This window comes from Neoarius graeffei, chromosome 7 (assembly GCF_027579695.1).
Source record: "Neoarius graeffei isolate fNeoGra1 chromosome 7, fNeoGra1.pri, whole genome shotgun sequence".
Classification (NCBI taxonomy): domain Eukaryota; kingdom Metazoa; phylum Chordata; class Actinopteri; order Siluriformes; family Ariidae; genus Neoarius; species Neoarius graeffei.
Window position 1 is genome coordinate 76,273,238 of NC_083575.1, and position 72,089 is coordinate 76,345,326.

General features: G+C 41.9%; 3 protein-coding genes and 1 pseudogene across 8 annotated transcripts in view; 3 read left to right on the plus strand and 1 right to left on the minus strand.

Annotated features, from left to right (window-relative positions):
- The window catches only part of LOC132889677 (uncharacterized), a 12,905-nt gene extending 5,908 nt beyond the window's left edge, over window positions 1-6,997 (plus strand). For 3 of the 4 annotated variants that reach the window (XM_060926417.1, XM_060926416.1, XM_060926418.1), the window contains exon 2: window positions 1,411-6,997. In XM_060926417.1, the coding sequence (XP_060782400.1) occupies window positions 3,940-5,826 (1,887 nt within the window). In that variant the 5' untranslated portion in view covers window positions 1,411-3,939 and the 3' untranslated portion in view covers window positions 5,827-6,997. Of the gene's footprint in view, window positions 1-93 lie in introns of all 4 variants that reach the window. The other variant, XM_060926415.1, reaches the window with a different exon arrangement.
- Window positions 6,998-16,908: 9,911 nt separating this feature from the next.
- On the minus strand, window positions 16,909-20,588 carry LOC132889680 (GTPase IMAP family member 8-like). 3 transcript variants are annotated; one of them, XR_009655083.1, is made up of 3 exons: window positions 20,477-20,588; window positions 18,605-20,083; window positions 16,909-17,438 (listed from the first exon to the last, which is right to left on the minus strand). XR_009655083.1 is itself a non-coding variant. In XM_060926422.1 (2 exons), the coding sequence occupies exon 2, from the start codon at window positions 20,075-20,077 to the stop codon at window positions 18,797-18,799; it is 1,281 nt and encodes a 426-aa protein (XP_060782405.1). In that variant the 5' UTR covers window positions 20,078-20,083; window positions 20,477-20,588; the 3' UTR covers window positions 17,960-18,796. The 3 variants fall into 3 exon arrangements, 1 of the variants encoding a protein (XP_060782405.1); XR_009655084.1 differs by having other exon boundaries at window positions 16,909-17,222; window positions 18,027-20,083; XM_060926422.1 differs by lacking the exon at window positions 16,909-17,438 and having other exon boundaries at window positions 17,960-20,083.
- Window positions 20,589-20,679: 91 nt separating this feature from the next.
- LOC132889681 (GTPase IMAP family member 9-like) lies at window positions 20,680-35,153 on the plus strand (annotated as a pseudogene).
- A 30,988-nt stretch (window positions 35,154-66,141) lies between these two features.
- LOC132888920 (GTPase IMAP family member 4-like) lies at window positions 66,142-67,547 on the plus strand. Its single transcript, XM_060925012.1, has 2 exons — window positions 66,142-66,154; window positions 66,706-67,547. The coding sequence occupies exons 1-2, from the start codon at window positions 66,142-66,144 to the stop codon at window positions 67,545-67,547; spliced, it is 855 nt and encodes a 284-aa protein (XP_060780995.1).
- Window positions 67,548-72,089: the final 4,542 nt, after the last annotated feature.

Consider the following 72,089-nt stretch of genomic DNA (forward strand, 5'->3'; position numbering starts at 1 on the left):
TTAAGAGATCATCAGCTTAATATATTAAATGAATAGGATGTATGAATAAATTACTTGATATATACATGCACATGCAATTTTTCTGTTTCATAGACGCAGAGATGATGATGGACTGTCGCTGAGGATCATGGGAAGGCTAATGGAGCGTGGGGAATAGAGAAAATCAATAATCGTAAATTAGAGTTATTATTTCGTTTTGGTTTCCCTGTTTATTATTTGTTCTGTTTTGAGTTGGAAAAAGGAAAACAAACACCAATCCCTCATTTTTTGGTCATACAGAAAAACAGGAAAACGAAATATTGAGTGGTTCTTTTGTTTTTCGTTTTCCAGATTGAATGGAATAATTGAATGATTGGATCATACACGGACCTAGAGACTGGGATAAGAGAGGTGGGTGTGTGGGGGGGTTGTTAGGGGGCAGGGCCGTAACCAGGATTTTTCAAATACCGAGGTCAAACATTGCGATACATCTTATTTGCCAAAAAGAAAAAGTCCTAATATGGTGACTTTTCATACATTTTGGAAACGAGTCAAAATCACAAGCCCAACAAGATGAACATGTAGGTGAACATGTTTATTTTAACAATTTCAAAACTGCACGATCACAAAAGTATTTTGTGTGTGTGAGTGAGTGAGAGAGTGTATGAGAGAGTGAGTGAGTGAGTGAGAGTGACAATGCAATCTAGCCGAGCCTGAATGGACTTCAATTGCTTTTTAAAAAATATATATGCCCTTTTCAATAGCAAAATACTATACGGTTATTGGACAAAACCGACTAAAACGCTACATTCAGAGACTGAGCCTCATAAGAGGGGCGGGACAAGACTTCCCGAGAGGAGGCTCATCTCCAGCTGCTGATTGGAGGAGGAGCTGTGAACGCGGCTGGGCTGCTCATGATTGACAGAAAGCAGTCAGAGGTGGTACATCATGTTGTAAATAAAATGTGAACATAATAAGTTTGCTACCCGTTTTCATTTCCGTTCGAAAATACAACCAATGATCAAAACAATAGTGTCTTGTGTTCACGTTAGCCTATAGTCTGGTAAGTTAGCAAAATAGCTCAAGTCTCGTCAGTAGCTATCCAATAACTTCATAAACAACAGGTCACGACTGTCCAGCCTTTTCTGATCTGAAACGCACCAAATCAAATAGAGAGAGAGAATAAAAGAGTTTGTGCCGCCTGGAAAACGAAAATCCTATCTAGCTAAGTGGCTTCGACTGTTGTTGCTTGAAATGCTAATTAAAATTGCACTGTTAATGATCATAAGCATTCCGGCACATAACTGTCAGTGACTGGCAAAATTAACTCACCTTCTTCCCTCTTTCTTTTTCTCTCACTTGTTGACTTTCCAGAGCTGAGTTTGGTTTGTTTTAGTGTAGTAGAATTCTTCATCTTGTGTCAATTTTCAGATTCCACGACTAATTGACAAACTGACTGGCTGTGGAGTCGGACCTTGATGAGAACACTTCTCAGCTCTTGTATGGACCCTTTTCACGTGACGTCACGACAAACGCAGCCGCCATTTTGGACATGTACTACCAGTAGTTTACCACAGCCAGCATTGAGGAACGGCAGCAAAAAAAGTGTTTATTTTCAGCAAGACTTCCATCATGCCACTATATTGTTGTGCACCTGGATGTAGTAACCATCAACACACAAGGCAAGGGTTATCATTTTATCGGATCCCGACGGAGAAGATGGATAGCGGCCATTAAAAAAAATTAACAGATTGGCAGCCCTCGGCATACCAGCGCTTGTGTAGTGACCACTTTGTTGGAGGTAAGACGAATAAAATTAGCCAGAAAAGGCATTACATTGCTGTTAACATTCTGTGGCGGCGAGTGTGTAACCAAATAGGCTAAAATAACCCATTGTAACCTCTTTGTTCTTCTGTAGTAGCTATTAGCTAACGACATTAGCTAGCGTTGTGTTCCTTTGCTGTTGGTAGACTGTAGGACAGATCAGAGGCAGTGTCCTACAAACAGCGCTTAATTTGAGGGGAGCAAGCCGGAGCGCGCTCCGGAACCTCGGGCGTTGGCTCCGGCAGCTATTTACACTGGATCCGGTGATCCGACACCTCTTTTGACTATGTAACAAAAAAAAAAACCCAAATAATTAAATAAAAAAAATGCAAGTTTATTTAGTGTTAATGTCTGATTTTGATATCTGCCTTGTTGGTGATTTCTCTCATGAAACGACATCCACAAAATATCTGCAGATGAACTTAATTTGCAGTGTTATTACAAAACATGCCCAGAAGCGCAGCACCCCGCCCCCTTTTTTTCCGCACCGGAGCCGCTCATCCTCTGCGCTCCAGGACCTCCCACTTTACAAATTAAAGCACTGCCTACAAATAAGTGTTCAAAACAAGAGGAACATGTATTTGTCTTTTAAATCCAGGCCGTTCCCTGTAATCTGTAACACTGGGTTGGAGAAAGTAATGGCAAATAGCGAGTGCACAAGCCATAGAAGGTAAATTGTACACAGCGCCAGGGCAGTGTGATGGTATGTCTACTTTTAGATTGTGTTAGCTTATCAATGAACACACTCGTCACTCGACAAGTTTCACGTCTTTACGACGGATATGTAAATGTGTGTTAGGTATTATTGTTGCAGTCTAAGCAGTCATTGTAGCAGCTAGATGAGCAAGAACCGAAAGGGTCTGTGCCATAAACCATTATTTCTGTACGGCGTTGATAATGTGTCGTTACTGTTGTTATTTCTCCCTCTGCTCGCCCTGTAAATGCCCTACGTCGCTGGATAGCGGAGGTGTTTTCTGCATCTCGCTCCTTTTTCTTGTATGTTCTCCGTTTGTCGCCTTCCTCGCATTCAAACCAATTCGAGCCGAAGTCCGCTACATGTCCAAAATGGTGGTCGCGTTTACGAAGGTCACATGACTGAAAAGGGTCTATATCCCGTGGTGCTTAGCTGACTATCGCGAGGCTGCCTAATATGAAATGTTTCCAATGTCGGATATTTCAGCTTCGTTTAAAAATGATTATGTGGACTTTATTTTTAGACAAACAAATGAGAACAGGGGGATGCAAGCTGAATTTACAATTTTCCACCGATCAAAGTCAGAACGATTTTCATCATATATTAATTTCACATTTCTGAGTGAAAAAAAAATACCGTGGGGAAAAAAATGCCGAGGACATGACCTCGGTGTCCTCAATGGTAGTTACGGCCCTGTTAGGGGGGGGCCCATTCAGAGCATTTTGTCCCGGGCCCAGCCAAAGCTGTCAGCGGCCCTGCTCGTTACTACCATCAGTCGTCAGTAAACTGGAAAAGTATTGAATGAAGAGTGGTAACGACCGTTGGTAACCTGTCTCTAAAATGTGTCATAGGGGATGGAAGCAATTTAACACCATCTACATGTTTGCTGTGCTCTGATTTTCTTTTATTGACCAGGAAAATAATAGATGTATATTGGGGAAAGGTCTTTGATGTAAAAACTGCTCTGGGTGTTGCCAGGTTTCCAATGCTGAAACAACTTTTTACTGCTTTGCTGTGCCTCCCACATAGCAATGCAGATAGTGAGAGGGCTTTTTCATTGGTTAGGAAAATTCATACTGAGTACATAAAAAATATGGCTGCAGACGCATTAACTGCATATCTGCAAATTAAAATGAACTGTGATGAGGAGCTACAACTGCTGCCCAAGCAGTGATATTATAGCTAGTGCCAAATCTGCAACATCTTTGTACAACGAAGAACACTCCAAAAAACAGTGTTGTTTTCGTTAATGATGACAAATTATTTTGTTAACGCACCTTTTTTCATGACTAAAACGAGACAGTGATGAGCTAAACATAACTCTTTGATCACGAAAATATGACGAGACTGTGGCAGCGGGAGCGTGGTCAAGCATCGGTCTGTGACCGGAGGGTGGAGTCAGGGAAGGTAAGTGGCAGAATCACTGCACCTGATGTGAATTAATGTGTTTGTGTGTCTTCCCCAGTGACCGCGCCCTATTTAAGGAGGGAGAGCGAGAGCAGAGGGAGCTCTTCCCCGAACCAGACGCCGGTTGTGTGTGTGTGTGTCTGTGTTTATGTTCTGAGTGTTCACTGAAAAGTGTGACAATAAAAAAACGGTTTACCAACCTGAACTCTGTCCTGCCGTCTTCTGTGCTCCGCCCCTGTGTAAGAACTGCTACAGTGGTGCTGAAACCCAGGAATTATTTTGGAGCACAGAAGCAGAACAGCCCCATGGAGTCCTCCCCGTTCGCCGACCTGGTCCACGCCCTCGCCACGGCCCAGCAAAGCCAGCACCAGGCGCTAGTCGCCCTCCGAAAGGAGCAGGAACAGCGGTTCGAGGTCCTGGTGTTGGCTCAGCAAGAAGATTGTCAGGCGTTCTGGCACCTCCTCGCGTCGGTGGGGTCTACCAACTCTCCCACCGCGGGCCCGTCCCCCCTCACCCTAACAAAGATGGGCCCGCAGGATGACCCCGAGGCATTCCTCACGCTCTTTGAGCAAGTCGCAGAGACCTCGGGGTGGCCGATGGAACAGCGCATGGCACGCCTCCTCCCCCTGCTAACGAGAGAGGCGCAGCTGGCCGCACTACAGCCCCCCGCCGACCACCAGCTGGCCTACACTGACCTTCGCCGGGCCATCCTCCAGCGTGTGGGGCACACCCCCGAGCAGCAGCAGCAGCGCTTCCGCGCTTTGCGCTTGGAGGAAGTCAGCCGGCCGTTCGCGTTTGGCCAGCAACTCTGGGACGCCTGCTGGCGGTGGTTGAGGGCCGACAACCGCGATGCCGAGGGGATCATCGACCAGGTGGTACTGAAACAATTCATCGCACACTTACCAGCCAGAACCGCGGAGTGGGTCCAGTGCCACCGCCCGGCGTCGCTGGATCAGGCAAGCGAGCTGGCGGAGGACTATTTGGCGGCTGTCCCGATGGCAGGACAGCAGACAGCCTCTTCTCTCCTCTCCTCTCTCTCTCTCCCCCTCTCCTCCTGTGTCTCATCCTCACCCCATTCCCCCACCGCAGAGGCAGGGGCCGGCGCCACCCCAGCCGGCCTGCCGCACCCGTGGTGCCCTCCCGTTTCTCCCTTCTGTGTCTGTCTCTTCCCCCCCCCTCAGGTGAGTGAGCCCCAGAACACCAGTGCGGAGAGGAAGCTCGGGCCGGTTTGCTGGCGCTGCGGGGAGCCAGGCCACCTCCAACAGCAGTGCACGATAATGGAGGTGGGCGCGGTGGTTCGGATCCCTGACGCGCCAGGAGCCGCCCTCGATCGGGCCGGAGTGTATCGCATATCGGTGAGTATCCAAGGGGATACATATCAGGCGTTGGTGGATTCTGGTTGTAATCAGACCTCAATCCACCAAAACCTGGTGCAAGACGAGGCATTGGGGGGAGCACAATTGGTGAAGGTGTTGTGTGTGCACAGGGATGTTCACAACTACCCTTTAGTGTCGGTCCACATTTTTTTTCAAGGGGAAAAATTTATAGTAAAGGCGGCGGTTAATCCTCGCCTTACCCACTCGATAATTTTGGGGACGGATTGGCCGGGATTTGGGGAATTAATGAGTCAGCTAGTGAAGAGTGGGTCCTGCCGTAGTTTAATAAGGGGAGGTCCCGGTGTCGCGTTGGCGGGAGCAGCTGTCACAGAGCCGTCTATGTCATCTCCGTGTCAGAGTGAGGAGCCGCTGGCTCCTCCTCTCTCTATTGGGGAATCCCTCGTGGATTTTCTATTAGAGCAGTCGCGAGACGAGACTCTGCGGCATGCATTTGACCAAGTGAGAGTAATCGATGGTCAAATGCTCCAGCCAACCGCCACCCCGTCCTTCCCCTATTTCACGATTATGAAGGATAGAGTATACTGAGTGACGCAGGACACCCAGACCAAAGAGCAAGTCACGCACCTTTTGATTCCGAAGAGCCGCGGGGAATTGGTATTCCAGGCGGCTCACTTTAATCCCATGGCTGAACACTTAGGGCAGGAAAAAAAAACACTAGCCCGAATAATGGCCTGGTTCTATTGGCCAGGGATTCGCAGCAATGTCCGTAGGTGGTGTACGGCGTGCCGTGAATGCCATTCCAGCGGCCATTCCAAAAGCGCCTTTGCGCCCTCTACCGTTAATCGAGGGAGGAGGGACCTTGGCCAGGGATTCGCGGCAATGTCCGTAGATGGTGTACGGCGTGCCGCGAATGCCAGTTAGTAAATCCAGCGGCCATTCCAAAGCGCCTTTGCGCCCTCTCCCATTAATCGAGACCCCGTTCAAAAGAATTGGGATGGATCTCGTCGGGCCATTCGATCGGTCAACATGAGGGTACTGCTTTATTTTAGTTCTGGTGGACTATGCAACGCGATACCCGGAAGCAGTGCCCCTTCGCAATATCTCAGCACGCACTATTGCGCAAGCGCTCGTCCGCATCATCTCCCGAGTTGGAATCCCGAAAGAGATTCTGACTGACCAAGACACCTCGTTTATGTCACGTACATTGAACGAACTGTATGGGTTATTAGGAATTAAGCCAATCCGCACCAGCGTTTATCACCCACAAACGGATGGTTTAGTTGAACGGTTCAATTGCACCCTCAAAAATATAATTAAAAAATTCGGAAGCAAGGACGCACGTAATTGGGATAAATGGCTCGAACCCTTGTTATTTGCAGTGCGAGAGGTCCTACAAGCCTCCACGGGGTTCTCCCTGTTCGAATTGTTATATGGGCATAAGCCGCGTGGCATTCTAGATGTGCTGCGAGAAAACTGGGAGGCGGGACCTTCACCAAGTAAAAATGAAATTCAATATGTTATTGACCTGCGCGCAAAACTCCACACACTCACACACCTAACCCGGGAGAATTTGCAGCAGGCCCAAGATCGGCAAACCTGCCAGTACGACAGGGGTACGTGCCTTAGGGAGTTCACACCGGGAGATAAAGTACTCATACTGTTGCCCACATCGAGCTCCAAATTGATCGCCAAGTGGCAAGGACCCTTTGAGGTCACACGGCGAGTCGGGACGTCGACTATGAGGTGAGGCAAATGCACAGGGGTGGGGGCGCTACAGATTTACCACCTCAATCTGCTCAAACTCTGGAACGAGGAGGTCCCCGTGGCGTTGGTGTCGGTGGTTCCGGAGAAGGCAGAGCTGGGGCCGGAGGTTCAAAAGGGAGCATTGGCATCGCGTACCTCTCCAGTCCCCTGTGGAGACCACCTCTCCCCGACCCAACTCACGGAGGTTGCCCAGTTGCAGACCGAGTTTTCAGACTTGTTCTCGCCCCTGCCTGGCCACACCGACCTCATAGAGCACCACATTGAGATGCCCCTGGGGGTGGTAGTGTGCAGCCGCCCTTACAGGCTACCCAAACATAAGAAAAAAGTGGTTCGGGAAGAACTCGAGGCCATGCTCGAAATGCGCATCGTCGAGGAGTCCCACAGTGACTGGAGCAGCCCGGTGGTCTTGGTACCCAAGGCCAACGGGTCAGTCCGGTTCTGTGTAGACTATAGAAAAGTCAGCGCAGTGTCTAAATTCGACGCGTACCCAATGCCTCGTATTGATGAGTTGCTCAATCGACTAGGCACGGCTCACTTTTACTCGACACTGGATTTGAGAAAGGGTTATTGGCAGATCCCCTTGACTCCATTATCCCGAGAAAAAACGGCCTTTTCCACACCGTTTGGCTTACACCAGTTTGTCACACTTCCTTTTGGGCTGTTTGTGGCGCCCGCTACGTTTCAGCGGCTGATGGACAGGGTCCTCCGTCCCAACACCACCTATGCGGCCGCGTACCTCGATGATATCATTATCTTTAGTAATGACTGGCCGCAGCACCTGCAACACCTGAGGGCCGTCCTTAGGTCGCTGAGGTGAGCGGGTCTCACAGCCAACCTGAAGAAGTGTGCAATTGGGCGAGTGGAAGCACGGTATCTGGGCTTCCACTTGGGCAACAGGCAGGTGCGTCCCCAAATTAACAAGACAGCAGCAATTGCGGCCTGCCCGAGGCCCAAGACCAAAAAGGGGGTGAGACAGTTCCTGAGGCTGGCTGGCTACTATCGTAGGTTTATACCTAATTATTTGGACGTCACCAGCCCGCTGACTGATCTCACTAAAAAGGGGGCACCAGATCCGGTCCAGTGGACGGCTCAATGCCAGCGGGCTTTCTCTGAGGTGAAGGCTGCACTTTGTGGGGGGCCACTGTTACACTCCCCTGACTTTTCTCTCCCCTTTATGTTACAGACAGATGCGTCAGACGGGGGGCTGGGGGCTGTTTTGTCCCAGGAGGTGGAGGGGGAGGACCGTCCAGTGCTGTACATCAGCAGGAAGCTGTTGGTATGTGAGAGGCGCTACAGCACCATCGAAAAAGAGTGCCTCACGATCAAGTGGGCGGTCCTCGCCCTCTGCTACTACCTGCTGGGACACCCTTTCACCCTCTGTTTGGACCACGCGCCCCTCCAGTGGCTCCACCGCATGAAGGATGCCAACGCGTGGATCACCCGTTGGTATCTGGCACTCCAACCCTTTAACTTCAAGGTGATCCACAGGCCGGGGGCGCAGATGGTCATGGCGGACTTCCTCTCCCATGAGGGGGGGGGGGGGTCGGCTGCAGGCCGGACAGCCGCCCGGCCTGAGTCGGGCAGTGGGGATATGTGGCAGCGGGGGCGTGGTCAAGCGTCGTTCTGTGACCGGAGGGCGAAGTCAGGGAAGGTAAGTGGCAGAATCACTGCACCTGAGGTCTATTAACGTGTGTTTGTGTGTCTTCCCCAGTGACCACGCCCTACTTAAAGAGAGAGCGAGAGCAGAGGAAGAGCTCTCTCCCCAACCAGACAACTTGTGTGTGTGTGTGTGTGTGTGTGGCCGGGAGAATTAGAGTGCGACTGAAAAGTGCACAATAAAAGAGTTTTTTTTAAACTTAATTCTGGCCTGCCGTCCTTCTGTGCTCCACCCACTCATACAAACTGCCACATTCAGTCATTCTCTTTAGTAGATAATTGTTTACTTGACTGTACATATATAGTCCTTTTTAATTCAGTTGTTTTCTCTGGGATCTAGAATTTCTTTTTATTCAGTACATGCTTATTTGATCCCTTTAACTTGATGCAGTGTGATAAATATGCCTATTACAATAGGGGTGTATAATGTGGAATAAAACAATCGGTGCTTTGGATTATATATTGGAATTTTTTTCTCGTATATAAGGGCTCATGGGTGTATGTAAGGGAAAAGTACAGATTTTATAAGGGCATGGGTAACTAAAGGTTGACATGTATGTAATTATTTTACTATTAACACTTTTTTTACAGGTCTGTTAGAATAAATACAGTATAATACTGTTATTACTTCATAGTAACAACCTGTAATTGCTTTGCTTTACAATATTTTATTGACAACTCAAATTGCCAGTAAATTATTGTAAAACTTTTATGCAAAAATTACTGTAAAGTTAAGGTAAAGTACTGTAAAGTTAATATATTGTCAAATTACCACTATTAAACAGTCATTAAAAATCATACCTCATTAAACAATCATACAAAGGACAGTTTTGTTGACTATTTTAATGTAAAGCCAGGAACACATGAGCAAAAATACAAAGAAATGATATCAATTCACAAAAATAAAAAAAATCAAAAGGACACCACAGATGTGTTCTGGCTAATGTGAGAGTTGGAAAATGAAGAACAAAATTCCCTTGTATCACTCAGCAACAAGATTACCCAGATAAAGAAATGCTGTGAATGCCCTAAAACACAAAGCCAGTCAAAGTCCATTGATTTCCTTAAAGGATATGGGACATGGATTTTTACCTGGGCATAATTATGTATAAAGGACATAAGAAATGCCATCTAAATCACTGCAGGGCGTCAAAAATGTGAAAATCATCACATTATTCAAGTTTTTCTATACATCAGCGTAAAACAAGGATTCGTTAATGAGCTAGGTGGTCACGTGACCCGTGACGTCACAAAAACTTTCCAAGGAGCCAGTGCTTGGGAATCTAATGTAAACAGGTTACCGAAATGGACACCATCGACAGTGATATTCCCGATGTTTCACAGAGATGTGAAGTTAGACCTTATCAATTCGAACCGATAGCTGGCAGTTCACATGAACATGGATCTTGTCTTTACTCTGATGGGTCAGATGATTCTGAGAGTGAGAGTTCATTCAGCCCTCATGAAACTGAAAGCGGTCGGCTGGATAACACTTCCTGGTAAGTTAAAAACAATTCTGCTCAAAGGCTAATGATCTGTTGAAAGAAGTATTATTTTTTTTGTATTATACATTGAAAGTTAATCATAGATCTAGCTAAAGTCCATTGCAAGCTAGTTTTTTTTTTGCTGATATTTTTCAAGATTGATTGAGATACAATGCTTCCAGAGTCCGAGATGAAAACATTCAAAATGGCGAAACGAGTCAGAATTATGATAATCAATAATTGATGCACCCAAAATTATAATACTAATCCTTACCTCGGCTTTCAGACACTTAGCACAGAGGTCTTCAACAGGGGAGTCGCGAAATCGCACCGGATCACTCATATCAACAAAAATATTACTGCCCTGTCCCCTGGCCTCTGTGCAGGGATGCAAACAGCGCGCCTTTCGGCGGATGCCGCCTTTTTCACGGCTGAATCGCGCAGATCCGATTTTTTTAAAAAAAATAGCGATGTTGGTTCATGGAGCATGAGGCATGAAGTGTAAGGATGAGAGAGAGGCGGTTTGGGTCGGGAAGCTGCGCGCATTTGTGCAGCCTGGCGCAGGTGTGCGCGGCTTCCCGATTTGAACCGTTTTTTTTTCTCATCCTTATGCTTCCTGTTTCATGTTTCATGAATTAATATCGCTCAGTACCTGAGTATTAATGTTGAAAGAATCCTCAGTGAAATGGTACGAATACAGTTTGTGGGAAACAGTAGGTGCAAAGTTTTTTCAACAGGTGTTCTGTAAAGTTGTCCTACCAAGCCTACTGCGCATGTGCAGGTGAGCCCACACTTTCCTCAGCTTCGGGTCCTTGGGGAATGCAAAAAAACTTACTCCAGGGCATTTCCCATTGGAATTATTGCAACCATAAGCAGCACAATACACCATGATGTCCAATGTACTTTAAAGACTATAAAAACAATTTTCTTGTCATCCACTTCTCCATTCATCTACGTACCCGCTTGTGCTGTGCCCGAAAGTTTTTGTGACGTATGATCACGTGACAGCGGCTCTTCCGGTTGCAAAAAATGCATATCGGAAGTCGAGCAGAAATGCCATATAATCATCACGAATATAACGATTTTGCTGAATTTAATAGATGATTTTGTATTTGTTGATGCAATTAATTCATATTTTTAATGGAAAGAAACTGATATAGCGTGCTTTTATGTTTCATGTCCCATATCCTTTAACAGACTGCACACATTCACAATGAAGGAGTGATGTTTCTTCTGGACCATCTTGGCAATTTTCTTACCAAGGATCTTCCCAGTTGAGGCCTTGGAGCCAGTGGTAGGGTTTATTCCCAGAAAGCACCTTCGAATTAAAAACACACCACAAATAAGCATATGGTTTACTTATGGAAAACTGCATTTGTTGTTAAAAAGGATAAATCAACATGAAGACCAAAGAGCTGACTCGGAGAAAAGCAAGCCATTTTGAAGCTGAAATAAAGAGGGGAAAATTAATCAGAACCTTTGCACAAGCATTGCGCATAGCCAATATAGCAAGCTGGAATGTCATGTAAAATAAAGAAATCACTGGTGTACTAACAAACCAGACATCAAATAGGAAAGGAAAAAAACAGCAGTTGATGACAGAAACATTGTGAGAGCTGTGAAGGAAAACCCCCAAAACAACAGTCAATTACATCACCAACAACCTCCACAGGGCAGGGGTGAAGATATCACAATCCAATGTTCAAAGAAGGCTTTAAGATTAGAGATATAGAGGTCATACCACAAGATGCAAACCACTCCTCAGCTGTAAGAATCAGGTGGCCAGATAGAAATTCACAAAAAACAAATACAGAGAAGAGTCACAAAAGTTCTGGAACCTAGATTAACCACTACCAAAGTGATGGAAAGGCCAAACTGTGTCGAAAGAAAGGATCTGCTCATGCTATAAAACACACATGCTCAAGAAAGGTGGAGATAGTGTCATAGTTTGGGCTTGCATGGCTGATTCTGAAACAGGCTCACTAATCTTTATGAATGATGTAACTCACAATGGTAGCAGCAGAATGAATTCAGAAGTCTACAAAAACGTCTCTACCAATTTACAGACAAATGCATTCAGTCTAATTGGGTGGAACGTCATTATGCAGGAAGACAATGACCCAAGCCAACATAACAAAGGACTTAGTCTGGGGAAAAAGTGGAAAGTTTTACACTGGCTAAGTCAATCACCAGACCTTAACACAATTGTACATGCATTTCACCTCTTGAAAGGTGTCCTTCCACCAAAAATGTTTAATACTGGCTCTTTTTGAAATACCATAGTTCACTCCGAGTTGCATATGCATGCTGCATGTGAAAATGTAATTCTAATCCCATTCCCTGTATTAGCTTTTGAAAGAAAATAGTCGGAAAAACAAGCAAATCTGAAAAAGCCCTACAAACTTGCGTCACTTCGAAAATTAGTATTCATGGCCTCGCCCACCTTGGCTTGCGACCGCCCACGGGAAGAAAGTTTGGATTTAAGCACGAGGAGAGATAGCAGAGCCCATCTCGTCAGTAGCTAATGAAGAGGACCTAACAGCAAGTTGAAAACATGTCTGAACAAGTTCGTGCCTGTGTTATTTGTGGCAGTAACACATCAATGTTGCATTTCTTGCCCAAGATAGAAGAGCTGAAGGAGAAATGGTTGGAATTTATCTTTGGAACACCACCAGCGAAGTATAATGCAACGTTAGTACTGTGTTCTGATCGTTTCAACCACAGTGACTTTTCAAACTTCGGTGCCTTCAGTAGTGGTTTTGCTTCGAGGTTGTTTTTAATACTTGGATCTGTACCATCAAGACGATCGACCACCAGCTCACAAGCTGTAAGTAAAACATGAACTTTTTGTTCGAAGGTTTTTGTTACAAAATAGCATGTTCATATTCTCCACGTTAGCATGCATGACATGGTCACAAGCTAGGCAGGGATGAGAGTTTTCCGCTTTTCGGCGGATTTCCGCTTTTTCTGAGTAAAGAAATGACCTTTTTATATTATGCCAAATCCGTTGAGAATTTGTTTTTATTAATTTCGGGGGGTTGGGGTATGTTCCTTCATGCTGTTCAAACTTTATTAACTCCAATGACGTTTGCACATTATTTGTAAGTCGCCATCTTTAGTCTCATTTAAATCTCGTTGAATGTGATGTAAAATTCGTGTTATCTACATTGTTATTGGTCAAAACATCGATGTCGAGACCATAATAGCCAATTGAAACAGTTTTTACAAAGACACCCACATCCGCTTGTTCTCACCCACTGGAGGTAGCGTCACAGTGCTGTTAGCCAATCAGAGGTAACACGTTTACATGTCAAGAATATTCATGAGTAAGAGCTGAAGTCCTGTCGTTCTCCCGCCACCCACTCCTCCACCAAACTAGAACAGCCTGAAACAAGAGAACCACAGCATTTTTTTTCACCAAAACCAGCTCACAGGACATTCATTCATACTAGAGACCAACGCACAATTAATGAAAAAACAATGCAATGAGACCTTTGAAGAGGAGACTGACTGGGGAAACAGGAAGGATGTTTATGGGTCACTTGCTTGATACAGTTATTGTAGATGCAGTTACGGCTAGCAAGGGATATGCAAACAAATGATGTTATTTACTTTAAGACGATCAGTTCCAATACTTTTGGTTACCAAATTATTGGGTGGTCTGCCACTAATGGTTCTAAGTTGTTGAACACATCTAGATGTAAATGTCAGGAAATGAAAGCTGAAATTCTATCTATCTATCTATCTATCTATCTATCTATCTATCTATCTATCTATCTATCTATCTATCTATCTATCTATCTATCTATCTCAATAGATCTATCATCTTACATTCATCTTTTGATTTCAAACCCAAATTTCTTCAGTGTATAACAGAAAACAAAAGAATTGGCCTTGGTGTTACAGTAGTATCAGAGGTGATTGCATCTATGTCTATTCATAGATAAAAGACCTCTTTTTATAGTACCTTGCACAAGAATTCACCCCTTTTGAACTTTTACATATTTTGTAGTGTTACAACCTGGAATCAAAATGGACTTAACTGGGGATTTTTAGTTACTTGATGTATGCACTTTTGAATGTATGGATGTTGGTTGCATAAGTATTCATGATATATAATACATGGTAGAACCACCTCTGGTTATAATTTCAGCTGAAGTCTTCTGAGATATGTCTCAGTCACTTGAGTTGCATTTACCTAATGGGTTATAAGGTCTTCACTCAGCCACGAGGGGGCATCAGAGGCAAATACCCTTGACGGGATTATTTTTTATTGCTTTTTAATGAGTTTTGACATTTCAGTGGGAGTCTCTGGCCTTATCAGTGTGCAGTGGAGAAAAAGCTGTGGAGAAAACGCTGGCCTTGTGGTGTGAGGTTTCGGTCCTGATGGACTGCAGCCTCCTGCCAGAGAGGAGTGCCTGCTTGGCAGGTTGAACTTCTTCAACCGCTGCAGGAAATACATCCTCTGCTGTGCTTTCTTGTTTTTAATGAGTTCTGACATTTGTACCTTTCCATAGCATTTATATGCATCTGATATACAGCCATACTAATCTAACCAACCTAATTACAAAGTATGTTAAAGCCCTTTTAAATTTCCCCTGTCGTGAGTCTGAATATGTTTTCTTTAATATGCAGTGCTGACTACATAATATTCTTTACTGGATTGCTGATAGATTATGCAGCTCCAACTGCTGGATTGTTTGCTGAAGTTCTAGCTCAACCCCTACAGCACGTTGTTGACACAAAGTTACTTGTGGTATTCAAAATTTCATTATCTCTCTGTGGTTTGAGTGTGTGCATTTCCCTGTGGCCTCCTTACACTTTTAATATCGGGGTATGTACGATGCATAAAGTACAAATAAATAACACCAGCTCCCCAAATATATAACAAGCTCCACAAATAAACAGGAACTTATAGGCACAAGCCTCAAAACATTTAAACGCAGTTCTCTTGATCAGCTTTGCACATTTGATTCTGGATATATTTGCCCATTTTTAACTGCAGAATTGTACAAGCTTAGACAGATTGGATGTAGGCTGTTGGTGACCACCAATTTTCCTGTCTTGCCACAGATTCTTAATCATATCTGAGCTTTGACTGGACCATTCTAAAATATTCAGGTTCTTGGTTTTGAACCACTACAGTATAGCTTTGGCAATACGTTTAGATTTGTTCCCTTGTTGGAAGGTGTAACTCTGCCCCAGTCTCAAGCCTCTTGCAGACTGGAATGGGATTTAACATAGTTTGCTCTCATCCTTGACCAGTTTCCCAGGCTTTGCTTGAAGGGGATAAAACTGTATATCATAAGTAAGTTGTAAATTATAAGTATTAGTCATTTTCCACTGAAAAATATTTTCAGTTCAAAAAGATCCGCTGAACCTATGTGTGCATTTTTTGTATCTTTTCAAAAATGCAGCAAACATCAAAAGCAGATTCAAAGCAACACAAAAAAATGACAATTTATGAGAGTATAAAATATACAAACTATAAAATAGAGGTACAATTTAATTTTCTATGTTGAAACCAATAGGCTACATTCAACTGTATGTCTTCCAAGTGATTCCTTTGAAGCTTAGAACTGATATGACTTACAGCTAATGACTTTATTGCTCCCTATTTGGTCTGCACAGACACTGATTAATATCCCCAGATGTGTTTTATCAGAGTAGAAGAGAGGTGTAAGATTGACAGAAGAACGGGGAGAATTCTGTTGCTGTTGGAGGATTGCACAATGGTTGGAGAGAATATAAGGTTTGAGCCAAATAAAACTTAATTATTTTCAGAGCGTGCTGACATTGAGTCAGCCTCTGGAATGAATTTAAAGGTTGTGAAACATTCCTCTCCTAAAGACATACATTGTGGGTTTTCATGATTCCTAATGGTTCATGTAATGCTGTCTGATTCATTCCTGTGATTATGTGCAAACATAAAAAAAAAAGTTAAACAGAGTCTGGCAGAATAGATGTTCACAGAGAGGACATTTTCAGTAAATGTGCACATATGACAGATCCTAGCAAATGAGCAAGAAACCTGCTGTTCACTAAATCACATATTGTACACACTCTCACTCACACAGTTTTGAGACAGATGCTCATTGGAAGCACAACAAAACACACTCAACTCTAGTGTCAAGGCATCTAACAGAACGGACCACTAACTTACAACAGTAAAACGGCATGGTATTTATAGAAATATGAAATGGATAATGAAGCACTAGTTAGCATGAGATATTTTAAAACCACTCAAATCCTTCTGCACTTAGTAGTTTTTTTTAAATCAATCATTATTTTTAACAACAATTGTAATATTTAGTTGACACATATTTAATTAACTTTTTCTTTTATGTGTTTTATTTCTCTACATACTGTATACTTACCAATCTACCCTCATAGCAGTGTGGCTTCAAATGTCAGCAGTTTAAGGGGAGAAAAAGAGAATACACATACTGACGTCAATAGTGAGGGCAGATAAAACGATCAATGCCACGTCTCTGAGAGAACCAGCAACCCCAGGAGCCTAATTCAAGGACTCCATCTAGTGATGAACTCCAGAAGCAAAGATTTTAATATATATCCACATGGTGGAGCTCATGCAACAATATAAGGACAACTGTTTAAAATCACAACTGGTTTCTGGTTTATATTCTCTGTCCATTTCCAACACATTTGTATTTATATATTGGACTCAGCAGGAAATAATGAACAATTTATTTTTAATGGTTTTTATTATGGCTGATTAATAACAAAAACCAAAGCATCATAAATTAAAAAAGAGGAATCACTGAATCATATATCCCTACCCCATTTTAAAACATAATGTTAGTAAAAAGTAAAAATTATATGTGATAGACATGATTAAAAGTTGGGGGGGATCAGCAATTGAACACGCAGTTAATTTGTATTTTATTCTTGTTTATCATAGAAGAAGAAACCTTTATTCGTCACACGCATACTTCACGCACAGTGAAATTCATCCTCTGCATTTAACCCATCTGAAGCAGTGAACACACAGCAGTGGGCAGCCACACAAGAGCGCCTGGGGAGCAGTCAGGGGTCAGGTACCTTGCTCAAGGGCACCTCATCCCAAGGCCGCCCCGCGTCAACCTAACTGCATGTCTTTGGATTGTGGGGGAAACCGGAGCACCCGGAGGAAACCCACACAGACACGGGGAGAACATGCAAACTCCACACAGAAAGGCGCTCGCGGGCCGCTGGGTTCGAACCCGGAACCTTCTTGCTGTGAGGCAACCGTGCTAACCACTACACCACCGTGTCTCAATTATCATTGAGGAGCTACAAACACAAATCACAAAACAAGCAGGTAAAGTACAAATGATAAAGTCATGACATCTGTAATATTTACAGTGATAGTGATAGGTATAGGTACAGTGATAGATATTACAAGAAAGTGCAATGTACAATCAATTTACAATCAAAAAGTAGAATGGAACAAGCATGAATTGCAATATATAGTACATTTCACATAAACATACCAAGAGAGAGTGAGCTGATGGTGGTTTTACATCATCCAGCTATTTTCTATACTGCTTATCCATAACAAGCCATGGATGAGATGAAGCCTATCCCAGTTGACACTGGAGGAGAGGCGGGGTACACCCTGGACAGGTCGCCCTAACCCTATCAGGGGGCTAATTAATTGGGCGGCACGGTGGTGTAGTGGTTAGCATGGTTGCCTCACAGCAAAAAAGGTTCTGGGTTTGAACCCAGCAGCTGGCGAAGGCCTTTCTGTGTGAAGTTTGCATGTTCTCCCCGTGTCTGCGTGGGTTTCCTCTGGGTGCTCCGGTTTCCCCCACAGTCTAAAGGCATGCGGTTAGGTTAATATGGGACGGCCTTGGGCTGAGGTGCCCTTGAGCGAGGCACTTAACTTCCAACTGCTCCCCAGGCACTGTTAGCACAGCTGCCCACTGCTCTGGGTATGTGCTCATTGCTCACATGTGTGTGCGCGTGTGTGTTCACTGCTTCAGATGGGTTAAATGCAGATACCGGTAGGAAATTTCACAAGTATGTGATGAATCAAGTTGTGGTTTCTTTCTTTTTCTTTCTTTTTAATGCAGAGAGACAGACAGACATTCAGATTCACATTCACACCTATGAGCAATTTAGAGCCAGTTGACCTAATCCACGTCTTTGGACTGTGGGAGGAAACCAGAGCACAAGACACACAAGCACAAGGAGAACATGCAATCTTCACACAGAAGGCCTCAATCAGCAGGCTTGAACCCAGAACCTGCTTGCTGTGAGGTGACAGTGCTAAGCACTACACCACTGTGCCATGTTTTTATTTATTGTGTACATTATGGAGCCAAGCTAACTGCATGCCAGAAAGTGAGAATCAGTTTGTGTGAAATGTACTCCTATCAAGATTAATGTAAACAAAAAATAATAAATTGTTAATATAATTATAATCATATTTACAAGAAGCAAAAGTTGATACATACTTTGGCTAATCAGACATTTCCAGGTGAGTCCTGATTCTTGATAAACTAGTTGTGATCATTCTTTTTGCATTTCTAAACCAACTACTGATTGCAGAGATCATTCATTTTCATTAAAAAAATGTAATGAACAATATCTGATCACACAAATGTAAAAGATTCAAATTACATTTAACTGTAATCCTACTTTTATATTTATAAATAAGTACTTTGTTGGTCATCAGAATCTGTGTAAAATTCTTTATTATTTTCTTCATACATTAAATTAATCGTCTTCAGCAGTTCATCCACTTGGGTCTTATTGCTGGTGTCTCTGTTATTGAGTGCATGAAATCTGTTCTCATGTATTTTCACTAATTCATTGAGATGTTGATTCTCTTGAATGTAGGTTTCAATGGGTTTTCCTTCCAAATTATCCACTCCAGTCAACAGAATCACTGAGTGTTTACTGGCATTTTGTCCAAGACAATCTTGTACATGTTTCATGGTTGTGTTTGCTGCTGTAGTGAAATGCTCCACGCTGAGCACTATAATAATGACATGAGGTCCAGGAGAGCAATCGGACACAGATTTGGAGATGGCCTCCTGAATTTGTTCCAGATTATCATCAAAGCCAGGAGATTCTATCAGCTTCAGACTCAGTCCAGAGATTGGGCATGTATAAATTGAACCTCCTTCATGTTGTAAACATTTTTCAAGAAGGGTATTGATGCTTGAAGTCTTTCCCATTCTGTTCCTTCCAAGGAATAAAACTCTGATTTGATTTTCAGACATATCCGTTTCTAAGCCTGCTGTATCTCCAGATCTCTTTCTATTAGTCACTGCATTTTCTTGCTGGTCACCAGAAGAGGAAGAAGCAGAAGGTTTTTCTGATTGGGAATTTGGGTTTATCATCTCTGTCTTTTTTAAATCCTTTAGCAGTTCTTCCACTGCCTCATCAGATCGGTTATCTCGATTGTTCCAGCAGTGGTATCTGTCACCACATTGCTTTAACAGATCACGAAACTCTTTACCTCCTTCCTTAATAAACTCCTTAAAATCTTTCCCTTCAAGATCATCACTGCGTGAAAACAGGATTGTGGTATGATCCAGAAAGGTGCGGCCAAGCACCTTTTGAACTCCAGAGATTTTACTTATTTCTTCTTCAGATTCCATTGAGCCAACACGTATGACCAGGAGAAAGGAGAAAGGTCCATCAAGACATTGTAGAGCCTGTTTTATTTGGGACACGACCTCACATTCAGTGAGTGCAGTGCAGTCCCAGCCTGGAGTATCTACTACTGTAACCTTCCAGTTATTGATTATCTCTGTAGCAATTTCACATTGCTGTGTCACAGACTTTGCAGATGCTGCTGATTTGAACAGCGTTTTGCCCAATATTGTGTTTCCAGAAGAGCTCTTACCAGAGCCAGTAGCACCAATTAAAATGATCTGTACTGAATTATCAGTAAAAGTCTTCTTTGCCTTTGTAGACATTGTGATCTGAAATCACAACAGTTTGAAAGAAATAGTCACTGACAAAATATGAGGAATTTTTTCCTTTGTTTCTTTTTTTTCATTCTGTAAAATTTCAAATATCTTGTACTGAATATCTTAATATCTAAATATCCACATTCCAATATTCGTCTAGATCAATTCTTCAGAGATTTCACAAAAGGGAATACACTGTACAGAGGTAATATAAACAAAATATTACTCCAGTGTGGTCTCTAAAACTGTCTGGTTCATGCTGGGAAAATTCAACCATAACATTTTTATTTGGGTAAACTATGCTGAGCATTTTTGTTTATTCTATATTAAAACTGTAACACATACAACCAGAGCATGTGTACAGTATGCTCATAAGACATGAGATAATCTAAAAATAAAACTCACCTTTGTGAAGTCGACAGAGAAGCAGACAAAAGAGTTGTGGTAGACTGAGGCTGAAACTATTTAAGGCTGTAAAGAGTCCAGCCTCATGAGCCAAGTTATCCATTTATGGTTGTGTACATCAGAGAGGAGGGTTTACAAATCCCATGCCAGTATATAAAACTTTTACAAAGATTTGAGAAATTCATTTTCAATACTAACTTATCTAAAGGAAGACATTATCAGCTGTGTCAGTACTGCAATAACCATGGCTGCCTTTGGTGAGTGTGAAATGGCAGGGTTCTAATTTTTATAAACATCATCATAAATTATAAAAGATAAAGTTAATATTAGCATGCTGTATTTAATGTTTATTACACATTACACAGATCAAAAACATTCTAGCCTTTGCATTTATTACCTGATGGCTCATTGTTATTTACAAAATCATAAGTGAAATTATCCATGATTTTTGGCTCATATTCTCATACACTCTAAAATGTGACAAATTGAGCTTACTTAAAAGAATCTAGGAAACTGATTACACTAAAAAAGGTAAGTAAATATAACTAATAAGTTAAGTTTACTTCATATCTACTTGTTAAGTGTATAATAGTGTTTAAATCTAATTGTATTTACTTAATTTTGTGAAGTTAATTAAACTTAAAAATAGCAAGTATATTAATTTGATCTTTCTAAGTGTTACCAACTTAAGTAAGCCAAGTTAGTCTGACTTAACTTAACAGTTGTGTTTACTCAGTAGAATCTAGGAAACCGATTGCACTAAAAAAAAAATCAAGTAAGCGGAACTAAGAATGATAAGTTTGCAGATTTATTTTATTATTGGAACAAAATGTAATTCTGTGCATCTTAAGCCAAGGCCACTGTTTGTGGAAACAAATGAAATGACACAATAAAAACAAATATGTAAGCCTTGTAAAATAATCTTTTATATGCAGATCTTTCTTAACAAATGTAGAAACGTCTTTTTCTCTGACATTACTTAAGACGGGGTGGCACGGTGGTGTAGTGGTTAGCGTTGTCACCTCACAGCAAGAAGGTCCGGGTTCGAGCCCTGTGTCCAGCGAGGGCCTTTCTGTGTGGAGTTTGCATGTTCTCCCCGTGTCTGTGTGGGTTTCCTCAGGGTGCTCCAGTTTCCCCCACAGTCCAAAGACATGCAGGTTAGGTTAACTGGTGACTCTAAATTGACCGTAGGTGTGAATGTGAGTGTGAATGGTTGTCTGTGTCTATGTGTCAGCCCTGTGATGACCTGGCGACTTGTCCAGGGTGTACCCCGCCTTTCGCCCATAGTCAGCTGGGATAGGCTCCAGCTTGCCTGCGACCCTGTAGAACAGGATAAAGTGGCTAGAGATAATGAGAATGAGATGAGATTACTTAAGACTTCAACAAGGCTCTTTTTATCACAATACCAATATTCAATTAAGCTTCAGCCAGCTTTCAAGTTAAATGAAACACAAACAATGCATATGCTTTGAACTGTAATAAACAAAACAAAATGCAAAAATAGGTGGATTTATACAGGCAATCTGGGTAATTGAATTTCCCAAAGCTCCATGTCCACTAACAACTTGCCATAGAAGTATCCCTTAAGATTTTGTGGTCACTATCCAGTATTTAAAACTGGGTGTATTAATACTGCTATGGTCTGAGTTACAGTATCTAGAATGCAAAATAATTTAAGCAACTCCAACCAATTCAACAAATAATTTCCAATGTATATTTTTCACAAAGTGGTGCATCTAGTACAACTTAACTGGTAGTTAAGGCTTACTCAGTATTTCGAGTCATTCTCCATGCCAAAACAAAGACACAAAGGATATTTCCTAACAACCCATAGCCATAATATAACACTAGTACTATTCAGTTACCCAGGAAATCTGTTGTTTAGTTCACTGTTGTAATATGAAAGTGGAAGTAAACTTTCCATGAGAAAAGACATATCCTCTCACTTTTCTATTTTCATGTTGATTGCCATCAAATCTTTCTGTAACATCTATCACATTTAGGGGTGGTGTGTCCCAACATTTTAAAACAAACATTTGGATAAGTACACAAAGAGGTTCTTTGCAATCATCTGACTCATTCCCTGACTTCTCAAAATGACTCTGCTCTATTTTCAAAAGACTGCTAATGCCACTTACACTCAATCAAGTTTTTATTTCACAAACTAGTTTGGATTAATCAAGATGGGATTAAACCTCCAACCAATATCCCACAGACTGGGACACTATAGAAACTTCAGTATAACAAGTAACCAAAATCATCCGTGACTGACTGTAACTTACTAAGAACTTTTCAGGGGTTAGTTGCAAATATATGAGTTTAACACTCAAATTAAGTATCTATGCTTCAGGATCCCTTGCTATTTTAAGGATCTGCTGGCAATACACCCACCTACTGCAAAAGAGCATTTTTCAAGCTCTGAAGTTTTGGTCTCAGGTTACCTGCACCCAGGTTGAGCATCACCCTCTGAATGAAGTCAAAGGTGTTATTTAGTCTTTTTGGATAATCCAAATGAAGAGCGTATATTAGTCTAAATGCATTAGTGCAAGTTTTCCGGCATGTGCCGGAAGCTCTGGTTTTTTTCGGTTCTGAAAAAGTCATTTTTCCAAATCGTGTAAATCCGTTGAGATTTTCGGGGGGTGGGGGGTATAGGGGTAGCCCTCTCACTGTCTCACTCTCAGCGTATTACCGGGTTACCGCGGTACAGTCTCTGCACGAGACAAATCTTTTCATCTCGTCTTCGCCACAAACCTCATTCAATTTACAGTGGGGCAAAAAAGTATTTAGTCAGCCACCAATTGTGCAAGTTCTCCCACTTAAAAAGATGAGAGAGGCCTGTAATTTTCATCATAGGTACACTTCAACTATGAGAGACAGAATGGGGGGGAAAGAATCCAGGAAATCACATTGTAGGATTTTTAATGAATTAATTGGTAAATTCCTCGGTAAAATAAGTATTTGGTCACCTACAAACAAGCAAGATTTCTGGCTCTCACAGACCTGTAACTTCTTCTTTAAGAGGCTCCTCTGTCCTCCACTCGTTACCTGTATTAATGGAACCTGTTTGAACTCATTATCAGTATAAAAGACACCTGTCCACAACCTCAAACAGTCACACTCCAAACTCCACTATGGCCAAGACCAAAGAGCTGTCAAAGGACACCAGAAACAAAATTGTAGACCTGCACCAGGCTGGGAAGACTGAATCTGCAATAGGTAAGCAGCTTGGTGTGAAGAAATCAACTGTGGGAGCAATTATTAGAAAATGGAAGACATACAAGACGACTGATGATCTCCCTCGATCTGGGGCTCCACGCAAGATCTCACCCCGTGGGGTCAAAATGATCACAAGAACGGTGACCAAAAATCCCAGAACCACATGGGGGGACCTAGTGAATGACCTACAGAGAGCTGGGACCAAAGTAACAAAGGCTACCATCAGTAACACACTATGCCGCCAGGGACTCAAATCCTGCAGTGCCAGACGTGTCCCCCTGCTTAAGCCAGTACATGTCCAGGCCTATCTGAAGTTTGCTAGAGAGCATTTGGATGATCCAGAAGAGGATTGAGAGAATGCCATATGGTCAGATGAAACCAAAATAGAACTTTTTGGTAAAAACTCAACTTGTGTTTGGAGGAGAAAGAATGCTGAGTTGCATCCAAAGAACACAATACCTACTGTGAAGCATGGGGGTGGAAACATCATGCTTTGGGGCTGTTTTTCTGCAAAGGGACCAGGACAACTGATCCGTGTAAAGGAAAGAATGAATGGGGCCATGTTTCATGAGATTTTGAGTGAAAACCTCCTTCCATCAGCAAGGGCATTGAAGATGAAACGTGGCTGGGTCTTTCAGCATGACAATGATCCCAAACACACCGCCCGGGCAACGAAGGAGTGGCTTCATAAGAAGCATTTCAAGGTCCTGGAGTGGCCTAGCCAGTCTCCAGATCTCAACCCCATAGAAAATCTTTGGAGGGAGTTGAAAGTCCGTGTTGCCCAGTGACAGCCCCAAAACATCACTGCTCTAGAGGAGATCTGCATGGAGGAATGGGCCAAAATACCAGCAACAGTGTGTGAAAACCTTGTGAAGACTTACAGAAAACATTTGACCTCTGTCATTGCCAACAAAGGGTATATAACAAAGTATTGAGATGAACTTTTGTTATTGACCAAATACTTATTTTCCACCATAATTTGCGAATAAATTATTTAAAAATCAGACAATGTGATTTTCTGGATTTTTTTTCTCATTTTGTCTCTCATAGTTGAGGTATACCTATGATGAAAATTACAGGCCTCTCTCATCTTTTTAAGTGGGAGAACTTGCACAATTGGTGACTGACTAAATACTTTTTTGCCCCACTGTATACGCCACTCACCGATGAGTGGTCCTGACTAGCCCGTTGTTTCACGGTGTTATACATGTGTGATATCATGTTTCACGCACGTAGCATGTTGTTTGAACAAATCAACACAGCTATTCCCCCTCCTAGAACTGTCGCCTTATTGTGGTGGAGGGGTTTGTGTGCTTGAATGATCCTAGGAGCTATGTTGTCGGGGGCATTATGCCCCTGTCAGGGTTTCCCAAGGCAGACAGGTCCTAGGTGACAGGCCAGACCAAGAGCAGTTCACCAAAAACCCCTATGGAGAAAAAATCAAGGACCGTGACGTCGCCCTGTATGACGCAGCTGGGGCCCCACCCTGGAGCCAGGCCCGGGGTTGGGGCTCGTATGCGAGCGCTTGGTGGCCGGGCCTTTGCCCATGGGGCCCGGCCGGGCTCAGCCCGAAGAGGTGACGTGGGCCCGACCTCCTGTGGGTTCACCACCCACAGAGGTAGCAGTAGGGGATTGGTGCAGTGTGGATTGGGTGGCAGTCGAAGGCAGGGGCCTCGACGACCTGATCCCCGGACACAGCGGCTGGCTGTTGGGACATGGAATGTCACTTCGCTGGGGGGGAAAGAGCCTGAGCTTGTGCAGGAGGTTGAGAGGTACCGGCTAGATATAGTCAGGCTCACCTCCACGTACAGCTTGGGCTCTGGAACCCAGCTCCTCAAGAGGGGCTGGACTTTCCACTTCTCTGGAGTCGCCCGTGGTGAGCGGCGGCGGGCTGGTGTGGGCTTGCTTATAGCTCCCCAGCTCAGCCGCCATGTGTTGGAGTTTACCCCAGTGAACGAGAGGGTCACCTCTCTGCGCCTTCGGATTGGGGAGAGGGCTCTTGCTGTTGTTTGTGCCTATGGGCCAAATAGCAGTATAGAGTATCCGGCCTTCTTGGAGTCCCTGGGAGAGGTATTGAGGGGTGCTCAGACTGGGGACTCCATTGTGCTACTGGGGGACTTCAGTGCTCACGTGGGCGATGACAGTGACACCTGGAGGGGCGTGGTTGGGAGGAACGGCCTCCCCGATCTGAACCCGAGTGGTGTTTTGTTATTGGACTTCTGTGCTAGTCACGGTTTGTCCATAACGAACACCATGTTCGAGCATAGGGGTGTCCATAAGTGCACGTGGCACCAGGACACCTTAGGTCGGAGATTGATGATCGACTTTGTAGTCGTTTCATTTGATCTCCAGCCCTATGTCTTGGACACTCGGGTGAAGAGAGGGGCTTAGCTGTCAACTGATCACCACCTGGTGGTGAGTTGGATCCGCTGGCAGAGGAGGAAGCTGGACAGACCTGGCAGGCCCAAACGTATGGTGAGGGTCTGCTGGGAATGTCTGGCCGAGCACTCTGTTGTGGAGGTCTTTAATTCCCACCTCCGGGAGAGCTTTTCCCAGCTTCCGAGGGAGGCGGGGGACATTGAGTCTGAGTGGACCATGTTCTCTACCTCCATTGTGGACGCAGCTGTTCGGAGCTGTGGCCGCAAGGTCTCCGGTGCCTGTCGTGGCGGCAATCCCCGAACCCGGTGGTGGACACCGGAAGTAAGGGATGCCGTCAAGCTGAAGAAGGAGTCCTATCGGGCCATGTTGACCTCCGGGACTCCTGAGGCAGCTGACGGGTATCGGCAGGCCAGGCGTGCTGCAGCTCGGGCAGTTGCGGAGGCAAAAACTCAGAACTGGGAGGAATTTGGGGAGGCCATGGAGAAGGACTATCGGTCGGCCTCGAAGAAATTCTGGCAAACCGTCCGGCGCCTCAGGAGGGGGAAGCAGTACTCTGCCAACACTGTTTACAGTGCGGGTGGGGAGCTGTTGACCTCGACTGGGGACATTGTCGGGCGGTGGAAGGAATACTTTGAGGATCTCCTCAATCCCACCGTCATGTCTTCCACTGAGGAGACTGAGGCTGATGACTCAGAGGTGGACTCGTCCATTACCCAAGCCGAAGTCACTGAGGTGGTTTGCAAGCTCCTCGGTGGCAAGGCACCGGGGGTGGATGAGATCCGCCCTGAGTATCTCAAGTCTCTGGATGTTGTGGGGCTGTCTTGGTTGACACGCCTCTGCAACATCGCGTGGCGGTCGGGGACAGTGCCTCTGGAGTGGCAGACTGGGGTGGTGGTCCCTCTTTTTAAGAAAGGGGACCGGAGAGTGTGCTCCAATTATAGGGGAATCACACTTCTCAGCCTCCCAGGGAAGGTTTACTCCAGGGTACTGGAGAGGAGAATTCGACCAATAGTCGAACCTCGGATCCAGGAGGAACAATGCGGTTTTCGTCCTGGTCGCGGAACACTGGACCAGTTCTATACCCTTCATAGGGTGCTCGAGGGTTCATGGGAGTTTGCCCAACCAGTCCACATGTGCTTTGTGGATCTGGAGAATGCATTCGACCGTGTCCCCCGTGGTATTCTGTGGGGGGTGCTTCGGGAGTATGGGGTTCGGGGCTCTTTGCTAAGGGCTGTCCGGTCCCTGTACGAACGGAGCAGGAGTCTGTTTCGCATTGCCAGCAGTAAGTCAGACCTGTTCCCAGTGCATGTTGGACTCCGGCAGGGCTGCCCTTTGTCACCGGTTCTGTTCATAATTTTTATGGACAGAATTTCTAGGCGCAGCCAGGGGCCGGAAGGAATCCTGTTTGGGAACCACAGGATTCCATCTCTGCTTTTTGCAGATGATGTTGTCCTGTTGACTTCTTCAAACCAGGACCTTCAGCATGCACTGGGGCGGTTTGAAGTCGAGTGTGAAGCGGCTGGGATGAGAATCAGCACCTCCAAGTCCGGGGCCATGGTTCTCGACCGGAAAAGGGTGGCTTGCCCTCTCCAGGTTGGTGGAGAAGTCCTGCCTCAAGTGGAGGAGTTTAAGTATCTCGGGATCTTGTTCACAAGTGAGGGAAGGATGGAGCATGAGATTGACAGGCGGATCGGTGCAGCCTCCGCAGTGATGCGGTCGCTTTACCAGTCCGTCGTGGTGAAGAAGGAGCTGAGCCAAAAGGCGAAGCTCTCAATTTACCGGTCGATCTACGTTCCGACTCTCACCTATGGTCATGAGCTTTGGGTAATGACCGAATTAACAAGATCGCGGATACAAGTGGCCGAAATGAGTTTCCTTCGCAGGGTGGCTGGGTGCTCCCTTAGAGATAGGGTGAGAAGCACAGTCACTCGGGAGGAGCTCGGAGTAGAGCCGCTGCTCCTCCATATCGAGAGGAATCAGCTGAGGTGGCTCGGGCATCTTTTTCGGATGCCTCCTGGACGCCTCCCTGGGGAGGTGTTCCAGGCATGTCCCCCCAGGAAGAGGCCCCGGGGAAGACCCAGGACATGCTGGAGGGACTATGTCTCTCGGCTGGCCTGGGAACGCCTCGGTGTTCTTCCTGAGGAGCTGGCCGAGGTGTCTAGGGAAAGGGAAGTTTGGGCTTCCATGCTTAGACTGCTGCCTCCGCGACCCAGTCCCGGATAAGCGGAAGAAGACAAGACGAGACGAGAACACAGCTATTCCAGTGTATATATTGTCAGACCCTCCAGGATTTCACGATGTTACGATTTGCAACATCAACGCAAATTCAACCAATCCCTGTGAATTCAGGGCGGTGTTGCAATTATATCCAATCACCGCAACTTTCCCGCAAATTTGACCAATCGTTGGCGTCATCTTGAGGTGACGTCGACAAACTACCTTCCGCCTTACTTCCATGTATACGTTCAAGAGAAGCAACATGTGTGAGTCTCAGGAGAGACTGCCTGCACACAGCACTAGTATTAATAGTTTTTTTTTTCTTATATGAAGGCATTTCCTTTTGAATTTGAAGTCCGTGTTTATATAGACTTCAATTCTCTATAGTGTTACTGAAAGTGTGTTATGTTTACAGTGAAGGACTGTGTGCACTTTACGTTTTTTTTTTACATAATTCAAGAAATTAATGGATGCCAAAATTTTGCAAAATGGTATTTTATTTTCCATTCTCTAGGCAGCTTCAGCATCATACTGTGAGGTTCTGTTCAAATTGTGTGTTTTTTTTCTATGAAGCCTGAGCCATTTATTTCATTAGTTTTTAATTATTGTTTAATTTAGTCTTCAGGAGAGACTGCCTGCACACAGTACTAGTATTAATAGTTTTTTTTCTTACATGAAAGCTGAGGCATTTATATTATATTTTAAGGTAACTTCATGTTGTGCTGTGAGGTTCTATGCACTTTAACTTTTGAACCAACAGGTGCATTTGGATAAGTAAAGCCTATTTTTCTGCATTTTTGTAGTCCTGGTAATCTTTTATATTGGTAAAGTTGTTTATAGGACCATTTCTCAGTGTCTTTGTTCTTTTAATCAATAGTTTTTCAGTAATAACTTAATTTTTAACATATCACTCAATTTTAATCATAAAAAGAGAAAATCACAACAATTTCTCGCAACTTTCGCTTCCTCCCGCAATGTAATCGCAACAAAAACCTAAAAATCACCACAACTTTCATCGCAATTTTTTGGAAAAACCCACGCAACATCAGACATTTTAGCCCGCAACAATCACAAAAAAGGCCCGTGAAATCCTGGGGGGACTGATATTGTAAAAAAGGTATCACAGCAAAAGCATATTAAAAATGGTTGTTTCAACATTTAAATTAGTAGTTGCTAGATGTTTTGAAATATCAAGCCTTGTACTTGAAATATTGTTATTTCAGATGAACTGATGAAATGTATTAAACATTTGATGTGAATATGCAAATCATATAACTATTAATATTATAAATGTTTGCATGAGATTGCATGAGAGACAACCATTTTAACTTGTAATTTAAATTTTTTTTCGAGCCCTAAGGGGGGCTCACCCCCCTTTGTAATCCCCCCTCCATGGCTGCGCCATGCACATCTGACCTTGTCAGACTTTTCAGGTTTTTGAAAATTTTATACTTGCACCCATGCAAATGTAACACAAAATGCTTGTGCGTGGCTTCCAATGTCATCCATGATGATATTACCTTCCAGTATGATAGCAATGCTGGAGGGTTCAAGGTGCAGGGCATGTGGACCTGGCTGCTGTCTGTCTTCAGGCAGGGGTGTATCAAGCTTTCCAAAAGTGGGGGTGTTCTGGAATGGGGAAGCCATATCATTAGAAATCGGTTTATGGCTATATACACGCCCAGCGTGTACACTGTGATGTACTGTCAATGACCGATATGGAACTTTTTCATACCCATGGTCCATGGATGCAAATGAAAGGGAGGACAGCAGAAAGCCTATAAATCCAGTTGACTCCAGCCAAGTTCTGCATTTCATGCAGAGATCTATCATGTTGGGTTTTGGTGTTGTTACTGCCAGGGCTATGTAATTATTCAGTAAGTGAAGGCAAAAAGTATTGAGTGATAATTCTCGGTAACAGGATACTGTTCTATAACAGAGATGTCAGTATTGCTGCCTACACTGGTATACACTGATATAAACAAAACCAAAAACTTCACATAGCCCCAGAAGTCATACACAGTGTATAGATCATACACCATCATGCATAACAGTTTGGACTGGGATCGCTTTGTGTGAGCAGGAGGCATGGCTAATCAGTTCATGTTGAAGAAGCGCAGCATCCTGGAAGGACCTCTTTAGTACAGCATTCAAATAAGACAGGGCAGTTCCTGCTTTTAAGGTCTTTAATTATTCAAACTCGTGTACAAAACTTGTTTGCATCATGCATTACATCAGGTTTAATGCATAACATTTGAAAATGATGCAATAGACTACACATACAACAAACACTTAATGGCCAAATAACATTACTGTACAACAATTATTGAACATTCATTTGATTTGAAATGCCTTTAAATCTCAATTGAAAAACTCTTCTAAAAAGTGATAAGCAGTTATAATGCATGAAAAGTAGATTTGGTACAAACACACACACTTGTAATAAAAAAAACTTGCCGCAACTGACTTTACAACTAGTAACTACTACTATTTAACATCACTGTCAACAAATCCTGACAACCTTACTTTACCCTGACACACTATTTGTGTTTGAAACAACCAAATGTGTTTTTTTTTCTTTGCTCCTTATAAGAAACAAATTGTTGAGCAATCATTTGTCTGTCCAACAGGTCAAGTTTGTTCTTCTGAACATGACACACAGCTACACTATTAAGATGTGTTTGTGTCATGCTACTTCACAGCCACGTTTTCAGCCTTCTTAGAACAGATCATTCATGCATTACTCACTTTTTAATATTATACAGACATTTAAGTGCACATGTCAAGCAAACCTATCCAAGTTGCTTTGGATAAAAGTGTCTGCTGCTACTAAGTATAATGTAATGGAACTTAACATTTTTGGATGACATAATCAAGAGCAGTAAGATAATCAATGTAGGTTCATATAATCAATCAAGGTTTTGGAGGTTGTTGATACTTCCTTTGCTATTAGACATTCATCATTAAAATGGTGTACCCCTACTTCAAAAACAAAAAGTTAGCCACTCACAGGAGATTGAGGAGGACTCAATATGGTTCTACAAAATAGCTTAATTATCCCCAACGTGATCACACAAAAGCCTAAAAACATGTTTTACTTCTCCACGTACTCGATTGGAATACTAAATACTGGCCTCTCGTGGTGACACAAACAAAACAGTTTTGGTGACTGAGCGAATCAGCCAAGTTCGGGTGAGAAGAACTGTTTTGAGTCCGTTGCGTGGCTGTTTTTTGTCTAACGTTATGGCAATAGTTTACTTCCTTGTTACACATTTTATAGTAACTGTATAATTTTTATAATGATGTCATTTTAATCTGACAAAAGTGCGGGGGATGAAATTGTGTTTCAACAAAAGTGGGGGGGATGAAACGTACGCATCCCCCGCGGGTGATACGCCCCTGTCTTCAGGTATAACAGTCAATACCCCAACAGGAACTTGTGTGACATCTGCGATGTGTGCTGCAGATATAAAGAAAGGTTGTCTGTCTTCAAGCTGTAAAAAATAAATAAAGTCACAAAAATGGCAGCAACTACTTTAAGTGAAGACACTTGAGGTCAATTAATTTTGGCAGATCAAGCAGGGCATCTCTTATTGGCATTTTTGCTCATTCTAAGATCCAGAATGACCACAGCTAAACAGCTCTGAGCAATACACATGTAAGTCAGGTTGTTGCTCAGTTGGTCCTGGCTGTGGTCATTCTGCCCTGCATACTCTGCCCAAATTCATTTACCAAATTTGTAAATGCCACTTTGAAGCAGAATAACAAAATGAAAGAGTTATGGGAGGGGTAGTCAATTATGATTTGCAGCATCATGTTTAAGTTGCATTATAATTTAAATGTACATTACAATTAATTTATATATTAGCACAAGCCATGGCACACTGACTCACTGTCGCCGCTTTTCTCTCCTTTACATTTCTCTTTCCCTGTCACTGTTTTAAATTACTTATTACTCCTTTTAAAAGTAACCTAATCAACCTCTTTTATTTTGTAATTTTGCTTCAAATTAGCATTTACATCATGATCACATCATTTATGTACTATAGTTAACAGTATAAATTATTGTGTGAATGACATGATAATGGTGGTTTTAGTTAGCTGCCTTGGCTAATGTTAGCTAATAATTCTCGAAGTCGGACATCCGGGTACTTTTGACGTCAGGCCACATGACCTTGGAGCCGCCATATTTAACTAGGGGAAAGCCTGGCTTTATTGTGTTAGCAATAAAATGCCTAAAAGCTGTTGTGTTGTTGGCTGCACAGCCAATGCAAACAAGAACCCAGCATTAAAGTTCCATATGTTGCCATTAGGTGGGAAAAGACGTTTGCAGTGGCTGAGAGCCATAAATAGAAGTGAAAAAGTCTGATGGATCTGTGACATCACGCCGACTTTGAGAATTTCAGCAAAGACAAAACTGACTAGAATATAATATATTACACATCTGTGTTGACACTGTCAGTGACAGGAGGTGCTAAACGACTCCACCCGTTTCTACAGAACTGCACTATCCACAACTCATACAGGCATCAGTGTTACACTGACTCGTCCCTAATTCATAGGCTATACACACCGGAGAAGCCATCATTTATAAAACAATGCAGTGTATTTTTCCATAAGGCACAGAGAGTCAGTTAGAGCTCAGCCGTTCATTATCACAGAGCCTCCAAACCAACATTAGCTACAGACAGACGAAGCTTTGCTTGCAGTGCAGCTTCACAAAAACACCACAGAGAACAGCTGCTTAAGAAGAAATGGCGTGGAAAATATACAACCACAAAACATATATTACTTAGCTGGAAGGCAGGCGTACCTGAGTTCATTCGTCCTCTTTTCGTGGACCAGTGCAGAGAGATTTAAATCCCACGGATGTCGGATTAGGCCTTCATTGTTAGCTCACTGGCTAGTTTTCAACATGGAGCCGAAGTGACACCGGCCCGCAACACACACCAGCCGAAAACAAACTCATTCCCAAACTTATCAGTCACACAAAGGTTCACATGATGTACCAAAACCTAGTAGTGCTGCGTGCTTCCCCTAATTCTCCTAACATGTACGCTCTCTCTTTCCCCTAGTCAAATATGGCGGGCCTGTTGTCAAGGTGTGTCACGTGATCGTTCGAGAATACCATTAGCCTAGTTATTTCCAGAGATGTTTGTAATATCTATGTTCAGAAAAAAATGTCCTGCCAAAAATGTAGCTGTAAGTAATTAAATCATAACTGACAATTGAAAGACTTTGAATAACTTACCAAGAGACCCAGAAAATGTTGTTTTCTTCCAAAGTTTTTGTCCATACAGTTTCTGGAAACTTCTCTTGCACTGCTCTACTGCACATGTGTGCTGCTGAGCCTCTGCGTTCATTCCAGGAACAGAATGTTACAAGTCCAGTTTATTCAGATGAACGTAGTTTTAAAAATCCTTCAGGAAAAATTAGTACATACTTACATTCCGTGAGTTAAATCAACAGGATAGGGACAGAGAAGTAAAGTACACTATTATGATTTAAGTAAGCATAGCTATTACCTTTTAGAGTGTCGTTTACTGCAATCTAGTGGCTAAATTTTGACTTTGTTTATTGCAGATAAATAAAAACAGTAAGCCTATTTGTTTGGTTGTTGTTGTTGTTGTTGTTGTTTTCAATTTTGGCAGAATCTACCAGTAGTTTATTCATTTACATTAACTTAAAGCATTAATAACCTCATTTGGACTTGAAAAGAACATCTCTATAATCATAATATGCGAATAGCTTAGATTTTTATTTTAAATCTTGATTTAAAAAACACTGCAGATGATCAACAAATTCAAACGTATATAGAATTTATTAAATAAATCTTGAATATCAAAAATATGAGTTAAATCTTCAAACATTGTTGTATTATCTTACAGACAGAGATCCACTGCGCTTGGTCCTCCTGGGCAAGACAGGGGTTGGCAAAAGTGCCACAGGAAACACCATTTTCAGTGAGAGAGTATTCAAGTCTGAAGCAAGAGCCACATCTGTTACAAAGGAATGCACATCTGAAACAAGAATTATCAACAAACAACGTATAACAATCACTGACACACCTGGTTTATACGACACAACAATGTCTGCTGAGTTCATTGAAAATGAGACTGTGAGAGGTGCAAAACTGGTAGCTCCTGGTCCTCATGCATTTCTTCTTCTGCTTGATGTGAGGCGTCACACTGAAGAGGAGAGAAACACTGTCAAGAAATTTAAAAAATCTTTGGTGATGATGTGTGCAAATATATGATTGTGGTCTTCACTCATGGAGACGATCTTGAGTTTGAAAATAAACCCATAGAACGCTACATCCGTGAGGCTGGGCCTCACCTTCAGAGCCTAATAGCTGCTTGCAAACAGAGATACTATGTGTTTAACAACAGGTCGCAGGACCGTACCCAAGTACTTCAATTCCTGCAAAAGATTCACGAGATGCAGAGGGAAAACAATTATAGTTATTATAGCTATGAAATGTTTTCAAAAGCACAGGCTCTCAAAGAAGCACAAGCAAGTGAAAAAGAGTGGCAATGAAGATATTCAGAATTGAAGGAACAAGCACAGGGGGAAACCAAATGTAGTTATGATTCCTCTGAAATGTCTGTAACTGCACAGGCTCTCAAAGAATCACAAGAAAAAGAAAAAGAGTGGGAACGAAGATATTTAGAATTGAAGCAACAATTGCAAAAAGAGCCAGAAATAAAAAAGTTGTGCATTATACTCTAGTGGAGAATGTATGATAATAATCTCCTTTAGAAAGACAAAAGTGGAGAATATAAAAGAAATGGATTGTAAAGCATGTACTGTACTTAAGAAAAATCTATTTAAAAAATACTGGAAAACATATAGAAAGACTGTAAAGTGCAACAATTTTAAGCATCTTTCTGTCTAATTGTATTTGATGTCATGTCTTACTTGTACAGTAAGCATTAATTATCTTTTTGCTATTGATTATGTTTATGTTATAAAATAATGTACATTATATTGTGCTACACTACCGTTCAAAAGTTTGGGGTCACTTTGAAATTTCCTTATTTTTGAAAGAAAAGCACTGTTCATTTCAATGAAGATCACTTTAAACTAATCAGAAATACACTCTATACATTGCTAATGTGGTAAATGACTATTCTAGCTAAAGTCTACTAAATGTCTGGTTTTTGGTGCAATATCTCCATAGGTGTATAGAGGCCCATTTCCAGCAACTATCACTCCAGTGTTCTAATGGTACAATGTGTTTGCTCATTGTCTCAGAAGGCTAATGGATGATTAGAAAACCCTTGTACAATCATGTTAGCACAGCTGAAAACAGTTGAGCTCTTTAGAGAAGCTATAAAACTCACCTTCCTTTGAGCAGATTGAGTTTCTGGAGCATCACATTTGTGGGGTCGATTAAATGCTCAAAATGGCCAGAAAAATGTCTTGACTATATTTTCTATTCATTTTACAACTTATGGTGGGAAATAAAAGTGTGACTTTTCATGGAAAACACAAAATTGTCTGGGTGACCCCAAACTTTTGAACGGTAGTGTATATTCTACATCTGGTATATTCTTTTAGCACAACGATAATACAAGTTCAGCTCAATTTTGATTCTAGATGTTTTAAAGGAAAGTAATATAGAGCATATGGAGTTTGAACACACAGTACTGTGTCAAATTAAGTGATTTTTTTTAATCTTACAGATCACCAGATTAAAAAATTAAATCAAAACATAGGTTCATTTGTCAAATACACTCAAAAAAACCAACATGGGTGTCTGTTACATGAACCTAAGTCTAACATGTAACGGTTGACATTTAGGTCACTCAACAAAATTGTTTCTGGCTAAGTTAACACATTTTACTTGGGTGGAAATACTTTCCATAATTTTATTATGTTCACTGAGCAAGTTATTTGCAAGTTATTTTTTTGAGTGTATAGCACACTGTCAAAAATTTAAAGTTTGCATTTGAATGTATCCATCAGTCATTGAAGAGCATCCTGAGAGAACAACATGCTGAAAGTCTAATGCTTTACTTTTCTTGCTTTGTTATTTGGATAATGGTGTCAAGGATGCATTTTCTAACATAGTTGGTTGAAATGTTTCATATTGGCTGATAAAAGTAGAGAGGAAAACTTAAATGTTAAATTATTTAATGACAGATTAGGGAGGCAAATTAATGGTTATTTTTATGTGGTAGATTATGTATCATACTGTGCAGAAGTCTTAGTTTGCCTAATTATTTTATACACATTTCTTCTTTGTTGGCCTTGTGTTAGTTTAATGCTGTTGACTGCTCTTCATAGCACATTTTCTTTTAATGTAAAAAAAAGTGTAATTAATTTCATTTTGTTTTAAAGTTTAATTTCATTATTTTCCATCCAACATTGATTTATAGCATTAATTTACATGTGCCTAAGACTTTTGACCTGAACTGTATGTTGTGTATAATAATGTACTATAATATTGTACAAACAATATAAGGGGTGTTTATTTTAGAAATGCCTACAACTCAAATGGCAGTTTAAGCTGTTTCAGGTGACATCAGTAAATATTGGGTGGGGAGCTCATTGTGTCTAATCGCAATAAAGTCAATTTCAATTCCAGGTCCTAAATGTGTTCATTATTTATAAATGTGTTATGGGTGCTAATCTTTATTTATGCAAGCCACTGTGTCATTGTGGTCACTGCCAAACCTGATCTGGGCTTGAGGCGAACCATGTTTGGTTGACTTGGCCAGAATTGCAGCAGTAGGATCGCCAGTTCCTTTCTGCGCACTCACACACACACACATTCACATAACCTAGCTGCGTGTTTTTGTACTGTGGGAGAAACCAGAGCAAACCCATGCAGACAAAGGGAGGGCATGCAAAGTCCACACAGAAAGTCCCCCATCAGCCACTGGGCTCGAACCCAGAACCTTCTTGCTGTGAAATGACAGTGCTAACCACTGCATCACCATGCTGCCCAAGACATTGTGTATTGCTTCACAACACACACTTTAGCTGACATGATACAGTACAAACAGGTTGTCCTTGGCCACGTGAATGCCACTGATACTATAATCACATCACTAGCGGTAGTAGTTGTGTCTTCTTGTAGATGTTACACTCACTGACTCAAAATAATCCAAAGTGTTAGAAGACTTAATATGTGCCTACTCTCCAGTTACAGACTAGGGCCAGGTACAGTGGTGCTTGAAAGTTTGTGAACCCTTTAGAATTTTCTATATTTCTGCATAAATATGACCCAAAACATCATCAGATTTTGACACAAGTCCTAAAAGTAGATAAAGAAAACCCAGTTAAACAAATGAGACAAAAATATTATACTTGGTCATTTATTTATTGAGGAAAATGATCCAATATTACATATCTGTGAGTGGCTAAAGTATGTGAACCTCTAGGATTAGCAGTTAATTTGAAGGTGAAATTAGAGTCAGGTGTTTTCAATCAATGGGATGACAATCAGGTGTGAGTGGGCACCCTGTTTTATTTAAAGAACAGGGATCTATCAAAGTCTGATCTTCACAACACATGTCTGTGGAAGTGTATCATGGCACGAACAAAGGAGATTTCTGAGGACCTCAGAAAAAGCGTTGTTGATGCTCATCAGGCTGGAAAAGGTTACAAAACCATCTCTAAAGAGTTTGGACTCCACCAATCCACAGTCAGACAGATTGTGTACAAATGGAGGAGATTAAAGACCACTGTTACCCTCCCCAGGAGTGATCGACCAACAAAGATCACTCCAAGAGCAAGGCGTGTAATAGTCGGCGAGGTCACAAAGGACCCCAGAATAACTTCTAAGCAACTGAAGGCCTCTCTCTCATTGGCTAATGTTAATGTTCATGAGTCCATCATCAGGAGAACACTGAACAACAATGGTGTGCATGGCAGGGTTGCAAGGAGAAAGCCACTGCTCTCCAAAAAGAACATTGCTGCTCATCTGCAGTTTGCTAAAGATCACATGGAGAAGCCAGAAAGCTATTGGAAAAATGTTTTGTGGATGGATGAGACCAAAATAGAACTGTTTAGTTTAAACGAGAAGCATTATTTGGAGAAAGGAAAACACTGCATTCCAGCATAAGAACCTTATCCCATCTGTGAAACATGGTGATGGTAGTATCATGGTTTAGGCCTGTTTTGCTGCATCTGGGCCAGGATGGCTTGCCATCATTGATGGAACAATGAATTCTGAATTATACCAGCGAATTCTAAAGGAAAATGTCAGGACATCTGTCCATGAACTGAATCTCAAGAGAAGATGAGTCATGCAGCAAGACAACAACCCTAAGCACACAAGTTGTTCTACCAAAGAATGGTTAAAGAAGAATAAAGTTCATGTTTTGAAATGGCCAAGTCAAAGTCCTGACCTTAATCCAATTGAAATGTTGTGGAAGGACCTGAAGCGAGCAGTTCATGTGAGGAAACCCACCAACATCCCAGAGTTGAAGCTGTTCTGTATGGAGGAATGGGCTAAAATTCCTCCAAGCCGGTGTGCAGGACTGATCGACAGTTACCGGGAACGTTGAGTTGCAGTTATTGCTGCACAAGGGGGTCACACCAGACACTGAAAGCAAAGGTTCACATACTTTTGCCACTCACAGATATGTAATATTGGATCATTTTCCTCAATAAATAAATGACCAAGTATAATATTTTTTGTCTCATTTGTTTAACTGGGTTCTCTTTATCTACTTTTAGGACTTGTGTGAAAATCTGATGATGTTTTTGATCATATTTATGCAGAAATATAGACAATTCTAAAGGGTTCACAAACTTTCAAGCACCACTGTAAGATGTTTTATCTTGGTCTCAAAGGGTGGCTTTAATAAAAGGTACTTTTGATGTCTGGCCACATGATGATACACCATTATAGGTAGCCATGTGTCACTGTGAGTGGAGGAATTTTTAAAATTGATTTGTCATTATATTTTGTTCATCTCTTTCATATAATCAGTATTTAGTGAAACCTGGTGTCCCCTTAGTGTTGTTCATTTGAGCAGGTGAGAACACAGCAATCACAGTGAAAGACAGACCAGACAAAAAGAAACCACCTTTGAGAGGGTGAGCTGGGTGATAGACACTGGGTGCATAAACTGAGATGCTTTTACAAAACATCTGACATTTCCAAAACATTTTGCAAAACATCATCTCTGTCTGTTTCCCCTTGTGGTTTCAGTTTCCTTTGTTGTGTAACTCAGCTGATGTAGAGAATGCACCTTAATATCTCACTTTAGGTTACTCATCAGCTTCTAAATTTCAGCTTGTTTTTAAAGGCTTTTGTTTAGAATTAACATATCCATTTTGTTCCCAAATGTCCACACTGTAAATTTTTTAGTGAAGTTAATAGTAAATTACTGGGGGAAAATCAAATCAAATCAAATCAAGTTTATTTGTACAGCGCTTTTAACAATAAACATTGTCGCAAAGCAGCTTTACAGAATTTGAACGACTTAAAACATGAGCTAATTTTATCCCTAATCTATCTATCCCCAATGAGCAAGCCTGTGGCGACGGTGGCAAGGAAAAACTCCCTCAGACGACATGAGGAAGAAACCTCGAGAGGAACCAGACTCAAAAGGGAACCCATCCTCATTTGGGCAACAACAGACAGCCTGACTATAATATTAACAGTTTTAACAGGTATAACCCTCAACTGTCCTCATGGGGCCGTCCTTCACAGGAGTGGGGCGATAAAACTCCGACCAGACACAGGGCACCAGGATGGATCAAGCAGGTCCGAGGGGCAGAAGAGGCCAGCATCTCAATCCCAGGATCAACATGTAACTCAGAGGGACAGATGGGGGGGGAGAGAAAGAAAACACGTTGTTAGGTATGCCCTAAAAATGACAAGTATTAAATCTGTGTGATAGGCTCACAGAGACGAGTCTTTACATCAGGCATGACGCACAATGGCATGTTAATATGGTAAAAAATATATCATGACCTGCTCTGGCTGGATGCTTGATTGGGTGATGGGAGCACACTCCTCAGCAATGATGAGATGCAGATGGGACCCTTAGGCCTGGCCAAGACAATTCAGTTACATTTCACCGGGTCTGGGACATGCGACAGAACGTCTGACGGCCGATTCCCTGCAGGCTACGATAGCCAGTCGAGGTCCCCACCGTCTCCACCAAAAGATTTCCTGTTGACTCCATGTAACTCAGAGGGACAGATTTGGGGTGGGGGGGGGGGGAAGAGAAAGAAAACACAGGTGGTTAGGTATGCCCAATGTCACCTGAATAAGTAGGAACAGTATACATATTGCACCGAGTACAAGCAGGGACTCCGGCAACTAACTATGACAGCATAACTAAAAGGAGAGAGCCAGAAGGTAACACAGGCATGAGGGAGCCCCGGGACATAAAGCAGCCAGCCACTGCACCGTCAACAAACTCGAGTGAGCAAGCGAGTGGGGACTGACAGCATCCATACATCCCAGTTTACCAAAACACTCTATGTCTGAGGACCCTCCAGATCTACTCCTTTACCTCATAAACACCATTAACAAAAGGCTTGACTAAACAGATATGTTTTCAGCCTAGACTTAAATGCTGAGACTGTGTCTGATTCCCGAACATTACTTGGAAGGCTGTTCCATAACTGTGGGGCTTTGTAAGAAAAGGCTCTGCCCCCTGATGTAGCCTTCACTATACGAGGTACCAGCAGATAGCCTGCACCTTTTGATCTAAGTAGGCGTGGCGGGTCATAGAGGAGCAGAAGTTCACTCAGGTACTGTGGTGCGAGACCATTTAGTGCTTTAAAGGTCAATAGTAGTATTTTATAATCAATACGAAATTTGATTGGGAGCCAATGCAGTGTGGATAAGACAGGCGTGATGTGGTCATATTTTCTAGTTCTAGTAAGGACTCTTGCTGCGGCATTTTGAACTAACTGGAGCTTGTTTATGCACTTATTGGAACATCCAGACAGTAAGGCATTACAATAATCCAACCTGGAGGTAACGAAAGCATGGACTAGTTTTTCTGCATCATGCAATGACATTAAATTTCTTATCTTTGCAATATTTCTGAGATGAAAGAAAGCTATCCGGGTGATGTTATCAATGTGAGTTTCGAATGAAAGACTGGGGTCAATAATCACTCCGAGGTCTTTTACTGCTGCACGTGAAGAAACAGAAAGGCCATCCAGAGTTACTGTGTAATCAGAAAACTTACTTCTAGCTTTATGTGGTCCTAGCACAAGTACTTCAGTCTTGTCAGAGTTAAGCAGAAGGAAATTTATAAGCATCCAGTGTCTAATGTCCTTAACACATTCCTCAATTTTATTAAGCTGGTGTCTCTCATCAGGTTTTGCAGAGACATACAACTGTGTGTCATCAGCATAACAGTGGAAACTAATACAATGTTTACGAATAATATCGCCCAAAGGTAACATATATAGAGAAAAAAGCAGTGGACCCAAGACAGAACCTTGTGGAACACCAAACTTTACCTCGGTACGTCTAGAAATATCACCATTTATATCGACATACTGATAACGATCAGTTAGATAAGACCTGAGCCAGGAGAGGGCCATTCCCTTAACTCCCACAACATTTTCTAGTCTATCCAGAAGAATGGAATGATCAATGGTATCAAATGCTGCACTAAGGTCAAGCAACACAAGTAGCGAGACACAGCCCTGATCAGACGCCAGCAGTAGGTCGTTTACTACTTTAACCAGAGCTGTCTCTGTGCTATGATGAGGTCTAAATCCTGACTGATACATTTCATGGATGTTATTCCTATGTAAATATGAGCATAACTGCTGTGCCACAGCTTTTTCAAGGATCTTGGAGATAAAGGGGAGGTTTGATATTGGCCGATAATTGGACAGCTGACAGGGATCAAGGTCAGGTTTTTTAATCAGGGGTTTGATAACTGCTAGTTTAAAGGATTTGGGTACATAGCCAATCATAAGAGAAGAATTTATTATTTTTAGAAGCGGTTCAATTACTCCAGGCATTATCTGTTTGAATAGATGTGTCGGTAAGGGATCTAGTACGCAAGTTGAGGCTTTTGATGTAGAGATTAATGAGAGTAATTCAGTTTCTTTTAGGGGAGTAAAACATTCTAACTGATGATCTGATACAGTTATATTGTTAACTACAAGGTCGCTTTCATTGTCTAACCTTAAATTAGTAGTTTGAATTTTTTGTCGGATATTCTCAATTTTGTCATTAAAAAAATTCATGAAGTCGTTGCTACTACATACTGCAGGTGTGCATGTGTTGATAGTGGACTTATTCCTGGTTAATTTTGCTACAGTATTAAATAGGAATCTAGGATTATTTTTGTTATCTTCTATTAGGGAGGAGAGATATGTTGATCTCGCAGCACTAAGAGCTTTTTTATACTTCAGGAAGCTCTCCTTCCACGCCAATTTGAACACTACCAATTTTGTTTGACGCCATTTACGTTCCAATTTTCGAGTGGTCTGTTTTAATGTGCGAGTGTCATCATTATACCAGGGTGCTAATTTTTTGTCTCTGACCATTTTCCTTTTTAGAGGAGCTACCTTATCTAAGGTATGTCGGAATGTTGACTCTAAGCATTCAGTTGCCTGATCGAGTTCTGCAGGGGCTGACAATGACCCAATCAAAGTTGATAACTCTGGGAGATCATTTATAAAGCTCTGTGCAGTAGTTGACGTGAAAGTACGTTTAATACAGTAGCGTGGTGAGGTGCATATATTATTACTCAGACATATTTTGAATGAGATGAGACAATGATCTGAGATAACTTCAGACTGTGGAAGTATGACTATATTGTCTACGTTTAATCTGAATGTTAGTATTAGATCAAGGGTGTGACCACCATTATGGGTCGGTCCTATGACATTCTGCTTAATCCCGACTGAATCTAAGATGGACACAAACGCTGTTTTTAAAGGGTCTTCTGGGTTATCAAAGTGAATATTAAAATCTCCGACAACTAAAGCTTTGTCTAAGGAAATAACCAAATCTGAGATAAAATCTGCAAATTCAGAAAGAAACTCAGAATATGGCCCCGGGGGCCTGTAAATAATAAGCAATGGAATTAACTGGGTAGACTTATCTTTTGAGGCTACATACATTATATGAGTATGAAGAACTTCAAATGTATTAAATTTATAACCAGGTTTGTGTGTTACACCTAGATAATCGTTATAAATAACCGCGACGCCTCCTCCTCTGCCAGTTAGACGAGGCTGGTGTATATAACTGAAAAAAGTTGCCAGTCAATAGCTGTATTATTACAGTAATGTTCTGTGGTTATGAATTCCAAGAAATCACTGGAAAATACAACAGTAACTTACTGTAATTACATACATACATGTCAAGTTATACGGTTTCCCCATATTTTATACTGGAAAATGCAGTTTTTTGGCTAATATGGCGTACACTGATTTTCATACGGGAAAATTATGTTTTGTATCAGAGATTTTTCCGTTACTCTGAGAAAATTTTCTTAGCATCCACCATTTATTTTTTCAAACACACATGCCCAGTGAAACGGAACTATTTTCAATTTATGTGGTTTTATAGTTGCACGTGGTTTTCTCAGTCATTTAAGTACATCGGCTTGGACTGCCCAGACTCCTGTGACGGCTGCAGAAGTTATGTTCTGCCAATTTCTCATGCACTGTAAAAAATGACTGGGAAATTTACAGTAAAACTATGTGAAATGCATACAGAACAGCACTGTAAACCCCGAAACATATATTTGTTGTTCAAATCACTGTTAAATTTTGTAAACCAGTAAAGTTTACACTGGGGTGCTGTATTTTTTACAGGGATTTTCTGGTCACCCCAGCTGCCAGGGTTTTCCTGTTAAAATGACAGATTTTTTTTTGCAGTGTGGAACATAACATCCCCCCGATTATGGCAGACCATTTTTCACAGCTAGCGGAAAAAAATGCTTCCCGATTCAAAGACTGCACAGGTAAGCATTTGTGGGGCTTTTTTTTAAGTTTTTACTGTTTGCATGTAGGAAAGCTTCCTCTATTATCATGATAATTTAGGGAAGCGATACTGGGAGTCGCTGTTTATACAACAGCAACTGTAGTGACCCGGCGATTTCTGTTTTTGCTTCCCTAAACATTTTAATTGCTGATAGACATTATATGTAGACACAGATGACCAACACTCATTACTACCATCAGTCGTCAGTAAACTGGAAAAGTATTGGATGAAGAGTAATGGTGGTAATGACCGTTGGTAACCTGTCTCTAAAATGTGTAGTAGGGGATGGAAGCAATTTAACACCATCTACATGTTTGCTGTGCTCTGATTTTCTTTTATTGACCAGGAAAATAATAGATGTATATTGGGGAAAGGTCTTTGATGTAAAAACTGCTCTTGGTGTTGCCAGGTTTCCAATTCTGAAACAACTTTTTACTGCTTTGCTGTGCCTCCCACATAGCAATGCAGATAGTGAGAGGGCTTTTTCATTGGTTAGGAAAATTCATACTGAGTAGACTACAGAAAAAAATATGGCTGCAGACACATTAACTGTCTCGTCTCGTCTCGTCTTCTTCCGCTTATCCGGGACCGGGTCGCGGAGGCAGCAGTCTAAGCATGGAAGCCCAAACTTCCCTTTCCCCAGACACCTCGGCCAGCTCCTCGGGAAGAACACCGAGGCGTTCCCAGGCCAGCCGAGAGACATAGTCCCTCCAGCGTGTCCTGGGTCTTCCCCGGGGCCTCCTCCCGGGGGGACATGCCTGGAACACCTCCCCAGGGAGGCGTCCAGGAGGCATCCGAAAAAGATGCCCGAGCCACCTCAGCTGGTTCCTCTCGATGTGGAGGAGCAGCGGCTCTACTCCGAGCTCCTCCTGAGTGACTGTGCTTCTCACCCTATCTCTAAGGGAGCGCCCAGCCACCCTGCGAAGGAAACTCATTTCAGCCGCTTGTATCCGCGATCTTGTTCTTTCTGTCATTACCCAAAGCTCATGACCATAGGTGAGAGTCGGAACGTAGATCGACCGGTAAATTGAGAGCTTCGCCTTTTGGCTCAGCTCCTTCTTCACCACGACGGACCGGTAAAGCGACCGCATCACTGCGGAGGCTGCACCGATCCGCCTGTCGATCTCACGCTCCATCCTTCCCTCACTCGTGAAAAAAATCCCAAGATACTTAAACTCCTCCACTTGAGGCAGGACTTCTCCACCAACCTGGAGAGGGCAAGCCACCCTTTTCCGGTCGAGAACCAAGGCCTCGGACTTGGAGGTGCTGATTCTCATCCCAGCCGCTTCACACTCGACTGCAAACCGCCCCAGTGCATGCTGAAGGTCCTGGTTTGAAGAAGCCAACAGGACAGCATCATCCGCAAAAAGCAGAGATGAAATCCTGTGGTTCCCAAACAGGATTCCTTCCGGCCCCTGGCTGCGCCTAGAAATTCTGTCCATAAAAATTATGAACAGAACCGGTGACAAAGGGCAGCCCTGCCGGAGTCCAACATGCACTGGGAACAGGTCTGACTTACTGCCGGCAATGCGAACCAGACTCCTGCTCCGTTCGTACAGGGACCGGACAGCCCTTAGCAAAGAGCCCCGAACCCCATACTCCCGAAGCACCCCCCACAGAATACCACGGGGGACACGGTCGAATGCATTCTCCAGATCCACAAAGCACATGTGGACTGGTTGGGCAAACTCCCATGAACCCTCGAGCACCCTATGAAGGGTATAGAGCTGGTCCAGTGTTCCGCGACCAGGACGAAAACCGCATTGTTCCTCCTGGATCCGAGGTTCGACTATCGGTCGAATTCTCCTCTCCAGTACCCTGGAGTAAACTTTCCCTGGGAGGCTGAGAAGTGTGATTCCCCTATAATTGGAGCACACTCTCCGGTCCCCTTTCTTAAAAAGAGGGACCACCACCCCAGTCTGCCACTCCAGAGGCACTGTCGCCGACCGCCACGCGATGCTGCAGAGGCGTGTCAACCAAGACAGCCCCACAACATCCAGAGACTTGAGATACTCAGGGCGGATCTCATCCACCCCCGGTGCCTTGCCACCGAGGAGCTTGCAAACCACCTCAGTGACTTCGGCTTGGGTAATGGACGAGTCCACCTCTGAGTCATCAGCCTCAGTCTCCTCAGTGGAAGACATGACGGTGGGATTGAGGAGATCCTCAAAGTATTCCTTCCACCGCCCGACAATGTCCCCAGTCGAGGTCAACAGCTCCCCACCCGCACTGTAAACAGTGTTGGCAGAGTACTGCTTCCCCCTCCTGAGGTGCCGGACGGTTTGCCAGAATTTCTTCGAGGCCGACCGATAGTCCTTCTCCATGGCCTCCCCGAACTCCTCCCAGTTCCGAGTTTTTGCCTCCGCAACTGCCCGAGCTGCAGCACGCCTGGCCTGCCAATACCCGTCGTCTGCCTCAGGAGTCCCGGAGGTCAACATGGCCCGATAGGACTCCTTCTTCAGCTTGACGGCATCCCTTACTTCCGGTGTCCACCACCGGGTTCGGGGATTGCCGCCACGACAGGCACCGGAGACCTTGCGGCCACAGCTCCGAACAGCTGCATCCACAATGGAGGTAGAGAACATGGTCCACTCAGACTCAATGTCCCCCGCCTCCCTCGGAAGCTGGGAAAAGCTCTCCCGGAGGTGGGAGTTAAAGACCTCCCCAACAGAGTGCTCGGCCAGACGTTCCCAGCAGTCCCTCACCATACATTTGGGCCTGCCAGGTCTGTCCAGCTTCCTCCTCCGCCAGCGGATCCAACTCACCACCAGGTGGTGATCAGTTGACAGCTCAGCCCCTCTCTTCACCTGAGTGTCCAAGACATAGGGCCGGAGATCAGATGAAACGACTACAAAGTCGATCATCGACCTCCGACCTAAGGTGTCCTGGTGCCACGTGCACTTATGGACACCCCTATGCTCGAACGTGGTGTTCGTTATGGACAAACCGTGACTAGCACAGAAGTCCAATAACAAAACACCACTCGGGTTCAGATCGGGGAGGCCGTTCCTCCCAACCACGCCCCTCCAGGTGTCACTGTCGTCGCCCACGTGAGCATTGAAGTCCCCCAGTAGCACAATGGAGTCCCCAGTCTGAGCACCCCTCAGTACCTCTCCCAGGGACTCCAAGAAGGCCGGATACTCTATACTGCTATTTGGCCCGTAGGCACAAACAACAGCAAGAGCCCTCTCCCCAATCCGAAGGCGCAGAGAGGCGACCCTCTCGTTCACTGGGGTAAACTCCAACACATGGCGGCTGAGCTGGGGAGCTATAAGCAAGCCCACACCAGCCCGCCGCCGCTCACCACGGGCGACTCCAGAGAAGTGGAAAGTCCAGCCCCTCTCGAGGAGCTGGGTTCCAGAGCCCAAGCTATGCGTGGAGGTGAGCCCGACTATCTCTAGCCGGTACCTCTCAACCTCCCGCACAAGCTCAGGCTCCTTCCCCCCCAGCGAAGTGACATTCCATGTCCCAACAGCCAGCCGCTGTGTCCGGGGATCAGGTCGTCGAGGCCCCTGCCTTCGACTGCCACCCAATCCACATTGCACCAAACCCCTACTGCTACCTCTGTGGGTGGTGAACCCACAGGAGGTCGGGCCCACGTCACCTCTTCGGGCTGAGCCCGGCCGGGCCCCATGGGCAAAGGCCCGGCCACCAAGCGCTCGCATACGAGCCCCAACCCCGGGCCTGGCTCCAGGGTGGGGCCCCGGCTGCGTCCTACCGGGCGACGTCACGGTCCTGGATTTTTTCTCCATAGGGGGTTTTTGGTGAACTGCTCTTGGTCTGGCCTGTCACCTAGGACCTGTCTGCCTTGGGAAACCCTACCAGGGGCATAATGCCCCCGACAACATAGCTCCTAGGATCATTCAAGCACACAAACCCCTCCACCACAATAAGGTGGCAGTTCTAGGAGGGGCACATTAACTGCATATCTGCAAATTAAAATGAACTGTGATGAGGAGCTACAACTGCATCCCAAGCAATGATATTATAGCTTGTGCCAAATCTGCAACATCTTTGTCCAACAAAGACCACTCCAAAAAGGAATAAGATTTAAATTCTTGTTATAAATTACTGGGAAGATTTTCAATTTAACGTCATAATTTATTAATATTTTCAGTTATCCTTGTTTACATAATATACTTGATGTGGTTCAGTCATCTTTAGTCATAGGCGGTCTTTCCATTGGGCAAAGTCAGGCAATTGCCCTGAGCCTCGTCCAATCAGGGGCCTCGTCGTCGCTTTACGGTATTCCTGTTTTCCTGCATGCTATACATCATTATTTACTATGTAATAATTCATTGTGATTATACATATTTTCCACTCGACATGAACCACATTGCTACGAAAATAATAAAAGCAATAAAGCATGATTCACGTGTAATCCTACAGCTAGATTTACAAGCAAAACCACCAGTATGTGACGTGATGTCACGCACAGCTATCCGGCTTCGCTCTTTCTCAGAGCCGTAGTGTCTGAAGTAACCTAGGCAACGACGCGAGCGGGCTGAATAGAGTGCTCTGAGATGATGCTAAAAATAGTAACACTGCGGTCTGCACGGCCATCTTGGAAGTCACTCGCTCCAGAGCGCTCATAGAGTACACATCATAGAGTACACATTCACCGATTCGTTTCCGCGTTAGAGGGCTTAGAAGCTTGGATTTTTTAAGAATTTAGACATCTGAAGTGATGGAGCACTACTGTGAAAGTTTGGATAAGCAGGCACGGGAGCGTTATGCTGAGAAGGTACGTTTCATTGGGAATGTAGATCCATACACTGTCAGTGAGAAGGAATGGAAAGCTGACCCCAGCTTGTTGCCGCATGTGACATACATCGATCTTGTGAACTATCTAGTGTTTCACCCAAGTCCATTTTGTGAACTAAAGCATGTGTACATAAACATTACTAGGCCTAGATCTTAAATGCCATTTGATGCAACAATGCACTGCAGTAGACATAAGCTACCTAATGTGACAAATATATCCATTAATCATTGCTGAAAGTACATAGAAAAGATAATAGTTTGTATCACATTTATTTTAGTAACTATGAAATTCAAGACAATTTAACCTACCTGTCACAAAGTGATCAGAACAAATCCGGATACAGTCCAGTTGTCCTAAATTTGATTGGTTAATGGCAGCCAGCCACTGTCGTCTCCTCCGCTCGCTTTTCTCCTGTGCTGCAATTCCCTGGTTAGTCACGACTTTAGGGAGTCTGTGGAAGCTTTTGACACCCTTTTTCCCCCCGGCTACTACAGCCAACAATGACACACGTATTCGGCATTGTCACCCCTTTTTGCTTCACTGAACAACAACAATGCACTGACACAGCGACCTTTGACTTCCAATATGACCGCCGCTTGGTTCGCGCTGACCTCGAAGCACTCTATACATGCACCAGCACCATCTAGCTCTAGCTGCAGAGCCCTCGTAAAATTTTTTTTTAAAGTAAAATCAGAATGAAACGATTTCTAAGTGGCAGTGAGAAAAGGAAGAGGAAAAAGGATAGCGAACAGTTTGTTGAAAAGCTACCGAAATTAACAACCTTCTTCCACACAAGTTCTTCCACCGAAGAAGAACCCAGGGCCAGCACATCTAATGAGCTGGGTTTTGCCAACAGCAATGCTAGCTGCAGTGGTAGTCGTAGAGATATCGATATTATACCACCAGCATCAAAATTAACTCATCTCGCAACGAGCATGAGCCAGAAGAAGAAGCAGGCAATCAATCCACTGATGACACGGCCACAGAATCGGTGAATGAAGCTGAAAACATTAATGTGATTAGCAGAAGTGAAAGCCCCATAGTCACTATCAGTGAAGATCCAGCCTTATGGCCAGCAAAGTTAACAGACACAGAGAGAATTGAAATAGTTAAAAAAGGTCCAGTGCAAATTAAGAACTTTGCTTTCCCACCCAATGCGGATAAACCACCCAGGTAATTTACCAAAGAAAACTATGCTATGACGATGAGAAACAGAGAGAAAATCAACAGAAAGTGGTTGCTTTATTCGGTCAGTGCAGACGCAGTCTATTGTTTCGGTTGTCGTATCTTCGGGGAATCAAAGACAGCGCTTAGTTCCAGTGGGTTTCGCTCCTGGAAACACAGCGCACATAGACAGACAGGCAGACACACACACACACACACACACACACACACTCTCCTCTACTGACACACACACACAGCTTATATTCAGGTATTCAGTGATCTTTATTGGGTTTTTTTCAATCATTTCCATGTGTTCACAATAAATATTGTTCGTCAGTACGTATGATTCATCATCTCATTATTATTATAGATGTATGGGTTGGGGTTGAGGGGGGGCCTCCAAATTGTCCTTTGCCCAGAGCCTCAGATTTCCTAAAACCGCCCCTGTCTTTAGTTGGCTCTAACACTGCTTGTGGTGTCAACACTTTTTTCTCAAATGGAACTTCATTTACTGTTTGACATGATAATATAGAATTTATCACATGTAACCTACTATTTTAATTAACATACCTACTTAGTACTGCTGTTATTTTTCAAGTATTTTTTTTTTTTTGGTGGAATGTAATATTGTAGGTGATGTCAACACTTGTCAAATAGAACTTTGTGTAATTTTTATGAACTATTTAATATTAATAAATTTTATTTGCAAAATTTACATCAATAATTCTGGTATTACTGATACAATGTATATTAAATAATTAAGTTTATAGTTCAGTCATTCTCTTTAGTAGATAATTGTTTACTTGACTGTACATATATAATCCTTTTTAATTCAGTTGTTTTCTCTGGGATCTAAAATTTCTTTTTATTCAGTACATGCTTATTTGATCCCTTTAACTTGATGCAGTGTGATAAATATGCCTTTTACAATAGGAGTGTATAATGTGGAATAAAACAATTGGTGCTTTGGATTATATATTGGAATTTTTCTTGTGTATAAGGGCTCATGGGTAAGGGAAAAGTACAGATTTTATAAGGGAATGGGTAACTAAAGGTTGACATTTATGTAATTATTTTACTATTAACACTTTTTTTACAGGTCTGTTAGAATAAATACAGTATAATACTGTTATTACTTCATAGTAACAATCTGTAATTGCTTTGCTTTACAATATTTTATTGACAACTCAAGTTGCCAGTAAATTATTGTAAAACGTTTATGCAAAAATTACTGTAAAGTTAAGGTAAAGTACTGTAAAGTTAATATACTGTCAAATTACCACTATTAAACAGTCATTAAAAATCATACCTCATTAAACAATCATACAAAGGACAGTTTTGTTGACTATTTTAATGTAAAGCCAGGAATACATGAGCAAAAATACAAAGAAATGATACCAATTCACAAAAATAAAAAAAAAATCAAAAGGACACCACAGATGTGTTCTGGCTAATGTGACAGTTGGAAAATGAAGAACAAAATTCCCTTGTATCACTCAGCAACAAGATTACCCAGATAAACAAATGCTGTGAATGCCCTAAAACACAACGCCAGTCAAAGTCCATTGGTTTCCTTAACAGACTGCACACATTCACAATGAAGGAGTGATGTTTCTTCTGGACCATCTTGGCAGTTTTCTTACCAATGATATTCCCAGTTGAGGCCTTGGAGCCAGTGGTAGGGTTTATTCCTAGAAAGCACCTTCGAAATAAAAACACACCACAAGTAAACATATGGTTTACATATGGAAAACTGCATTTGTTGTTAAAAAGGATAAATTGACATGAAGACCAAAGAGCTGACTCTTGGAGAAAAGCAAGCCATTTTGAAGCTGAAATAAAGAGGGGAAAATTAATCAGAACCTTTGCACAAGCATTGCGCATAGCCAATACAGCAAGCTGGAATGTCATGTAAAAGAAAGAAATCACTGGTGTACTAACAAACCAGACACCAAATACGAAAGGAAAAAAAAAACAGCAGTTGATGACAGAAACATTGTGAGAGCTGTGAAGGAAAAACCCCAAAACAACAGTCACGTACATCACCAACAACCTCCACAGGGCAGGGATGAAGATATCACAATCCAATGTTCAAAGAAGGCTTTAAGATTAGAGATATGGAGGTCATACCACAAGATGCAAACCACTCCTCAGCTGTAAGAATCAGGTGGCCAGATAGAAATTCACAAAAAACAAATACAGAGAAGAGTCACAAAAGTTCTGGAACCTACCTTAGATTAACCACTACCAAAGTGATGGAAAGGCCAAACTGTGTCGAAAGAAAAGATCTGCTCATGCTATAAAACATACATGCTCAAGAAAGGAGGAGACAGTGTCATAGTTTGGGCTTGCATGGCTGCTTCTGAAACAGGCTCACTAATCTTTATTAATGATGTAACTCACAATGGTAGCAGCAGAATGAATTCAGAAGTCTACAAAAACATTGTCTCTGCCAATTTACAGAGAAATGCATTCAGTCTAATTGGGTGGAACATCATTATGCAGGAAGACAATGACCCAATACACACTGCCAACATAACAAAGGACTTAGACCCTGTCCACACAGCAATGGATTCAGGTGACTCCGATACAATTGCTTATCGTTTAGGCCTGGCGTCCACACGGCACCGGCGTTTTGGGTGCCCAAAATGCAATCTTTTTGAGAACGGGTTCCAGAGTGGAAAGATCTGGCCACGTTGCCGTTGAGAAGTCATCTGGATGAGTAGAATGGATTTGTTTACGATGACGTCACAACCACATGACTGTCAGTGCTTCACGCCGGGTAGAAGTGTAACGAACTCGATGCGAGTTGTCAACAAATCCTATAACTTGGTTCATGAAACGCGCTTACAAAATATTTTCACTGTGAATATTTATTGTGTAATGGTGCAAAGTGAGAGAGAGAGAGAGAGAGAGAGAGAGAGAGAGAGAGAGAGAGAGAGAGAGAGAAATAGCCCTTAGGGCAGAGTCAATCCCGCCAGCAAAAATAGGGAAAAAAAGGAGCGATCTCACCTCTTCAGATGTTGGTTTAAGTCCTACAATACATTCCTCAAAAAGGGCGTAGAAGAACAAATTAATCCATCAACGTGTAGCATTCAATTTATTCCGGACCATTAAAGACGTCGCCTTCCGCGTAGAATCATACGTCATCCTCGCTGCCAGATTGGATAGGTCAAAGCGGAGAATAAAGATGCCTCATTCATGTGCTGCGTTTAACTGTACCAACAGGTTTACCGTCCAAATGAGATCACATGGGATTACCTTTCACAGGTGAGACTGGAAAAATACTTTGCATTGTATTTGGTCATTATAATGTAATTTTACGAACAGATTTTCCTGACTTTGTGGCTAATATGAAGTCTCGCGCATAATAGTTTATGCGCATGCGTCCTTACTACTTCTATTGTTCTGGTGTCTCCGAAGGGACCGTCTTACAGCGCCTCAGAGGTGTGGCATGTGTATTGCATCGTTTTCAGCAAGCGTTGCGTTGCCATATGGACCTGATATTTTACTGATCGTTGTCCATTTGGATGTGATATATTTTTAAATAACATCTCGTTGCCGTTGTCGTGTGGATGTAGCCTTAGTCTGGGGAAAAAGTGGAAAGTTTTACACTGGCTAAGTCAATCACCAGACCTTAACACATGCATTTCACCTCTTGAAGAGGAGACTGATTGGGGAAACAGGAAGGATGTTTGTGGGTCACTGGCTTGATACAGTTATTGTAGATGCAGTTACAGCAAACAAATTATGTGTTATTTACTTTAAGATGATCCATTCCAATACTTTTGTTTACCAAGTAATTGGGTGGTCTGCCACTAATGGTTCTAAGTTGTTGAACACATCTAGATGTAAATGTCAGGAAATGAAAGCTGAAATTCTATTAAATATTAAATATTAGATCTCTTACATCTAAAGCACTAATGGTTAATGAACTCATTACTGATCAGGAGTTTAATGTACTGTGTTTAACAGAAACATGGATTAAGCCAAATGAATATATAGCATTAAATGAAGCGAGTCCTCCTGGATACAGTTATATACACCAGCCTCGTCTAACTTGCAGAGGAGGAGGCGTCGCGGTTATTTATAACGATTATCTAGGTGTAACACACAAACCTGGTTATAAATTTAATACATTTGAAGTTCTTCATACTCATATAATGTATGTAGCCTCGAAAAATAAGTCTACCCAGTTAATTCCATTGCTTATTATTTACAGGCCCCCGGGGCCATATTCCGAGTTTCTTTCTGAATTTGCAGATTTTATCTCAGATTTGGTTATTTCCTTAGACAAAGCTTTAGTTGTCGGAGATTTTAATATTCACTTTGATAACCCAGAAGACCCTTTAAAAACAGCGTTTGTGTCCATCTTAGATTCAGTCGGGATTAAGCAGAATGTCATAGGACCGACCCATAATGGTGGTCACACCCTTGATCTAATACTAACATTCAGATTAAACGTAGACAATATAGTCATACTTCCACAGTCTGAAGTTATCTCAGATCATTGTCTCATCTCATTCAAAATATGTCTGAGTAATAATATATGCACCTCACCACGCTACTGTATTAAACGTACTTTCACGTCAACTACTGCACAGAGCTTTATAAATGATCTCCCAGAGCTGTCAACTTTGATTGGGTCACTGTCAGCCCCTGCAGAACTTGATCAGGCAACTGAATGCTTAGAGTCAACATTCCGCCATACTTTAGATAATGTAGCTCCTCTAAAAAGGAAAATGGTCAGAGACAAAAAATTAGCACCCTGGTATAATGATGACACTCGCACATTAAAACAGACCACTTGAAAATTGGAACGTAAATGGCGTCAAACAAAATTGGTAGTATTCAAATTAGCTTGGAAGGAGAGCTTCCTGAAGTATAGAAAAGCTCTTAGTGCTGCGAGATCAACATATTTCTCCTCCCTAATAGAAGATAACAAAAATAATCATAGATTCCTATTTAATACTGTAGCAAAATTAACCAGGAATAAGTCCACTATCAACACATGCACACCTGCAGTATGTAGTAGCAACGACTTCATGAATTTTTTTAATGACAAAATTGAGAATATCCGACAAAAAATTCAAACTACTAATTTAAGGTTAGACAATGAAAGTGACCTTGTAGTTAACAATATAACTGTATCAGATCATCAGTTAGAATGTTTTACTCCCCTAAAAGAAACTGAATTACTTTCATTAATCTCTACATCAAAAGCCTCAACTTGCGTACTAGATCCCTTACCGACACATCTATTCAAACAGATAATGCCTGGAGTAATTGAACCGCTTCTAAAAATAATAAATTCTTCTCTTATGATTGGCTATGTACCCAAATTCTTTAAACTAGCAGTTATCAAACCCCTGATTAAAAAACCTGACCTTGATCCCTGTCAGCTGTCCAATTATCGGCCAATATCAAACCTCCCCTTTATCTCCAAGATCCTTGAAAAAGCTGTGGCACAGCAGTTATGCTCATATTTACATAGGAATAACATCCATGAAATGTATCAGTCAGGATTTAGACCTCATCATAGCACAGAGACAGCACTGGTTAAAGTAGTAAACGACCTACTGTTGGCATCTGATCAGGGCTGTGTCTCGCTACTTGTGTTGCTTGACCTTAGTGCAGCATTTGATACCATTGATCATTCCATTCTTCTGGATAGACTAGAAAATGTTGTGGGAGTTAAGGGAATGGCCCTCTCCTGGCTCAGGTCTTATCTAACTGATCGTTATCAGTATGTTGATATAAATGGTGATATTTCTAGACGTACCGAGGTAAAGTTTGGTGTTCCACAAGGTTCTGTCTTGGGTCCACTGCTTTTTTCTCTATATATGTTACCTCTGGGCGATATTATTCGTAAACATTGTATTAGTTTCCACTGTTATGCTGATGACACACAGTTGTATGTCTCTGCAAAACCTGATGAGAGACACCAGCTTAATAAAATTGAGGTATGTGTTAAGGACATTAGACACTGGATGCTTATTAATTTCCTTCTGCTTAACTCTGACAAGACTGAAGTACTTGTGCTAGGACCACATACAGCTAGAAGTAAGTTTTCTGATTACACAGTAACTCTGGATGGCCTTTCTGTTTCTTCACGTGCAGCAGTAAAAGAACTCGGAGTGATTATTGACCCCAGTCTTTCATTCGAAACTCACATTGATAACATCACCTGGATAGCTTTCTTTCATCTCAGAAATATTGCAAAGATAAGAAATTTAATGTCATTGCATGATGCAGAAAAACTAGTCCATGCTTTCGTTACCTCCAGGTTGGATTATTGTAATGCCTTACTGTCTGGATGTTCCAATAAGTGCATAAACAAGCTCCAGTTAGTTCAAAATGCCGCAGCAAGAGTCCTTACTAGAACTAGAAAATATGACCACATCACGCCTGTCTTGTCCACACTGCATTGGCTCCCAATCAAGTTTCGTATTGATTATAAAATACTACTATTGACCTTTAAAGCACTAAATGGTCTCGCACCACAGTACCTGAGTGAACTTCTGCTCCTCTATGACCCGCCACGCCTACTTAGATCAAAAGGTGCAGGCTATCTGCTGGTACCTCGTATAGTGAAGGCTACATCAGGGGGCAGAGCCTTTTCTTACAAAGCCCCACTCTTATGGAACAGCCTTCCAAGTAATGTTCGGGAATCAGACACAGTCTCAGCATTTAAGTCTAGGCTGAAAACATATCTGTTTAGTCAAGCCTTTTGTTAATGGTGTTTATGAGGTAAAGGAGTAGATCTGGAGGGTCCTCAGACATAGAGTGTTTTGGTAAACTGGGATGTATGGATGCTGTCAGTCCCCACTCGCTTGCTCACTCGAGTTTGTTGACGGTGTAGTGGCTGGCTGCTTTATGTCCCGGGGCTCCCTCATGCCTGTGTTACCTTCTGGCTCTCTCCTTTTAGTTATGCTGTCATAGTTAGTTGCCGGAGTCCCTGCTTGTACTCGGTGCAATATGTATACTGTTCCTACTTATTCAGGTGACATTGGCATACCTAACCACCTGTGTTTTCTTTCTCTCCCCCCCACCCCAAATCTGTCCCTCTGAGTTACATGGAGTCAACAGGAAATCTTTTGGTGGAGACGGTGGGGACCTCGACTGGCTATCGTAGCCTGCAGGGAATCAGCCGTCAGACATTCTATCGCATGTCCCAGACCCGGTGAAATGTAACTGAATTGTCTTGGCCAGGCCTAAGGGTCCCATCTGCATCTCATCATTGCTGAGGAGTGTGCTCCCATCACCCAATCAAGCATCCAGCCAGAGCAGGTCATGATATATTTTTTACCATATTAACATGCCATTGTGTGTTATGCCTGATGTAAAGACTCTCGTCTCTGCGAGCCTACCACACAGATTTAATACTTGTCATTTTTAGGGCATACCTAACAACGTGTTTTCTTTCTCTCTCTCTCTTCCCCCCCCCATCTGTCCCTCTGAGTTACATGTTGATCCTGGGATTGAGATGCTGGCCTCTTCTGCCCCTCGGACCTGCTTGATCCATCCTGGTGCCCTGTGTCTGGTCGGAGTTTTATCGCCCCACTCCTGTGAAGGACGGCCCCATGAGGACAGTTGAGGGTTATACCTGTTAAAACTGTTAATATTATAGTCAGGCTGTCTGTTGTTGCCCAAATGAGGATGGGTTCCCTTTTGAGTCTGGTTCCTCTCGAGGTTTCTTCCTCATGTCGTCTGGGGGAGTTTTTCCTTGCCACCGTCGCCACAGGCTTGCTCATTGGGGATAGATTAGGGATAAAATTAGCTCATGTTTTAAGTCGTTCAAATTCTGTAAAGCTGCTTTGCGACAATGTTTATTGTTAAAAGCGCTGTACAAATAAACTTGAAACTTGAAATTCTATCTATCTATCTATCTATCTATCTATCTATCTATCTATCTATCTAACAATAGATCTATCATCTTACTTTCATCTTTTGATTTCAAACCCAAATTTCTTCAGTGTATAGCAGAAAACAAAAGAATTGGCCTTGGTGTTACAGTACTATCAGAGGTGATTGCATCTATGTCTATTCATAGATAAAAGACCTCTTTTTATAGTACCTTGCACAAGAATTCACCCCTCTTGAACTTTTACATATTTGGTAGTGTTACAACCTGGAATCAAAATAGACTTAACTGGGGATTTTTAGTTACTTGATGTATGCAATTTTGAATGTATGGATGTTGGTTGCATAAGTATTCACGATATATAATATATGGTAGAACCACCTCTGGTTATAATTTCAGCTGAAGTCTTCTGAGATATGTCTCAGTCACTTGAGTTGCATTTACCCAATGGGCTATAAGGTCTTCACTCAGCCACGAGGGGGCATCAGAGGCAAATACCCTTGACGGGATTATTTTTTATTGCTTTTTAATGAGTTTTGACATTTCAGTGGGAGTCTCTGGCCTTATCAGTGTGCAGTGGAGAAAAAGCTGTGGAGAAAACGCTGGCCTTGTGGTGTGAGGTTTCGGTCCTGATGGACTGCAGCCTCCTGCCAGAGAGGAGTGTCTCAAAAAGTTTATGTCCAGAGTGCCAGAGGTTGGCCACAATCTTTTCTGCCCTCCTCAGGGTCCTGGAATTGTACAAGTCCTGGAGAGATGGAAGATTGCAGCTGATCACCTTCTTGGCAGAGTGAATGATACGCTACAGTCTGCCGTTATCCCTGGCAGTGGCAGCAGCATTCCAGATGGTGATGGAAGAGCTGAGGATGGACTGTAAATGTGCACCATCATTGGGCTTGGCAGGTTGAACTTCTTCAACTGCTGCAGGAAATACATCCTGTGCTGTGCTTTCGTGTTTTTAATGAGTTTTGACATTTGTACCTTTCCATAGCATTTATATGCATCTGATATACAGCCATACTAATCTAACCAACCTAATTACAAAGCAGGTTAAAGCCCTTTTAAATTTCCCCTGTCGTGAGTCTGAATATGTTTTCTTTAATATGCAGTGCTGACTGCATAATATTCTTTACTGGATTGCTGATAGATTATGCAGCTCCAACTGCTGGATTGTTTGCTGAAGTTCTAGCTCAACCCCTACAGCATGTTGTTGACACAAAGTTACTTGTGGTGCTCAAAATTTCATTATCTCTCTGTGGTTTGAGTGTGTGCATTTCCCCATGGCCTCCTTACACTTTTAATATCGGGGTATGTACGATGCACAATGTACAAATAACACCAGTTCCCCAAATATATAACAAGCTCCACAAATAAACAGGAACTTATAGGCACAAGCCTCAAAACATTTAAACGCAGTTCTCTTGATCAGCTTTGCACATTTGATTCTGGATATATTTGCCCATTTTTAACTGCAGAATTGTACAAGCTTAGACAGATTGGATGTAGGCTGTTGGTGACCACCAATTTTCCTGTCTTGCCACAGATTCTTAATTGTATCTGAGCTGTGAATGGGCCATTCTAAAATATTCAGGTTCTTGGTTTTGAACCACTACAGTATAGCTTTGGCAATACGTTTAGATTTGTTCCCTTGTTGGAAGGTGTAACTCTGCCCCAGTCTCAAGCCTCTTGCAGACTGGAATGGGATTTTACATAGTTTGCTCTCATCCTTGACCAGTTTCCCAGGCCTTGCTTGAAGGGGGTGAATGCAGGGTACTGTATATCATAAGTAAGTTGTAAATTATAAATGTTAGTCATTTTCCACTGAAAACTACTTTCAGTTCAAAAAGATCCGCTGAACCTATGTGTGCATTTTTGTTATCTTTTCAAAAATGCGACAAACATCAAAAGCAGATTCAAAGCAACACAAAAAATAACTACTTATGAGATTATAAAATAGACAAACTATAAAATAGAGGTACAATTTAATTTTCTATGTTGAAACCAATAGGCCTAATTCAACTGTCTTCCAAGTGATTCCTTTGAAGCTTAGAACTGATATGACTTACGGCTAATGACTTTATTGCTCCCTATTTGGTCTGCACAGACACTGATTAATATCCCCAGATGTGTTTTATCAGAGTAGAAGAGAGGTGTAAGATTGACAGAAGAACAGGGGAGAATTCTGTTGCTGTTGGAGGATTGCACAATGGTTGAAGAGAATATAAGGTTTGATCCAAATAAAACTTAATTATTTTCAGAGAGTGATGACATTGAGTCAGCCTCTGGAATGAATTTAAGGGTTGTGAAACATTCCTCTCCTAAAAACATGCATTGTGGGTTTTTATGATTCCTAATGGTTCATGTAATGTTGTCTGATTCATTCCTGTGATAATGTGCAAACATAATCAAATAAAAAAAAAAAACAGTTAAACAGAGTCTGGCAGAATAGATGTTCACAAAGAGGACATTTTCAGTAAACGTGCACATACCGTATGACAGATCCTAACAAATAAATGAGCAAGAATCCTGCTGTTCACTAAATCACATATTGTACACACTCTCACCCACACAGTTTTGAGACAGATGCTCATTGGAAGCACAACAAAACACACTCAACTCTAGTGTCAAGGCATCTAACAGAATGGACCACTAAGTTACAACAGTAAAACGTCATGGTATTTATAGAAATATGAAATGTATAATGAAGCACTAGTTAGCATGAGATACTTTAAAACCACTCAAATCCTTGTGCACTTAGTAGTTTTTTAATCAATAATTATTTTTAACAATAATTATAATATTTAGTTGACACATACAACCCCGATTCCAAAAAAGTTGGGACAAAGTACAAATTGTAAATAAAAACAGAATGCAATAATTTACAAATCTCAAAAACTGATATTGTATTCACAATAGAACATAGACAACATATCAAATGTCGAAAGTGAGACATTTTGAAATTTCATGCCAAATATTGGCTCATTTGAAATTTCATGACAGCAACACATCTCAAAAAAGTTGGGACAGGGGCAATAAGAGGCTGGAAAAGTTAAAGGTACAAAAAAGGAACAGCTGGAGGACCAAATTGCAACTCATTAGGTCAATTGGCAATAGGTCATTAACATGACTGTGTATAAAAAGAGCATCTTGGAGTGGCAGCGGCTCTCAGAAGTAAAGATGGGAAGAGGATCACCAATCCCCCTAATTCTGTGCCGACAAATAGTGGAGCAATATCAGAAAGGAGTTCGACAGTGTAAAATTGCAAAGAGTTTGAACATATCATCATCTACAGTGCATAATATCATCAAAAGATTCAGAGAATCTGGAAGAATCTCTGTGCATAAGGGTCAAGGCCGGAAAACCATACTGGGTGCCCGTGATCTTCGGGCCCTTAGACGGCACTGCATCACATACTTCTGTATTGGAAATCACAAAATGGGCTCAGGAATATTTCCAGAGAACATTATCTGTGAACACAATTCACCATGCCATCTGCCGTTGCCAGCTAAAACTCTATACAGTAGTTCAAAGAAGAAGCCGTATCGAAACATGATCCAGAAGCGCAGACGTCTTCTCTGGGCCAAGGCTCATTTAAAATGGACTGTGGCAAAGTGGAAAACTGTTCTGTGGTCAGACAAATCAAAATTTGAAGTTCTTTATGGAAATCAGGGACGCCGTGTCATTCGGACTAAAGAGGAGAAGGACAACCCAAGTTGCTATCAGTGCTCAGTTCAGAAGCCTGCATCTCTGATGGTATGGGGTCGCATTAGTGTGTGTGGCATGGGCAGCTTACACATCTGGAAAGACACCATCAATGCTGAAAGGTATATCCATGTTCTAGAGCAACATATGCTCCCATCCAGACAACGTCTCTTTCAGGGAAGACCTTGCATTTTCCAACATGACAATGCCAAACCACATACTGCATCAATTACAGCATCATGGCTGCATAGAAGAAGGGTCCGGGTACTGAACTGGCCAGCCTGCAGTCCAGATCTTTCACTCATAGAAAACATTTGGCGCATCATAAAACAGAAGATACAACAAAAAAAACCTAAGACAGTTGAGCAACTAGAATCCTACATTAGACAAGAATGGGTTAACATTCCTATCCCTAAATTTGAGCAACTTGTCTCCTCAGTCCCCAGACGTTTACAGACTGTTGTAAAGAGAAAAGGGGATGTCTCACAGTGGTAAACATGGCCTTGTCCCAACTTTTTTGAGATGTGTTGTTGTCACGAAATTTAAAATCACCTAATTTTTCTCTTTAAATGATACATTTTTTCAGTTTAAACATTTGATATGTCATCTATGTTCTATTCTGAATAACATATGGAATTTTGAAACTTCCACATCATTGCATTCCATTTTTATTTACAATTTGTACTTTGTCCCAACTTTTTTGGAATCGGGGTTGTATTTATTTAACTTTTCCTTTTATGTGTTTTATTTCTCTACATACTGTATACTTTCCAATCTACCCTCATAGCAGTGTGGCTTCAAATGTCAGCAGTTTAAGGGGAGAAAAAGAGAATACACATACTGACGTCAATAGTGAGGGCAGATAAAACGATCAATGCCACGTCTCTGAGAGAACCAGCAACCCCAGGAGTCTAATTCAAGGACTCCATCTAGTGATGAACTCCAGAAGCAAAGATTTTAATATATATCCACATGGTGGAGCTCATGCAACAATATAAGGACAACTGTTTAAAATCACAACTGGTTTCTGTCCATTTCCAACACACTTGTATTTATATATTGGACTCAGCAGGAAATAATGAACAATTTATTTTTAATGGTTTTTATTATGGCTGATTAATGACAAAAACCCAAGCATCATAAATTAAAAAAGAGGAATCACTGAATCATATATCCCTACCCCATTTTAAAACATAATGCAAGTAAAAAGTGAAAATTATATGCGATAGACATGATTAAAAGTTGGGGGGGGGGGGGTCAGCAATTGAACATGCAGTTAATTTGTATTTTATTCTTGTTTGTCATTGAGGAGCTACAAACACAAATCACAAAACAAGCAGGTAAAGTACAAATGATAAAGTCATGACATCTGTAATATTTACAGTGATAGTGTATAGTATTACAAGAAAGTACAATGTACATTGGTTTTGATCAATGCCACGTCTCTAATGCCCCTTTTCCACCAAAGCAGTTCCAGGGCTGGTTCAGGGCCAGTGCTTAGTTTGGAACTGGGTTTTCTGTTTCCACTGAACAAAGAACTGGCTCTGGGCCAGAAGAAATGGTTCCAGGGTAGCACCAGCTCTTTGCTGGGCTAGAGGAAAGAATCGCTTACGTCAGCGGGGGGGGGGTGTTGTTAAGACCAACAACAATAGCAAGACCACGAGAGGGCGCCATTTCTGATCCCAATGAAGCACCGTAAAGCCGGAAGCAGCAGCTGTACAAACGCGAAGTCATCCATTATTGTTGTTGTTGTTGTTGTTGCTGCTTCTTCTTCTTCTTCTTCTTCTCAGTGTTGTTGTTGCTTCGATGTTCGCGCCAAGGTTTATGCAAACGCGCGACGTAACTGGCATATACAGTGACATAATGACGTGGCTCCCCTTAGCACCCTGAGCTATGGAAAAGCAAACTGGTTCTCAGCTGGCTCACAAGTTGAACGAGTTGTGAACCGGCACCAGCACTGGCCCCGAACCAGCCCTGGAACTGCTTTGGTGGAAAAGGGGAACCAGCAACACCAGGAGCCTAATTCAAGGAAATTGTTCAAAAATCAAAAAGTAGAATGGAACAAGCATGAATTGCAATATATAGTACATTTCACATAAACACACCAAGAGAGAGTGAGCTGATGGTGGTTTTACATCATCCAGCTATTTTCTATACTGCTTATCCATAATAGGCCATGGATGAGGTGAAGCGTATCCCAGCTGACACTGGAGGAGAGGCGGGGTACACCCTGGACAGGTCGCCCTAACCCTATCATGGGGCTAATGCAGAGAGACAGACAACCATTCAGATTCACATTCACACCTATGAGCAATTTAGAGCCAGTTGACCTAATCCACATGTCTTTGGACTGTGGGAGGAAACCAGAGTACGAGACACACAGGCACAAGGAGAACATGCAATTTTCACACAGAAAGGCCTCAATCAGCAGGCTTGAACCCAGAACCTGCTTGCTGTGAGGTGACAGTGCTAAGCACTACACCACTGTGCCATGTTTTTATTTATTGTGTACATTATGGAGCCAAGCTAACTGCATGCCAGAAAGAATCAGTTTGTGTGAAATGTACTCCGATCAAGATTAATGTAAACAAAAATAATAAATTGTTAATATAATTATAATCATATTTACAAGAAGCAAAAGTTGATACATACTTTGGCTAATCAGACATTTCCAGGTGAGTCCTGATTCTTGACAAACTAGTTGTGGTCATTCTTTTTGCATTTCTAAACCAGCTACTGATTGCAGAGATCATTCCTGTTCATTAAAAAATGTAATGAACAATATCTGATCACACAAATGTAAAAGATTCAAATTACATTTAACTGTAATCCTACTTTTATATTTAAAAATAACTACATTGTTGGTCATCAGAATCTGTGTAAAATTCTTTATTATTTTCTTCAGACTTTAAATTAATCGTCTTCAAGCCAGGAGATTCTATCAGCTCCTTTCTCAGTCCAGACTTACTGCATGTATGAATTGGACCTCCTTCATGTTGTAAACATTTTTCATGATGGGTATTGATGCTTGAGGTCTTTCCCACTCTGTTCCTTCCAAGGAATAAAACTCCGAGTTGATTTTCAGACATATCCGTTTCGAAGCCTGCTGTATCTCCAGATCTCTTTCTATTAGTCACTGCATTTTCTTGCTGGTCACCAGAAGAGGAAAAAGCAGAAGGGTTTTCTGCTTGGGAACTTGGATTTATCATTTCTGTTTTTTTTAAATCCTTTAGCAGTTCTTCCACTGCCTCATCAGATCTGTTACCTCGATTGTTCCAGCAGTGGTATCTGTCACCACATTGCTTTAACAGATTACGAAACTCTTTACCTCCTTCCTTAATAAACTCCTTAAAATCTTTTCCCTCAAGGTCATCACTGCGTGAAAATAGGATTGTGGTGTGATCCAGAAAGGTGTGGCCAAACACCTTTTGAAGTTCAGAGATTTTGCTAATTTCTTCTTCAGATTCCATTGAGCCAACACGTATGACCAGGAGAAAGGAGAAAGGTCCATCAAGACATTGTAGAGCCTGTTTTATTTGGGACACGACCTCACATTCAGTGAGTTCAGTGCAGTCCCAGCCTGGAGTATCTACTACTGTAACCTTCCAGCTATTGATTATCTCTGTAGCAGTTTCACATTGCTGTGTCACAGACTTTGCAGATGCTGCTGATTTGAACAGCGTTTTGCCCAATATTGTGTTTCCAGAAGAGCTCTTACCAGAGCCAGTTGCACCAATTAAAACGATCTGGACTGAATTATCAGTAAAAGTCTTCTTTGCCTTTGTAGACATTGTGATCTGAAATCACAAGTTTGAAAGAAAAAGTCACTGAGAAAATATGAAGAATTTTTTTCTTTGTTTCTTTGTAAATTTTCAAATATCTGAAAACTCAATATCTTAATATCTAAATATCCACATTCAAATATTAATCTAGATCAATTCTTCAGAGATTTCACAAAAGGGAATACACTGTACAGAGGTAATATAAACAAAATATTACTCCAGTGTGGTCTCTAACACTGTCTGGTTCATGCTGGGAAAATTCAACCATGACATTTTTTATTTGGGTAAACTATGCTAAGCATTTTCTGTTTATTCTGTATTAAAACTGTAATACATACAACCAGAGCATGTGTACAGTATGCTCATAAGACATGAGATAATCTAAAAATAAAACTCACCTTTGTGAAGTCGACAGAGAAGCAGACAAAAGAGTTGTGGTAGACTGAGGCTGAAACTATTTAAGGCTGTAAAGAGTCCAGCCTCATGAGCCAAGTTATCCATTCATGGTTGTGTACATCAGAGAGGAGGGTTTACAAATCCCATGCCAGTATATAAAACTTTGAGAAAGATTTGAGAAATTCATTTTCAATACTAACTTATCTAAAGGAAGACATTATCAACTGTATCAGTACTGCAATAACCATGGCTGCCTTTGGTGAGTGTGAAATGGCAGGGTTCTAATTTTTATAAACATCATCATAAATGATAAAAGATAAAGTTAATATTAGCATGCTGTATTTAATGTTTATCACACATTACACAGATCAAAAACCTTCTCGCCATTGTATTTATTACCTGTTGGCTCATTGTTATTTACAAAATTATACGTGAAATTATCCATGATTTTTGGCTCATATTCTCATAGTTTACTGCAATCTAGTGGCTAAATTTTAACTTTGTTTATTGCAGATAAATAAAAACAATAAGCCTATTTGTTTGATTGTTGCTTTTGTTTTCAATTTTGGCAGAATCTACGAGTAGTTTATTCAATTACATTAACTTAAAGCATTAATAACCTCATTTGGACTTGAAAAGAACATCTCTATAATCATAATATGCGAATAGCTTAGATTTTTATTTTAAATCTTGATTAAAAAAAACACTGCAGATGATCAACAAATTGAAACATATCTAGAATTTATTAAATACATCTTGAATATCAAAAATATGAGCTAAATCTTCAAACACTGTTGTATTATCTTACAGAGAGAGAGCCACTGCGCTTGGTCCTCCTGGGCAAGACTGGGGTTGGCAAAAGTGCCACAGGAAACAGCATTTTCGGTGAGAAAGTATTCAAGTCTGAAACAAGAGCCACATCTGTTACAAAGGAATGCACATCTGAAACAAGAATTATCAACAAACAACGTATAACAATCATTGACACACCTGGTTTATACGACACAACAATGCCTGCTGAGTTCATTGAAGATGAGACTGTGAGAGGTGCAAAACTGGTAGCTCCTGGTCCTCATGCATTTCTTCTTCTGCTTGATGTGAAGCGTCACACTGAAGAGGAGAGAAACACTGTCAATAAATTTAAAAAAATCTTTGGTGATGATGTGTGCAAATATATGATTGTGGTCTTCACTCATGGAGACGATCTTGAGTTTGAAAATAAACCCATAGAACGCTACATACGTGAGGCTGGGCCTCACCTTCAGAGCCTAATAGCTGCTTGCAAACAGAGATACCATGTGTTTAACAACAGGTCGCAGGACCGTACCCAAGTACTTCAATTCCTGCAAAAGATTCACGAGATGAAGGGGGAAAACAAGCATAGTTATTATAACTATGAAATGTTTTCAAAAGCACAGGCTCTCAAAGTAGCACAAGCAAGTGGAAAAGAGTGGCAACGAAGATTTGCAGAATTGAGCCGAAAAATGCAGCAGGAAACCAAATGTAGTTATGATTCCTCTGAAATGTCTGTAACTGCACAGGCTCTCAAAGCATCACAAGAAAAAGAAAAAGAGTGGGAACAAAGATATTCAGAATTGAAGCAACAATTGCAGAAAGAGCCAGAAGTAAAAAACGTGTGCATTATACTCTAGTGGAGAATGTATGATAATAATCTCCTTTAGAAAGACAAAAGTGGAGAATATAAAAGAAATGGATTTTAAAGCATGTACTGTACTTAAGAAAAATGTATTTAAAAAATACTGGAAAACATATAGAAAGACTGTAAAGTGCAACAATTTTAAGTATCTTTCTGTCTAATTGTATTTGATGTCATGTCTTACTTGTACAGTAAGCATTGATTATCTTTTTTCTGTTGATTATGTTTATGATATAAAATACTGTACATTATATTGTGATATATTCTACATCTGGTATATTGTTTTAACACAACAATAATACAAGTTCAGCTCAATTCTGATTCTAGATGTTTTAAAGGAAAGTAATATAGAGCATATGGAGAATATGGAGTACTGTGTCAAATTAAGTGATTTTTTTTCTCTTACTGACCGCCAGATTAAAAAATTAAATCAAAACATAGGTTCATTTGTCAAATATAGCACACACTGTCAAAAATTAAAAGTTTGCATTTGAATTCATCCATCAGTCATTGAAGAGCATCCTAAAATTGTTTCTGGCTAAGTTAACGCATTTTACTTGGGTGGAAATACTTTCCATAATTTTATTATGTTCACTGAGCAAGTTATTTGCAAGTTATTTTTTTTGAGTGTATAGCACACACTGTCAAAAATTTAAAGTTTGCATTTGAATGTATCCATCAGTCATTGAAGAGCATCCTGAGAGAACAACATGCTGAAAGTCTAATGCTTTACTTTTCTTGCTTTGTTATTTGGATAATGGTGTCAAGGATGCATTTTCTAACATAGTTGGTTGAAATGTTTCATATTGGCTGATAAAAGTAGAGAGGAAAACTTAAATGTTAAATTATTTAATGACAGATTAGGGAGGCAAATTAATGGTTATTTTTATGTGGTAGATTATGTATCATACTGTGCAGAAGTCTTAGTTTGCCTAATTATTTTATACACATTTCTTCTTTGTTGGCTTTGTGCTAGTTTAATGCTGTTTACTGCTCTTTATAGCATGTTTTGTTTGAATGTAGAAAAAAGTTTAATTAATATTTCATTTTGTTTTAAAGTTTAATTTCGGGCGGCACGGTGGTGTAGTGGTTAGCGCTGTCGCCTCACAGCAAGAAGGTCCGGGTTCGAGCCCCATGGCCGGCGAGGGCCTTTCTGTGCAGAGTTTGCATGTTCTCCCCGTGTCCGCGTGGGTTTCCTCCGGGTGCTCCGGTTTCCCCCACAGTCCAAAGACATGCAGGTTAGGTTAACTGGTGACTCTAAATTGACCGTAGGTGTGAATGTGAGTGTGAATGGTTGTCTGTGTCTATGTGTCAGCCCTGTGATGACCTGGCGACTTGTCCAGGGTGTACCCCGCCTTTCGCCCGTAGTCAGCTGGGATAGGCTCCAGCTTGCCTGCGACCCTGTAGAAGGATAAAGCTGCTAGAGATAATGAGATGGGATGAGTTTAATTTCATTATTTTCCATCCAACATTTATTTACAGCATTAATTTACATGTGCCTAAGACTTTTGACCTGAACTGTATGTCGTCTATAATAATGTGCTATAATATTGTACAAGCAATAGTTAGTTAGTTATGGTTTATTTAATAGGGACAGATACATATCATGCAGGCTGTACAACAGCCTAACAGTAGGCATCATAACATTTATAGCCATAGGCTAATTTCCAATGCCCGTCCCTAGAAGGGCTTTTAAAAATAATATATAAATAACTATTTATTTTTATTTTAAAGAGCAACCTAGCCATTCATCCAGGTCATTCATTTAATCTAAAATACAGCCAATATACATATACATAACTAACCATATGTCAATATCCATCCACATATCCATTCATCCACTAAATATAAAATTAGTAAAATTAATAAAAATGGTCAGACATTACCTACCTTTCTTTACACCTGCTCTACATAATAAATATACCGTCACGAACACACACGCACACCCACTAATTCAAACACACACACTCAAAATTAACAACCCCCATCCCCCAACCCACCAACACACTTAAGATCACCACACACACACTTACACACACACATACACATAAAATCGACATCCCCCACCCCCCACCCTACTCATAAGGGGTGTTTATTTTAGAAGTGCCTACAACTCAAATGGCAGTTTAAAAGTGCCTACAACTCAAAAACTCCTTTGTCCCTCACGCCATCAGACTGTACAACTCCTCTCTGGCGGGGGGTAACAGGAGGACAGAGAACGGGAAGGAGCAGTAGCCTAGCCTAACAATAAGCAATACCGGACAATGTGCAATATAAAGTGCAATATCTCTCCTACCGCCCCCCCCTTTCTCCCCACCTTTTTTCTCCCCCTCCTTCCTCTCTTCCCCATATCTTATTCTTTTTATATATTTGTATATGTAAATACTTAATTTATTTTAATGTATCTAGAAGTTTTCTCTATTTCTTTTCTCTGTTTATCTGTAATGATGCTGCTGGAATCTTAATTTCCCTGAGGGAACCAAGGACCAATAAAGTTTTATCTAATCTAATCTTTAAGCTGTTTCAGGTGACATCAGTAAATATTGGGTGTGGAGGTCATTGTGTATAATCTCAAGAAAGTCAATTTCAATTCCCGGTCCTAAATCTATAAAATGTGTTTATTATATTTATAAATGTGTTATGGATGCTAAGCTTTATTTATGCAAGCCACTGTGTCGTCGTTGTCACTGCCAAATCCATTCCGCATACTTGCCAACCCTCCTGATTTCGGTGGGAGGCTACCGATTTTAGCCTCCGTCTCCCGCCTCCTGATCGTATTTGTTAAAAACTGGATAATGTATCAGGCATCCCAGATAGCAAAAGGGCGTTGATTCGACGGGGAATCATCGGCATGTTCTTCGGCCATACGCCGTCGAATCATCGTGGATCACCGGCGTTGATTCAACACCGCTTTGCTCATACGAGTTTGCGTTGAAACGACGTTGAAAAGTGGATGGTGGCCGACAGAGAATAGACCCCCTTTCACCCTTTATTCAACTACGGATTTCGGTCGATTTATAGTTTAATTTTTGGCGATGATTCATCCAACTTTACTTCCTGTTTTATGTACAACAGGAAGGCTACAAATTAAGCAAAACAGGCTAAATTAAACTAGCTAACAATAAAGCATCGGGGCTCTTGCCTAGGATGAACACACACATGCATACTTCAACCATGAAAGTGAAACTTAATTTATATCAATGTGCGTAGGCTACGTCTTGTTTTATGTACAACAGGATATAAAAATGCATGCAACAATGCACCTCTCCTAATGTTTGTCAAGCTATCTAATGAGGCATAACTTTTAACATTTATAAGGAACAGAACACACTTGAACAAGTTCTTAGAAACATTTTATGATTTATTTATAATTTATAATTATGGCCTATATTCCTCCTGCGGCGCAGACACCTGTACATGGAAACAGAAAAACATAACCAAAATTAATTTGATGCAGCATTGATAAAGAAAGTCAGCAGTAGGCTATGGGTTTCTAAATGCCACCCTACCTCACGTCTCCTCATCCCTCCCTCTCTCTCTGGCGCATACTTAAGCCACTTCTTGATTGCGTCACTAAAAGTAGCGTGTGTGCTCCCTGGCAGCTGCTTTTGTAGAGCATCTGAAAGAAAAAGAACAAAACAACATTGAGACTTTGCATGGTGATAATTGTTAAAGTTTGAGTTGTTAAGACTATGCACGTCACACTCTAGTGGTAGGTGGCAAGTAATGGTACTAGTACAGAAAATATATGAAAAAATCAGAAACCATAGATGTGAATCTTGTGACAATTTAAACGGGATTAAAAAAAAAAAACCATTTTAATTTCCCCATTGACACAAAGCGGAAATAGAAATGCCACTACCGGACCGTTCGTCACTCAGTCAGCCTCCCTGGACTTGCCTGCACACCTGCTTTTTCTGAGTAAGGCGCCTGGTGAGTTTCTTAATCCTTTTTAATCCTTTGCATCTTTCACAATATGTTTGTCGTTGTCGTTATAATCGTAATGTTACAGTTAGTGAAGGAGTTATCAAAGAACGTTTAGAAGTAGTGTGCAAGTACTTGCGACAGCTTACTATTTTACCCTCTTTTACAGCTTTGTGCACATGCATAACCTACCAAACAGGACATCATGGATCTTGGTGTCCTTAAACGCAGTTTTTTCCCCCTTTCCAGCCCAGTTAAATTGGCTGGCCAAGCTGTTGACCAGGAGGCTACGCAGCATCCGCCTCACTGTGACCCCTACGTCGGTTCCTCCACAAAGGGCTAAGGTAGACACCTGATAGAATAAAATGTAGCATGAAGACAATAATGAGAAAGTATTCAGTGTTTATCATTGTTTCATTGATTCACAATGATATTAAGTATTTGTGTTTCTTTTTGCAGGTGTTGCAGATGACTGGAAAGGAAAGGTAAGACTCAGTAAGTACCATTAGCTGCTTTTGTTTGGCATCTTCCTTCACCAGGGCCTCTGCTGCCAAAAACTCCTCCATGGTGGAGAGTGGGAGCTTGATTAGGGGCAATGTCTGGGGTGTGTCTT

What these genes read in the sequence shown, in the direction of transcription:
- LOC132889680 (XM_060926422.1), bottom strand. Translation starts at nt 20,077, where the DNA reads ATGTCTACAAAGGCAAAGAAGACTTTTACTGATAATTCAGTACAGATC.